Here is a 72,089-nt window from a genome sequence, read left to right as displayed (position 1 = left end):
AAGCTGAATAAAACACAGTGCAAGAAGTGCACATTAAAGTCTTCTCTCTCCCTTGCATTATCATCAACATACACAGCGATCGAATTTCATAAAAACACTCATTACAACTAACAGTAAACAAATATATAAAGACCTTATTCTTTTTTTTTTTCTATGGGGGTGCTTAATAAACTAGTAAACTTTATTTTGGGGTGCATTACCTTCAAAAATTAATCCACTGCATCCTCAGTGGCTCAGATGTTGGGAGAAAATGAAGACATCCAACAACAGAACACCGGGATTGCTTACGAGACATTGTTGTCAGTAAAGTTGCTCGAGCGAAGAGAAAATGGCGGACAGCGTCGAACTCACTGAGGGCGGAAACTATGGTAATGCAGGACTGTCAGTCAGCGGCCGTGGGCAGGGCTTGAGCAGTGTGATGTCACACTGCTCAGAGAATCAGAAACACGTCTAATGAGACTAACTTTGGTTTAAAGGGTTAGTTCACCCAAAAAATGAAAATAATGTCATTTATACAAAAGATTCATAATGATCCGAAGCTTCCTGAAGCAGTGTTTTGAAATCGGCCATCACTATATAAGTCATTATTTTGTTTTTTTTGGCGCACCAAAAATATTCTCATAGCTTTATAATATTAATATTGAACCACTGTACTCACATGAACTGATTTAAATATGTTTTTAGTACATTATTGGATCTTGAGAGAGGAAATGTCATTGCTCCCTATGCAGGCCTCACTGAGCCATTGGACAAAAATATCTTAATTTGTGTTCCTAAGATTAACGAAGGTCTTACGGGTGTGGAACGACATGAGGGTGAGTAATAAATGACAGAATTTTCATTTTTGGGTGAACTAACCCTTTAATGGGGATTAAAAAAAAAGGAGTAGGTGGATTTTTATCACTAGGGAGGTTGTGTTCACACACTGCCAACACACATTATGTCCAAACACCATGTAAAAGTGGATTTTGCATAACAGGTGCCCTTTAAATAGGAAGCATTTTTTATATTAATATCTTGCTAAGTTACTCAAATAAACAGGACAAAGTAATAATCTTTCAGTTTAATTTCTATGGGAGCTTATGCAACTTTTTATCTCACCATTTTTCCTCACAGTTGTGAGTTTACATCTCACAATTCTGATATAAAGTCGCAATTACAAGTTATAAAGTCAGAATTGTAAGATATGAACAATTCTGAGAAAATAGTCAGTCTTTTCCCCCCATCAGAACTGGACTTTATAACTCGCAATTGCAAGAAATTGAAAGTCTTCCATACTTTTCTTAATTGAATTACATCAGTTTAAGTTTATTTATGATGGACCTCTGCCATCTTGGATTTATTTCTTCACTGAGTTAAGTATACATGCAATAGTGCCTTATAATTTGACAATAATAAGGTATCTTGGGAGGTTTCGGTCTCTGTGATAACTTAACATGCAGCCTCCACATGCAGCTCTCAGGTTTCGCACTGGGCACATATTTAGTGCATCCATAAGATAAAGAGCATTGGACTGCTCCCCCGTCACTTGTAATAGACACATCAGCGAGGGGTCTGTGAGGGTTGAGGCAGGGTGAGAACAGGGTTTGGGTCGCTTACACACTGTAGTGAGCTCTCACGGAGCATTTGACAGATAGATTCATTTTGTGGGTTAGTTTGAAATCAAGTGAGGATATACAGCAAAAAGGATTTCTGAAATCACACATTGATTGCAGCCCAAAAAAATCTCCTATTTTGGTTGCATGATAAAGAGCAACACAAACCCTTACATTTTTGTTCCCTTAACGAGGAAAGTTTTATTATTAACTAATTTATTATAAACTCATACTGCTAAAATAGTTAAAGGTTCCCACCAATCTGTAAATAAGTAAAACATAAAATTAGTAAAAACAACAACTTTACTATGTACTGCTGTATTTGAGTTAATTGGTAACACTTTACAGTAAGGTCCCATTAATTAACATAGCTAATGGATTAACATTAAAGGTGCCATCGAACGTTTTTTTTACAAGATGTAATATAAGTCTAAGGTGTCCCCTGAATGTGTCTGTGAAGTTTCAGCTCAAAATACCCCATAGATTTTTTTAAATTAATTTTTTTAACTGCCTATTTTGGGGAATCATTAGAAATGCGCCGATTCAGGCTGCGGCCCCTTTAAATCACGCGCTCACTGCCCCCGGAGCTCGCGCTTGCCTTAAACAGCATAAACAAAGTTCACACAGCTAATATAACCCTCAAAATGGATCTTTACAAAGTGTTCGTCATGCAGCATGTCTAATCGCGTAAGTATGGTATTTATTTGGATGTTTACATTTGATTCTGAATGAGTTTGATGGTGCTCTGTTGCTAAAGCTAACAATACACACTGTAGGAGAGATTTATAAAGAATGAAGTTGTGTTTATGAATTATACAGACTGCAAGTGTTTAAAAATGAAAATATTGACGACTCTTGTCTCCGTGAATACAGTAATAAACGATGGTAACTTTAACCACATTTAACAGTACATTAGCAACATGCTAATGAAACATTTAGAAAGACAATTTACAAATATTACTAAAAATATCATGATTATCATGGATCATGTCAGTTATTATTGCTCCATCTGCCATTTTTCGCTGTTGTTCTTGCTTGCTTACCTAGTCTGATGATTCAGCTGTGCACAGATCCAGACGTTAATACTGGCTGCCCTTGTGTAATGCCTTGAACATGAGCTGGCATATGCAAATATTGGGGGCGTACATATTAATGATCCCGACTGTTACGTAACAGTCGGTGTTATGTTAAGATTCACCTGTTCTTCGGAGGTCTTTTAAACAAATGAGATTTACACAAGAAGGAGGAAACAATGGAGTTTGAGACTCACTGTATGTCATTTCCATGTACTGAACTCTTGGTTATTCAACTATGCCAAGATAAATTAAATTTTCAATTCGATGGCACCTTTAAGTAACAATGAGCAATACATTTGTTACAGTATTTATTAATCTTTGTCAGTGTTAGGGAATAGAAATACACTTGTATTGTAAAGTGTTACCAGTAAATTTAATCACACACTGACAGTTTACACAGATAAATATTATTTTTAATTAAATATTGTTTCTATTGTATATTGTTCATTAAAAAGAAAGAGAACAAGAGAGAAAGAGATTATTCTGTTCATCTCAGCTGAACGTGGCAGACACAGATCAGTGCTGTTATAGATCAACTCAGAAAATCAATCTTTAGAATACTAATGACCTCTAGATCTCTGAATCCCTTCAAACAGGAAGGAATCATGTCCGCTAAGACCACACAGCCGGAGAAAAGAGCCAGCTGGGCCACTGGGCGACACACACACCTTACAGTCTATGACACACACACACACACACACACACAATAATAATAATAATAATAAAATTAAAAATAAATAAACAAAAGTTCTATTTTTGGCAAATGTAAAGGCCCTTTCACACCAAAAGTGAAATGAATAAGCCTCAGGATGAAGGAAAAGCAAATTCATGCCTGTACAGTAGAGGGCGCAGCTCAAACAAACCTTCCAGCTGTGCTGCCATTCTGGATCGCAGAAGAATACAACTGAATATGATACTCACTGCAGATTCAAATGATGTCCAGCTCCTCCTCTCTGGATGTCCAGTGGGGTGGAGGGACAGAGTTGTAGGTAGGGATAGGTTGTGGTTGGATATACTAGCTCCACTCATTAGGCCCAAATTACATTCGCTCCTCCTCGCTGGAGGTCTATCGAGAAGAAGCTGGACGTAAACTCCACCTATTTGCTCTCCAGTGAGCAGCTTCTCCAAGAATAGGTTTCAGGAAAAGAAAGTTTAACCAGTCTTGGGGGTAACGCATTACAAGTAACTTAAGTTACATAATCAGATTACTTTTTCAACTAGTAAAGTAATGCATTACTTTTTAAATTTACAACAAAATATCTAAGTTACTTTTTTAAATAAGTAACGCAAGTTACTTTTCCACATTTATTGACTGACAGCTCTCCTGTCCTCATGTTGAGAGAAATAAAGTGCAGAAGTGTTGAGTGTGAACATGATGGTTATTGTAGTTCTACACTAAATATGAAAATGCATTTACTCATCTCACTTGCACGAAAACATTCAGTATTCCTCAAAATGTATCAAAACAGTGAAACACAATCTCAGAATTGTATGCAAACCTGTAATAATTAACTATATTAAATTACACAAATGTACTTTTATGTATTTAATCTCACTTTATTAACTAATGTCTTTGCTGCTGACCTTCAATGAGCCAATTTAACCATACTAATAAACAAAAAAATACTTTAAATTAGATTTAGAAATAAGAGTGTTGAACTTCCTTCTCCTGTATCCTATTCTTCTTTAATCCAGAATGGCAGCACAGTTGAAAGGTTTGTTTGAGTGGCGCCCTCTACTGTACAGGTGTAAATATGCATTTCCTTCATCCTGAGGCTTATTCATTTCACTTCTGGTGTGAATGGGTCTTTATTTTGTCAAAAATAGAACTTTTTTTGTTGTTATTTAAAAAACAAACAAACAAACCCAGCCCAGGTGAGGAAAAGTAACGCAAAAGTAATGTAACACATTACTTTTCAATGAAAGTAACTAAGTAACGCAATTAGTTACTTTTTTAGAGAGTAATACAATATTGTAATGCATTACTTCTAAAAGTAATTTTCACAAACACTGAATTTAGCACTCTTACTTTAGCAATAAAATCAAAAAAACAAATGAAATGTTTATCTAAAGTAATTTTTGCTTATTAGTATGCACTGTAAAAAGTAATGCTCTATATCTACTCCATAAAATTTTGGCAACAGATTACAAGCAATATTATTAACTAAATTCAACAAATAGAATTGAGTTAGAATGAATCAAATTAATTCCTTAAATATCAACCATTTTAAACGAGTAAAGTTTAAGTAAAATTTAAACAAAAATATCTGAATAACAGACAGACGTCAAAGATGAATTAAGAATTCTTTAGTTTTTATTGCCAGCAGAATCACTGAAAGAAAGAGAAACACAGCAGTTAACCGGTTTAGGTGTTGATGTTTATTTTATTGAAAATGTTTGTCACCATTATGGTGATCGGTATTGCATTTAGTTGGGCAGTTTGACTCTTTGCTTTTATGACAGTTTGTGGTAATGTTTTGTAATGTTGTTTGCTAATTTACACATTTTAAATGGTTGACTTTTAAGGAATTAATTTGATTAATTCTAACTCAATTATTATATGTTGAATTTAATTAATAATATTGCTTGTAATCTGTTGCTACAATTTTATTAAGTAGATAGAGCATATTACTTTTTACAGTGTTAAATGCATAAAGTACATTTGTGTTATTTAACATATTTAATTTTGCATTTGACAGTTTTTATTCATTTTGAGGAATACTGAATCTGTTTTTGTGCAAGTGAGATGAGTAAAAATTTAGTCTAGATCTACAATAACCATCATGTTCACACACAACTCCTCTGCACTTACTCCTGATTTCTCTCAACATGGGGACAGGAGAGCTGACAGTCAATACATGAGAAAACAAAGTAACTTTGAAAAAGTAACTCAGATATTTTCTTATAAAAAGTGCATTACTTTATTAGTTACTTGGAAAAAAGTAATCTGGTTACGTAAAACGTGTTACCCCCCAACACTGATTATAATTTTGTTATTTTAAATATGTAGACAAAAGATTACAAATCATTCAAAGTTTGGGGTCAGTAAGATTTTTAAAGAAATAAACACTTATTTCTTAAGGAAGGGTGCATGAAATTTTATCAAAAAGTGACCAAAAAAAAAAATCCTGAGAAAAAATGTATCACAGTTTCTACAACAATATTATGAAGAATGATTTCTGAAGGATCATGTGACACTGAAGATTGGAGTAAATGATGCTGCTTTTCCATCACTGGAATAAATAACATTTTAAAATGAAGATAATATATTAAAATTGAAAGCAAAATTAAATGAAACTATTTCAAGTTGTATATATATATTTAAAGGCATTTTCACTGTATTTTTGCTTGTTGTAAACATTTTTCAATAAATTTACTTTTACATTTTATTTTTAATTAAAAAATAAATGCATTAAAAGAACAAAATAAAATCCATATTTCAAAAATAGAAATACATTAGTTATCACAACTTAAAATCTAGCATTTTTTGTTGACATATATCCAAATTGACTAAAATTAAAAGTAAGGCAGCACAAACATTTAAGCTGAAACAACACATTATTAGTTATTCTAATGTTGAATTTTAAGTTGTGATAACTAATTGTGGCAGCTAATATTTGTTTAACAGTGTAACCTGTTAGGTTTAAATGTAATGGAAATCATATATTTTATGTCATATATTGTAGCATTAAACAAGTGGTTAATGTGTATTGGTTCCAATGTTAAAAATCCCTCCTATAAAATCTTCTTTCTGAATGTGTGTGTGTGTGTGTGTGTGTGTGTGTGTGTGTGTGTGTGTGTGTGTGTGTGTGTGTGTGTGTGTGTGTGTGTGTGTGTGTGTGTGTGTGTGTGTGTGTAGGCCTATCTGCATGTGCAGTGCCTGTCTTTATGTATTGATGTAGCACACATTTTAGCATGTGTGTTGGGTGAGTGTTTCTCTCTGTTGCCGGCGCTGTCAGCGTGCTGAACGCCTCTCACAGCTTGTCAAAGGTGTTGACCAGAACCTGCACGAGCCTTTTTCCTCTCTAACAACTGCACAACACACACACACACACACACACACACACACACACACACACACACACACACACACACACACACAGCTCCATGGGTGCCCACTCCTCTGACAGGATGTGCTGCTGGCACAAATTGTAATTCATAAAGGTTAAGGGGGTCAATGCCTTTTATCAGCCGCCCGTGTGTGTGAGAGTGTGTGCTGTCTGATGAGGGCCGCATGCAAATACACCCACTCAAGATGTTCAACTCACCGAAGGGGGAAGGGATATGTAGTAAAGAAGAAAAAAAGAGACAGTGGAGCATGAGAATGAGGCGGAGGAGTGCTGAGAGGACCATAAAGAACAGAGGATATAGACTAGAGAAAGTGATAAAGAGGGTGAACGGAGGATAAGCGTGATCTCAGTGACAGTGAAAGAGAGAAACTAACTGCAAGACTGACAATTAAACATCCCTATATTGTTCCCCGGTGAATAATCTGTCTTAAAGTCATCCTCATAAAGCTCGATTCTGCTCGTTTTTGCTCATTTTGGCCATATTCCTTTTTTTAATGTTTATATGCAAAAAAGGATCGAAATTATAATAAATGAGTAAATAAAAATACATAATGACAATAAAGTGTAAAAGGCATAAACATGAATTTCAATTAACCTTCATATGTTTAAATTAACATGCTACGTTTAAAGAAACAGTATAGTATAGACATTAAAAACAGAATTGTTATATTGTGACGTGATGTTACACGCATGTTTACTTTAATATGTGCAGTTACGACTGAAATAAAAACAGCTATTTCGCATTTTAATCCACTATCCCTTGGCGGTTTGATTAAATATATTGAGTCAAGAAACATAGATGCAATCACTTTTTATGGTTTATTTGTCACGCAGGAAATAGAAGGTCAAGCTGAGTGCACTGCATGATGGGATGCAGTGTACTCTGTTGCTTACTGCACATTTTGGCAAATGCAGTACGTCTTTCTTGTATTCTACACATACAGAAAGCTGACATACTTTGCACAGGATACATAGTACATGCTGCAGAGCTAGTAAGCGCAGTGTGGCGGTACAGTGTGTTTGTTGGTTGGCTGCTGTGTTCACTAGGGAGCAGTGGGGTGCAGGAGGCACTTCAGGCTCACTGACCCCCTCTGGTGGAAAGGGGACACTGGGAGCGGGAGCATTGATAAGTAAAATAGTGCATAAAATTGCAATGCTCTGCCATTTGCTTACATGTTTTGAACAAGAGATATTAAAAAGTCCATCAACGGGTAATAATATTCCATTTGTTGATATCAGTTAACTGCATTAGTTATCATGAGTAAACTACGAAAATACTTCCAAAGCATTTATTAATGTTAATTTCAGCATTTACTGATACATTATTAAAATCAAAAGTTTTATCTATTAATATTAATGGATTTGAGCTCACAATGAATTATTAACTAACATTAACATAAATGAATAAACACTGTAAGAAATGTATTGCTCATTGTTAGTTATTGTTATAGTTAATGCATTATCTTATTATAAAATGTTACCATTAAATATAGGCAACCCCCATAATTCTGTTCTATATTCTTTTTCATTTAAATGCATTTTTATATAAAATTACATATTTTGTCAATGTCAGTTCTATATAGAAACCCATTTCTGCCACATACAGAGAAAAACCTGCTTTGGTAAACCATAATTATGACATACAAAGTAGGAATTATGAGAAGAAACTTTGAAATTATGACACACAAATTCTTAATTATGAGAATAAAAGTCTTTATTATAAAAATAATTATAACAAAAAGTGGTGGTGTCAAAATGATTAATTGCATCTAACATAAAAGTTTGTAAATATTTAATGTGTGTGTTATATATATATATATATATATATATATATATATATATATATATATATATATATATATATATATATATATATATATATATATATATATAAAAGACATAAAAAGTCTCAAATATGACAAATTATGACAGATTTTGTTATTTTTTTTATCTCATAGTTTTGACTTTTGTTATTATTTCAACTTAATTATTTAATTATGACTTATTATGACTGAATATGAATTATTTTATATGTCATAATTGGGATTTACCAAGGCATAATATTTTTTCCCTATGTGGCAGAAATGGGCTTCATACTTGTGATGAATGAGATTATTAAATATTTCATTCTCAAAGAGTTTTATATTAACTGATAAAATATGAATGAACTGCAAAGCTGCTATTTAAAATACCCCACTTTTAACAAATCTGTTTAACAACTTTAAAGGGTTAGCTCACCCAAAAAAGAAATTTCTGTCATTAATCACCCTCAGGTTGTTCCACACCCGTAAGACCTTCGTTCATCTTCAGAACACAAATTAAGATATTTTTGAGAAAATCTGATGCCTCAGTGAGGCCTGCATTGACAGCAAGACAATTATCACTTTCAGATGCCCAGAAAGCTACTAAAGACATATTTAAAACAGTTCATGTGAGTACAGTGGTTCAACCTTAATGTTATGAAGCAACGAGAATAATTTTTGTGCATCAAAAAAACAAAATAGTGACTTCATTCAACAATATCTAGTGACGGGCGATTTCAAAACACTGCTTCATGAAGCTTCAAAGCTTTACGAATCTTTTGTTTCGAATCAGTGGTTCGGATTGTGTATCAAACTGATTTCAGTAAACGAGGCTTCGTTACATCATAAGTGTTTTGAAACGTCAAGTCAACGTGACTTTGGTAGTTTGATTCTCACTCTGAACCACTGATTCGAAACAAAAGATTCGTAAAGCTTCGAAGCTTCATGTATTCTCGTTGCTTCATAACATTAAGGTTGAACCACTGTAGTCACATGAACTGTTTTAAATATGTCTTTAGTAGCTTTCTGGGCATCTGAAAGTGATAATTGTCTTGCTGTCAATGCAGGCCTCACTGAGCCATCAGATTTTATCAAAAATATCTTAATTTGTGTTCTGAAGATGAATGAAGGGTGAGTAATAAATGACAGAATATTCATTTTTGGGTGAACTAACCATTTAATTGAACATAAAAGAGAATAACGTGTTGTAAAATTTAAAGCATCTAACAGCATTAGAGTATTGATGTGAGTGTGTTCTCTCTCTCTCTCTCTCTCTCTCTCTCTGTGTGTGTGTGTGTGTGTGAGTGGCAGTGATTGTGTGTCCGTGTGCTGAGATTGAGAGCCTCTCACCTGCACTGATCACACCTGAGGCTCCAGCCGTCAGCGCACTCATTACCTGAACCTCCACACAAGCCACGGCACCCGCGGGCCATTCATCACCCTCAAGCAGACAAATACTGCATGTGAAAGTGGACAACTTTCAGCAGACGCTCAGTGACAGCTGCTCTGGGACAGCATCGCCCACATCACACCTCTGAGATTACAGAATTATTTTCTTTTTTGTTGAACAGAGATATATAATCTGAATGAATTTAGAATGGTTTATATTATGTTTGGATTGTCTATATCTTTAATACGGGCCTGTGAAATTGAACAGAATTACAGGGCAGTATTACTTGTAGTATTTCCACCACATAAGAAAAAATATCATGCTTTGGTAAATCATAATTATGATGACATAAAAAGTTGACATTATTACCTAGCTACTTAGTCACAAATATGACATTAAAGGTAATAAAATCTAAATTTTTACCAACACTTTTTATGTTAAAATCATTGTTGGGTGCAATTAATTACTGTTATTTAATGACTTTTCTCTTGAAAAAGTAAAGTAAGGGATTACTCTTAATTTTTCTGTCATTTAATTACAGTTGCTTCTGATGTAATTACGTTAAATACTGTATAGAAGAATTCAATATAAAACAATAGTGGATTTAACATCAAAATTTAATGTTCAAATGTATGTTTTAATGTAACCTTCTCCCTTTAAATACTTTGGTCATTTCAAGAATAATTTATGTCATTTTATATTATTTAGGCTATTTGAAAGAATTAAAAGAGCAGTTCATGTCTGTCTGTTCTGTCACTGGTCACAATTATGATATAAAATATGTTTTTTTCTTTAAACAGTTACTCGTTATGTTTTATTATAGACAGTCAAGTTCTGTAACATCAAATGCAATACACTTACATTCAGCTTAAACATTTTTATGCTGCTATTAACTTCAGAAATGATCCTCAAATAATAATAATAAAAAGCCATAAGAATGTCCTATAAGATTATTATTGATTTCGTTTTGCATATTTTTCTTTTTGTGTGCCCGCTTGTACTTTGTCTTTCTATTATAAATTTAAAGGGTTAGTTCACCCAAAAATGAAAATAATTTCATTAATTACTCACCCTCATGCCGTTCCACACCCGTAAAACCTTCGTTAATCTTCAGAACACAAATTAAGATATTTTTGTTGAAATCCGATGGTTCAGTGAGGCCTGCATAGGGAGCAATGACATTTCCTCTCTCTCAAGATCCATAAAGGTACTAAAAACATATTTAAATCGGTTCATGTGAGTACAGTGGTTCAATATTATTATTATAAAGCCACGAGAATATTTTTGGAGTGCCAAAAAAACAAAATAACAACTTATAAAGTGATGGCTGATTTCAAAACACTGCTTCAGAAAGCATCGGAGCATAATGAATCAGCGTGTCGAATCAGCTGTTCGGAGCGCCAAAGTCACGTGATTTCAGCAGTTTGGCGGTTTGACATGCGATCATGATTCGACACACTGATTCATTTGTGCTCCGAATCTTCATGAAGCAGTGTTTTGAAATCGGCCATCACTATATAAGCCGTTATTCTGTGTTTTTTGGCGCACCAAAAATATTCTTGTCTCTTTATAATATTAATATTGAACCACTGTACTCACATGAGCCAATTTAAATATGTTTTTAGTACATTAATGGATCTTGAGAGAGGAAATGTCATTGCTGGCTATGCAGGCCTCACTGAGCCATCGGATTTCAACAAAAATATCTTAATTTGTGTTCTGAAGATGAACGAAGGTCTTACGGGTGTGGAACGACATGAGGGTGAGTAATAAATGACGTTATTTTCATTTTTGGGTGAACTAACCCTTTAAATTACAAAATTTATGCAGCCTACGTTTTTTAAAATAAATAAATCAATCTTTCACTGAATGACAAGCTCTAAGGCTGCTTTCGATGTTTTAAAAAAATGCAATTAAAGCTAATGCATCCATATTATATCGGTGTATTTATAATAACGTTAAAGTAATTAAGTTTATTTTTCTGTGGCATTGTGAATTGTCTCTGAACTCTTTCCAATAAAGCTCGAAAGCAAAGACCTTGCGTTGACGTCATACTCACATCCGGGTCATTCCGCAGAGTCAGCTCTGCGCAGCCGCAGTACAACCAGTGGAACGACCTCTGCCTCCGGTGAGTGGAACAGGGACGACAGCGTTCATTTCACACAGATAAATCTTCATCCGTCCTTCATCCTCTGTCTGTGTGAACACACAGCTGCGGGTTCGATTGGGATAGAGTTAGAGGATTTATCTGTTGTGTGCGACAACGGTATTTCTAAAGCTCTTCACTCAAATCTTCTCTGACCTTATATTTTGTCTTTGCAGAAGTCTCGGGCCGCTCAAAATCACACTTCAAAATGTTCACCTGCGCAAAGTTCGTCTCCACCCCCGCCCTGGTGAGTGCTGTTACCCTCACAGAACCGTGTTTAACTGTGTTTAACTGTCTGTTTTTAATGAAAGCGGCCTGCAGGTTGAACTTGACGTCAGTAATTCATTCATTCATAGACGCATTTAAAAGGGTTAACGTAAAACGTCACGCGCTGTTATAGTTTACCTTTGACCTTTTGCTTCAGTGTCAAAGTTTTGAGTTCGCAAAGCGCTAAAGTTAAGGTCAAGTTAATAAGATATTAATCTGGTCTGCTTCTGTATTAGTGTAAAGCGGTTATTCCACCTAGTCTGGTAACGCTACGTTATTTCTTATAGTAACTGCATGCAGATTAAGATGTCAGTTGTGGTTGGGTTTTGTTCATTTTTTATTTGTTGATTTCCTCCAAAGTAACAGGAGTAAAGTGTTTCAGTGCCAGTCCCCCTGGAGTAAACCCAGGGTAAAAGGATTAGTTCACTTTCAAATAAAATTTTCCTGGTAATTTACTCACCCCCATGTCGTCCAAGATGTTCATGTCTTTCTTCCGTCAGTCGAAAAGAAACTAAGGTTTTTGATGAAAACATTCCAGGATTATTCTCCTTATAGTGGACTTCAATGGACTCCAAACGGTTGAAGGTCAAAATTACAGTTTCAGTGCAGCTTTAAACGATCCCAGACGAGCAATAAGGGTCTTATATAGCGAAACGATCGGTCAATTAAAAAAAAAAATGTATATGCTTCATATAAACAAATGATCTCCGTCCAAGTGCTTCCGTCAAAACCGCACTTTTGTATTCTTCAAAAAGCTTACGCTGTATATCCTACTCCTTCCCTATTCTACTTGCGGAACGAACGCGGCTCCAGTTCCATTTTTTCCGTAAGTAGAATAGGGAAGGAGTAGGATATACAGCGTGAGCTTTTTGAAGAATACGAAAGTGCGGTTTTTACGGAAGCACTTGGACGGAGATCATTTGTTTATATGAAGCATATACATTTACATTATTTCCGAAAAATGACCAATCGTTTCGCTAGATAAGACTCTTATTCCTCGTCTGGTATCGTTTAAAGCTCTTTGAAGCTGCACTGAAACTGTAATTTTGACCTTCAACCGTTTGGAGGCCATTGAAGTCCATTATAAGGAGAAAAATCCTGGAATGTTTTCATCAAAAACCTTCATTTCTTTTCGACTGAAGAAAGAAAGATATGAACATCTTGGATGACATGGGGGTGAGTAAATTATCAGGAAAATTTTATTTGAAAGTGAACTAATCCTTTAAGGTTGTCTTTATCAAGGGCACACTGTTTATCCTTCACGGATGGCCTCCTGCGGGAACTGAACTTATAACGTTTAAGTTACCAGGCCAGTCTAATAGTTTATTGGTACTGGCATCTCTGCAGCATACACTTATAATAAATCTGTTCTACATGAAGACTGTTTAAAGGGATCTTTCACCCAAAAAGTAAAATTGTCGTCATTTACTCACCCTGAAGTTGTTCCAAACCTGTATGAGTTTCTTCTGTTGAACACAAAGGAAGATGTTTTGAAGAATGTTGGTAATCAAACAGTTGATGGTAGCCAATGACCGTTTTCATTTTTGGGTGAACTATACCTTTAATAGTCCTAATAAATGCATCATCATCATCATCATAAAGGTGCCTTAAAGTAGTCAGCGTTGAATGCACACATTTCTTGTGGAGAACTTGAGCCATAACTTTTGAAACTGGCTTTTCCCAGCATACATGCCTTTCAGAAAACTGTTCAATACTGTTTCTTATATTCTAATCTAATAAGAGTCCATGTGTTTTGTGTGTTTTAGGTGCGTGCGGGCTCCAGGTCCCTGTACAGGCCGGTTTCTGCTGCTGTACTCTCCAGACCAGAGGTCAAACCTGAGGTGACTGTCAATCTTGACTTTTGGCTCTCAATTTATCTCCTTTAATTTATGGTAAAGTCCTTTGCACACTGAGTCTGAAATTTCCGTAGGCGTTTTTTTGTATTTGTGATCCTAAAAATTCGTCACGCACAGAGACCTTGCATACTGAGTCTGATGTGTATTAATGAATCTGTTACGAAAATTGCAAAACAATACAAAATGAGTCTTCAAGCAGTAAATTCTGTCTCTTTGTATTCCACACGTTGTTTGTCATTCAGTGCTGCTGCTGCTTTGTGCTGTAGACGACGTGGATCAACTTGTCATATTGCATTCGGGATTTTGGCGTTCGCTTGTACGGTGGCTCTGAATTGTCAAAACGTCTCTTAAAATGCATGCCACGGAAAATCAAACCTGATTCTAATTTTTTAATGACGGATGAAAGTTTCGGAGGCAGTGTGTAAACGTGATTGACGCAACGTGAGGTCGTATTTATTTTTTAACGTGCGAAAATTTTGGGACGCAAATTTCAGACTCAGTGTGCAAAGACCTTTACTCTTCATTTGCAGTCTTGAAGGTCATTCTTTGTAGATAAAACGACGTTGATGTACAAGGCATCAGAGTCAGAATAAGACAAGATAAAATATAACCTTATCAACTTGATTTGTTGATAAAGAGCTCTTCTGATCCACTGCAAGCGTGTTAAAGGAATAGTTTGTGCAAAAATGAAAATTCTGTCATTTACTCTCCTTCATGTCATCCCAAGCCCATGAGTCCTTGGTTAAGCCTAAATTAAATCTGCTCATCATATGAAGTGATCATATCTGTTACCAAGACTTGGATTAAACCACTTGATTCATATGGGTTCATTTTATGACGCCTTTATGACCTTTTTTGGATCTTCTAAGTTCCTGGACTTTCAGTGGAGGGATAAAAACCTCTCAGCTTTCATAAAATTAACCAAAGTCTCATGGGTTTGGAATGAATGAAGACAGAATGTTTATTTTGGGGTGGACTAACCCCTTTATGGTATTTAAAATAATTGTCATACTTTCCTGCACCTCATAAAGTTACTAATTATTCCTTCTGGTCAGAAGTGTGATTGCTTGTCATATTGGAGCTGACACCATGCTTTAGCTCTGTTGCTGTTAAGGGACAGTAGGTGGCAGGCTGAACACACCAGGGTCGTGTAGAGGTCAAGTAAATGTCCTGTCTTGCACTTGTAGGTCAGTGCTGCTGTCCTGCCTCAGTCGCCCTTCACTCAGGTGGCCCTCAGAAGCTTCCAGACCAGCGCCGCGAGCCGCGACATTGACACCGCCGCTAAGTTCATTGGAGCGGGAGCTGCCACCGTGGGAGTGGCTGGATCCGGTGCTGGAATCGGAACAGTGTTCGGTAGCCTTATCATCGGATATGCCAGGTCAGATGTGTTTCATTCACTACCGATCAGAAGTTTAGGATTAGCGAGATTATTTTTTAAATGTTTTTCGGCTTTGTTTATTTGATCATATAGTAAAAACCGTAATAATTTGAAATATTATTACCATTTTTAAAAATAACTTTTTTTAAGTCAGTATATGTTAAAATATAATTTATTCCTGTGATCAAAGCTGAATTTTCAGCATCATTACTCCAGTCTTCAGTGTCACATGATCCTTCAGAAATCATTCTAATATGATGATTTGATGCTCAAGAAACCTTTGATTATTAATATTGAAAACTCTTGTGCTGCTCTGTTTTTGTAGAAACGGTCATACTTTTTTCAAATGAGTTTAAATGAACAGCATTTATTTGAAATTGAATTTTTTTTGTGCATCATTTCGAAGTTTTTACTGCCACTTTGAATAAAGTTATTGTATCTTTGCTGAATAAAAGTGTTAATTTCTTTTTAAAAACAAGTCTTACTAATCCCAAGCTTTAGAATTATAGCATATTTCATACCCTGACAATTTTACCTCTGGTTAATGCTTCATAAGTCTTTCCACATTTCGCTATGTTTCCATCCACCTATTTTTATTTGCATTTTGGGATTTTGCATAAAAAAAAAACACTGGATGGAAATGTCAAAATGCGCATACATTTTAAAAATGTGCTTAAAAAACTTATCTGCTCAATTGAGGCAGATAAAAAAAATACTTTTTTTAAGACATGCCCATAAACTAGGCTGGAAACAAGAAACAAGGTTTTTTGGCAACGAAAACTCAAGTGACTTTTCCTCAGCAGAGGCCGTGATTGGATAACTGGACTAACCAGCGGGCCAATCACATTGCAGCATCTCAAATGTTGGTTTGATGGTTCAGAAATGCCTGAGTCAAAGTCTGTCATCAGAATGATTTGGTTTAATTCCCTCTCAGAAGTGGGAAGCAATTGTGTTCACAAACACCAGCATCTGAACACAAGAAAACAACTAATTTATGATGGAGGAAAAAAGAGCCACAGTGTTTGCCCTGTTTGCTGCAACTTCAATATTTATTACAGATATTTTGTGCCAATTTCTCAGGAAGTGACAATTTTGTTCTCTTGAGCTCATGGGGATGAAACCTAGGGCTGGACGATTAATCGAAAAGTAATCGAAACCGAAATTCAGAACCTCTAACCGACGCAATTTTCCCATGTCGGTTATTTCGGTTTTTTAATCCTGTTAATACTTCCCCCTTAAAAACATAACTGCGTGTGTAGCCACGTGACTCCGCCCCGTCCAGTCAGTGGCATAAAAGCAAAACACGGAGGTGAACGCCGGTTCAACACATAGTGATGGCGCGCGAGCGGTGAGCCTTGCGTCTTGACTAAACTTTGTCAGTTGTATTTGTTTTATGGTTTGGACATTCAAGCGATTAGACGATCGGATGTGTATTATTATATCGAGCTACCGCGCTCGCATAGATATATATATATATATATATATATATATATATATATATATATATATATATATATATATATATATATATATATATATATATATATATATATATATATATATATATATATATATATATATATATATATATATATATATATGTCGCGCTCGCGCAGCTGCATGTGGCACGAACACTCATACAAACAGCTGCGCAAAACGTGAAGATCGCGCGCACACAGAGGAACGCAGAAACTTGTTGTCAGCGCTGTCCTGTGATTTATCCCTAAAATAGCTTAGAAACTCAAAAGTTATAGCATCTTTTTTTTCTACTTTTGAAGGAACTATTTACAACCCACAGCTTCACAATTAATAGAGAGACGGTATGACTAATTCACACACGCAATCACTACTGGTACTGTGCTAATTTATCTTTATCTGATTTACAACGAGCAGAAACCTGTAAGAAATGTTACAAACCATAGATAAAATAACTGCTGATAGTGAGCTATGATGTCAGATCACTCTTTCAACAGGAAAAAAAAATATCCCACCTTAATAGTCAATCATAGGCTATTTACAGTACAAACCTTGTCAGTGAACTATGAGGGCAAAAAAAAAAAAAAAAAAAAAAATCAGAAATAAAATAATCGTTCATTAATCGTAATCGAGGTAAAATGTTCAATTAATCGAGGTTTTGATTTTAGGCCATAATCGTCCAGCCCAAATGGAACCACTGTTTTATTCGCAAATGTTTTATTCTAATTTTGTGCACAAGTTAAATTTGCAACTTTGGATGGAAACCTAGCTAGTTTAAAAAAAAAACTAAAAAAAAACACTTTGTCAAAGTTTGCAAATGTCTGCACATGTAATCTCTAGTAAAGCGCTGTTTTGTTGTTTGTTTGCAGGAACCCGTCTCTAAAGCAGCAGCTCTTCTCTTACGCCATCCTGGGTTTTGCTCTGTCTGAAGCCATGGGGCTCTTCTGTTTGATGGTTGCTTTCCTGATCCTGTTCGCCATGTAAAAATCTGCTAGTTATGTAAACACATTTAGTGCAGTTATGAATACATATTTTTGCTGTTGCTACCAAAATGTCTGCTGTTGGTCTCTGCGGGAGAAAAAAAGTATCAAGTCCACTCTGTTAAAAGAAATCATGTAACAATTAAATATTGTTTAACTCTTTAACCCCCAAATCATGTTCGTGCCCATTAAATGAGAACGGCAACAGCTCCATCGGTGCTACTGGAACATCCACCTGAACTTCACCATGGAAATAAACAACCTGATAGCACTTTGTGTACATCAGAATAGGGAAAGTGTGTGAGTGTGTGTCGGTCTGTGTGTGTGTGTGTGTATAGACTGTAAGGGTCCACTCAGATGTTTTCAGGGGTTAAACTGCTGGTTGATAGTATGACTGTAAATTTATAGCAGTTGGTTGAAAGCCAATTAAAAACCTCAATTGCATTTGTAAATTGCATTAAATAAATTTAGATCACAGTTTACCGTAACTTTGTGGCGTCTGTCTCGTTTTTACTCACATTTGAAGACTTCAGATGCAAAAGCCTCTAAGTGCCATCTGAAATTTTCTTATAAAATGAGCATTTTTATCAATGTTGTACGTTTGTTCAGTTATTTCACTTTAATTGCAATGAAAAGGACCTATTAATTGCCATTAATGTGAAATTACTGAACCTAAATATACGAGTTTGATAAAAATGCTCATTTTAGAAGAAAATTTCAGATGGCACTTAGAGGCTTTTGCATCTGAAGTCTTCATTTTTAGTCATAAGGCATTACCAACAACCAAGTTATGCAAACTTTTTTTGTGTTGAAGTACATAAAACAAAAGATCTGCGTAACTTTGTGAAGAGAACTACTGTGAAACGAAAGGTTTTGCAGTAATACTTTAAGAAGTTTACATTAGTTAACATGAACTAACAATGAAAAATACTTACAAGCATTTATTAATCTTAGTAATTTTAACATTTACTAATACATTAGGATCGAAAGTTATATGTAATAGTATTTAATGGACCTGATTACCAATTAACAGTTGTGTTTTTATTAACTTACATTAACAGAGATAAATAATAAAACCTGTATCGCTCATTGTTAATGCATTAGCTAACATTAATTAATGGCACCTTGAATAACAATTTTTGTTTATGCATAAATATTTTGCATTACGTTACAAAATCAAGTGTTAAATCTGATTTAGAACGAGTTTAAATCAGTTTAAATAAAAGAATCCCTCGCAAGATTAGGTATCAATATTTTTTGTTTTTATAATGCTTTATTTGAACATTTAGTATACATTATGGAACAACAAACTCTAATATATAACAACAACAATTAAGAATAACACCAATAGAATATACAAAAAAACAATAACAATCAGTACCAAATTTCAAAGCAGTAAAAGACCATAACAAAAAAGAAAAGGAAATAAGAGGGCATCACACAAATGAATAAAAATGACACATTAAATACAGTAAAGAGTTTGTAGGCCGTGCAAATTGTATGTTTTTGTTAAGTGAGAGTGAAATGGTGTGCAAATAATGTTTTATCTCTTGAAAGAATGATACAAAAATAGGTTTAAAATTTGAAAATTTACATTTATGATTATAAAATCTACATAGAAAGGGAATTAGGTTTATTATAAAGCAGGCGTTTGAATCCGCTGCAAAGAAACCAAAAAAACAGACTTGGGATTCATTGAAAAACCTTGTAAGATATTATTCGAAATAAAAGAACTAATCTTTCCAGAGCTGAAAAGTATAGTTGCATGACAAAAACAAATGAAGAAGTGCTTCAGTATCATTCTGACAAAAGGAGCATTTAGTGTCAAAATCTGATCCAAAGAAAATGTTTGACTGGGTAAACATTATGGAGTAATTTAAAAGTTATTTCTTTTATTTTGTTAGTGAGGAAAAATCTTTTTTGCATGGTGGTGGATCCAAAATGGTCAATATTCATGCATTTTATTCATATTTATGTTAATCATTTATGGCTTGTGATTTATCAATTTCACTTTTGATTTCATATATTTATGTACTCCTACTTTATATATTAATTGTCAACATATTTTCAAGTATTTACTTGTTATTGTGCCCTTTATGGTTATTCTTCTGGTATCTTTAAGAGTATGTATGATTGTTATATTCAGTTGTTCTTCAAGTGTTTCAATGTGACGGGTCATGTTGACACGATTGTGCAAAATATGTTATTATTTCAGCTGACATGTAATAATGTAAGACTTTCAAAATCCCCTTAAGGGAAATGGCCTATTTCTATTTTCATCTATTTTTACATTTGACCAGTCTATGACATAATGGGTAAATTCATCTGACCTTTTCTGATCAACGAAAACAAGTAAATTTCTCTATTCTTATGGTATAAAATGGGCTGAGTTGTTGATCGAGGGGCTTTTTCCTCCTTTGCTTTTTCTTCTGCTTCTTCTCGCCTATCTGCAAATATCTTAATTATTGTTCCTTCTTTCTGTATATTCTGATCTTCATCTATTAGATACAATACTCTGGATTTTACAATACTCTAAAATTTTAATATTAACTATTAATTACTTCTTTCTGATTGTTATTTTATTCTTTTGGTTTTATTAAATATTTTCATTATCGATTAAAGTTTGCGTGAATAAATAATAATTTAATTGCAATGAATAAATAATTTTTCTTCAACGTCATCAACAGCCTGGATCTCATTTTCTCAAGTTTTTGCATCACATGGACCATATATTTTTCCAATTTAGATTAAAGAATTAGGTATCAATGTGCTTTCGCTCTAAAGGGGTCAGCAGAGCACACATCTATCGCGAGATTAGAGTTTAAAGGGCTTGGCTCTGGGGCGAAAGTAGTACCTAGGTCTCGCGAGAGTCTACGCATATGTGTTTTGGGGTTTAACGGAGTTCCTAATTCTCGCGAGAGGTGGTGTAAGTGGGCTTTGGCTCTTCAGGGTTCAGCCTGCGGGTGAGTAAGCGCATCAATGCACACTCTTTATAAACAGACACGCCCTTTTAACTGTCTTTCGCTCGGCTGCTAGAATAGTCTGAATATGTGACACAATAAAAACGCAGCTTTATGTCATGTTCACAGCTTCCTTTGTTATTAATATGGCGACGCATGCTAACAGCTAGCTGAGGTCCCATTGAAGTGAATGAGAGATGAGGCTGAGCATTGATTAGCCTGCTGAGACTGATGTAAACAATGTGTTTTTAGTGTTGTACAGTCCTGGAGATACACTAAAGAAACGCAGGTTTGTGGTTAAAGACACGGTCGCTTTGAGTTTAGCTTTGTGATAATATATAAACACAGTGATATTTAGAAGAACTGAAAGCAGAATGTGACAATAGGTTGTGCTGTTATCTGACTGAGCATCAACCTGACCATTTCACTATTGCATGTGAGTGATTGAGGGGTTTAATAAACACAGAGACACCAATGTCAAGTATTTAAGCATTAAGTGATGCATGATGCCTGTCTTTGCACTTTTAATCTTATAAAATCCTTATCTGTGTCCTGTCAAACCTGCTGTGACACAACACAATTCAGCAACAGTAGTGCAGAATAATACTCATTGTTGCTCATGGTTATGGATTAATGTTGATTGATGTATAAATCATGTTTTTGTTCTTAGGTGTAGCTTTAAATCATTATGTTGTTGCCAAATGAAAAGTTGCAAGTTTGATTTGACTTTGTTATCAGGTGGCAGACTGAAGCTGTGAATATGAGTGATGATAAACCGTTCCTCTGCACTGCTCCTGGATGCGGACAGGCATGTGATCACCTTTACACTCTTAGGGCACTGACAGATTTTTAAATAAACACTGCAATTAAGTTACATGCTTGCTGTCCGTTTTCTTTTTCTGTCTGCAACAGCGATTCACAAATGAAGACCACCTGGCGGTGCACAAACACAAGCATGAGATGACCCTGAGATTTGGTCCAGCACGCAATGAGAGCGTCATCATCGCTGGTGAGTCACCTGATCATCACAATAAAAGAAAACAAGCGCAGACTATTATTCTTCATGAGTTTACGGCTTTATTGGCTGCTGTTGCAGACCAGACACCGACACCGACCCGCTTCCTGAAGAACTGCGAGGAGGTCGGGCTGTTTAACGAGCTCACCAGCCCCTTTGAGCATGACTTTAAGAAGGCCACGGAGGATGACATCAAAAAGGTACAAATGCCAGTTTAATCTGCAATTTATGTGATCATTTTGCAAATACACTGTCATTTAAAAGTTTGGGGTCAGTTCGATTTTTTTCATGTTTTTGAAATATGTATTTTATGCTCATCAAGGCTGCATTTATTTGCTACAGTAAAAATAGTATTGTGCAAAATTATTTCATTTTAACCCCTTAACTGTCACCCCCCTTTTTGAGCATAGATGTGAAAATGCACTATCCAAACTTAAATCAATGCAATTCAAGAAAGCTTTGAATTGCATTGATTTAAGTTTGAGTTTCATTGCATCTACGTTCAGTTAAACTGCTAACAGTGATTGTAAATTAATTGCCTAAATTATTACATTATTTGCTAACTGCATTCTTTAAATTGTAATGTTGACATGCATTCTCTGTAAAGCTGCTTTGAAATGATATGTATCGTGAAAAGCGCTATACAAATAAATGTGAATTGAATTGAATTGAAAGCTTTGGAATATAGACCTAAGTTTGGTTTTGTTTTAAAGAAGACACTCAGCAGATTGTTGATAAGTTATAGTTGTATAAAAAGTAATAGAATTTTAAATTTACTGTTAATCAAATGTTCTGTACTAAATTTATTATATTTTATATAAAATATATATTTTACAAAATATTTTTTACTCTAAAATTGATATAAAATCAAAGTCATATGTCTAACCATGTTGTGTTCCAAATTTGAAGTTGATATCACAAAAATTGAAGATTTTGTTTAAGCGTTCTACCAAAAATATCCACCGGGTGTCACCCACATTCCATTGATTTTTTTTTTTGATGCATTGTATTAAAATTTTGTCCAAATATCACTTCTATCACAAAATAGATGCCAAATACGGAAGCTTGAGATTCAGACCTTTCCGACGACATGCGTTTTGTCAAGATTAAAAAAGTTTTGACTATAAAGTAGTTAAATTAAATTTTGTAACATGAAACATAACGCCAACTACGGGGAGGAGCCCGCTAAAAGGATTTAAAGTGCCGTTTCCATGGTAATGCAATGTCCAATTTCAAAACAGTTTTCACATGATGAATGCTGAGTTTTTAAGCTTTCGAATGATACCTAATTAATGATGATTAATAAAAAATGTGATACATAAAAAGGCAATAATTAAAAACAGCGACAATCGTCCAGCTAGCGGGACAGTGACAGTTAAAGTAACTTTAGAATATATTTTATAATGCATTCTTTGATAAATAGAAAATTCAAAAGAACAACATTTATTTGAAATAGAAATCTTTTGTGACATTATAAATTAACGTAATTATAAATCACTGACCCCAAACTTTTGAACAGTAGTGTCGGTGCAAGTGGGTTTCATAGGCATAGGCACGTCTTATTGTGATTCATCATTTGTAAACTTTCATCAAAATGTAACTTATGAAAGTAATTTAATCTAGCATTTTAAAATCCATTTAAATTCCCGTGGAATTTTGTGACTTGAATGCATAATCCATCTTTGATGTATGTGTGGTTACTGCAGTTGCCTCTGGACTTGTCTCCCCTTGCGACTCCTGTTGTTCGAAATAAGATAGAGGAGCACACACCCGTCGTGTCCCACCGAGACAGTCCTCTTCCGCACCCTGAGTCTACCACCACTGACGACAAGGTGAGACACAGGGCTCTTCCGTACAGAGAGCTACATAAGCACTTGCAGGAAAGTCTAGGATTTACTCTAGGTGATTCTTACTTAGTGCTTGTCATTTAGTAGGCATTTTTCAATGCAAAGCAACTAATTTCAAGAACAGGCCACCCTGCAGGATCCTAGACTCATATTGTGCAGAATTGTGTTGTCAATAATCCTTGGTTCCTGGGTCTCCCCTACCTGGGATTGAACCTACAACCTTTGTGCTAGCAGTCCAGATTCATATGGCCGTCTTCTCCCCTCATTCTACCCTGAAAGGTGTTTGGCTTGATTTAGCTTGTCCTGGAGCTCCTTGGTTTTAGATGAAAATACATTTCTTCATAGTGCTACAAAAAATTCAGTGTTGAACCATCTATGAAAAAATCCTTGTTGGACAGTGTGTGAACTTCCTCCTTCCTAAGTCAGAAAATATGCTGATTCTGACTTTAAAATTGGAGTTATATCATCTATAATAAGAAACACTCACTTTGAGCAAATTTTTACCCTTCAGCTCTCTCTAAATGCTGAGAATATGTTTTATAACACCTCTGCAGAGGAAAGTGCTTTTTTCGGTAACACTTTATTTAGGGTGTCCTTGTTACACGTTACATGTAGTTACTGTAGTAATAACTATAAATTATGTATAATTACATGCCACTAACCCTAATCAAAACCCTAAGTTAATTATTATTACTCTGTATTTAAGTATATAATTACACTGTAACACAGACAACTTAAAATAAAGTGTAACCTTTTTCTTGTTACACTTCCATCTTCCATTTTGGAAGATCTAAATAAAAGAAACATCCTTGCCACCGAATAAAAGAAGCTTTTATTCTGCACAGATGCAATAAATTGAATAAATGCAGTTCTTTCTGTTCATCAAATAATCCTGAAAAATTGCATCACATGCCACACAACATTGGCTACATTTACATGCACCCAAATAATCAATTTATAATCGGAATGACTGCTCAGTCGGATTGAAAAACGTTCATGTAAACACCTTAATCGATCCGATTGAGCTCAATCCGAATGAAATTTCGATCAGATTGGAAGGGGTGGCTTATTCCTTTTCTAATCCGATCCAACAGCAAAAAATGACCATGTAAATGCTTGAATCTGACTACTTTCTCAATCTTATTCAGAAGTCTCTGGGGCACATGATTTATGCATGTGTATGCCAACAGGGCAAAAATAACAATGAGCTCTGTTGGTGTCACGTCCATGGTTGTCTCCGCAAGTGTGATTGATATTACGTCACACGCAGAGCGCGTACGCAAAAGTTTTAATCGGAATGTATATAAAACACATATAAAAGGATATTTGAATCAGATTACAGTGTTTAGAGTACATGTAAACTGATCTGCAATCTTCAATTCATTCAGATTGATGAAAATTGGTGCATGTAAACATAGCCATTGATAATAATCAGAAATTACTTGAGCATCAAATCATCATATTAGAATGATTTCTGAAGGATCATGTGACACTGAAGACTGGAGTAATGATGCTGAAAATTCAGCTTTGATCACAGGAATAAATTAGAAATAACATATTCACATAGAAAACAGTTATTTTAGATTGTAATAATTTTTCACACTATTACTGTTTTACTGTATTTTTGATTTAATAAATGCAGCCTTGGTGAGCAGAAGAGACTTCTTTAAAAAGCATTAAACTGTTAACTGTTAAAATTAACAGTAGTGTATATATCGCAATACAATCATTTTTTTCTTGACTCTTTCAGCTGTCTCTAAATGCTCTGTCATTCAACAACTCTATGACACAAAGAATTGTGTTCTCTTTAATTGATAGATGAATCATGCATGTGCTACCTGTGGTGTAAAGGCTACTAGCTCAGTCAGAAACAGTATCAGACCAGTGATGGACAGTCAGAAGTGTAGTTTTGATGCAGCTTGGCTCTCGTGTGGTGTTTCCAGGAGGTTTCTTTGCAGCCGACCTCTCTGCCTCCATCCACTATAGTCCGTCCTGCCTCCCTCCAAGTCCCCAATGTACTACTGGCCAGCTCTGAGGCTGGTGTTGTTATTCAGCAAGCTCTCCCATCTCCAACATCTAGCTCTGTTATAACCCAGGTCCCATCCTCTAGTAGACCGATAGTGTAAGTAACTTCTCAACGTTACTAATTTATTCTGCTTCTCTCCTAGTTTGGCATCATTTTCTCCTTTTACGCCTCATTCGGTGTTTTATTTTGGTCACTCATTTATTTGGAGAATTTATGATTTAGTTTCAGTTGCTTGTGATCCATCTTCCTTTACTTTCACATCATAGATTTGATATGTGCTCGAGCATCAGACAGGTTTTATTTGAGCCTTTTGTTTCGTTTCATGCACCAATTGATCAGACGATTCTTGCTGTTGTGTTTTATGTACAGTACTTATCACTTAAAGTCAACATGGACCTCAAACATTTGACTCTATTTTCTGTAATACACTTTTGTGGTCTTTTTGTGCACGATTCATCACAAAGGAAAAAAAATGTCTGTATTTGTAATTTTTAATTAAAATGTAATAACTTTCTCCGCCCCTGAGCCAAATAGTTGTGTTGCCATTGTTTTAGCTACTGTTGTATAGAGCTGCACGATTAATTGTTAAAAGATCACAATCACGATTAGAAAGAATATCTGATCTTATTCCTAAATGACAGAGATGTGTCTATTAAACGGCTGTGTCTATTAAACCTTAGAAAAAAAAGTACGATCGCAGCGAACATTCAGATCTCTGTTGGCGCTGCTGCTGAGCCAGAGAGAGCCGTTGTCATATATAGATGTGAAACAGCTTCACAAACAGTCTTTTCAACCACACACTTCAAATAAAGATAGTATCGATTATGTCGTTACACCAGTAGGTGGCGACAAGTGACTGTTAAAAAATGTATTTTTGTCATTGAATCATTCATTCGAGATTCATTTAAAAACGCTGATTCATCTAGTAATGAAACAAGTGAAATATCATTAAGTGAGTCATTGAATCATTCATTCAATTGGATTTAAAAAAAAATTAGGCTAATTCAAATTAATTATATATATTTTTTTAAATAGGCTGCAGCTATTAACATTTTGTCAGAACCTCTATTAAATTACTGTTATAACATGGTATATATCAAAAACTACTATGTTACTGTTAATGTTATTTTGTTTAGTTGTCTGTTCAGAATCGTGGAACATTTGTGATCTCTATTTTAAACAAAAAAATCGTGATTCTCAATTTATTCAGAATTATGCAGCTCTACTGTTGTAGGTAATGCAACCTTTTACTAAATCTTGCCAATAGTCTTTTATGTAATTTATAGTAGTATATAAATTTCAAGTAATTTAATACTGTTTAATGTTAATATATAGTTGCAGCAACAATAGTAAAAATCTAAAACTATGTCCCATCGCATTTCCCCTCATTGAATATCCTGTTTCACGCAGAAAAATGTCACATTGCGTACAGTAAAATACCATTCAAATGCTGTTTCATGTTGACTTTAAAGCATGATGCTGTGTAGCTTGTCTTTGTAGCTTATTTATACACTCTATATTGCAGTTATGTTAATGTTACGTTTGATATGAATTTTGTTTCCATCTCCCTCTCTCTGTCTTCAGTCCGGTGTCCGGCACGTTTCCGGTTCTACTGCAGCTGCCTAACGGTCAGACCATGCCAGTCGCCATTCCAGCCACCATCGCCAGCTCCAGTGTTCACATACCCACTGCCATTCCTGTGAGTGTCCCACACACACACACACTCCTCTTAAAAAGCTCATGTACAATCATTTTACATCAGGGGTGATCAGGGTTGGATCTGAACTCTGCTGGTAGGAAGATCTCCAGGATCTGGATTGGGCACCCACGTTTTAATTCATTAAGTCAATGATGACCATGAAACAACAACGTGTTCCATTGTTTTTAAAGGGATCATAGTGTGGTAAACAGGGTTTTCCTTGCTTTTTTGAAATGAAAGATTTTGATGTAGACATAGCCTAACATTCACAACTCATAGCTCCCTTCCCATGCAGTCCACACAAACGCAAAAGTTTCACATTTGTGAAAGCTAAGTAACAAAAATGGGTCATTCAGAAATTGACATAGCCTTGTGAGATTCGCTCCGGCATATACTTTTCTGCTTAGCAATACTATGATTGAATTAGAAAAGACTGTTAGGCTTCAGTGTTACACGGTGTTCAGCTGTAAAATAAAAACATTTAGTTCATTTGGACAACGGACACTACAGTTATAAACTGAAGCATCTGTTCTGCTCCATACAGCATACAGCACGAGCTGCAGAGTCGCAGCAGAAGTCAGATTTCAATGATCACGTAAGAAGAGATGATTGACAGGACGATGGTGGAGGATTTTGTGCACAACAGATAACAAATATCTTGTAAAGTGTGCGGTCAGTACCACCGCTCCCTACACACATATATATATATAGTCTATGCAGTAAAAGTAAAAGTGAGCGTGCGTTCAATATCGTTGTTGTCACTAGTTTATATACCGTTTGAAAATTTCCTCACCCCTAAAGACTGTGAAGTGGATGATCTTTCTGAGATATTATTTTATTAGTTTGATGGCAGCTTACTCTCTCCGAGCTTGCAGATCAGGTAGATGTACTGAGCTATTTGTAGTTCTCTTGATGAATTTGTATAGCGCAATAACACTATACGTTCTGAGTCCCAACTTGATGTCCTTTCCCGATCTGTTCCTCTGTAACTGTTTTGACATTATAAAGTTGGTCTTTCAAAAGTTGTCATGGTTTTGACAACAAGAAGTGCTGTAAAGATCAGACTGAAATCATCTTTGAGGCTTTGTTAAAAACACATTTCAGCCAATCTTTCCTAATGTTTCTGGACCTAATGCTCTGCAGAGATGCAGGTGCTACACACAGCCAGGCTTGATGCATGTTAATGTTGCCACCTAAGTTTCAGTAAATGCTGTTTTTGAACTGGGCAGGAAATTGAGATTTCTGAAAGTTACAGCGTTTTCATAATACAGTGAACTCTTTAATATCTTGTACGATAATATGTCTTTAAATCTAAGGGTCAGAGAAAGGAAAATACTAGATTAAGAACTGTTTCATGAAACTTTGACAACAATGTTGTTTGTTGTTTTGCTGTTTTCTCCACTGCAAATCCACTCTGCTGCGTTTCCAAAGGATGAGACTCACACTGGAATTGATACGGTAAAACCGAAGCCAGTGTTACTGTTTGTATCACTGTGTATCAAGTGCTGAGGAAGATCCGGAGCTGAAATTCAGATGGGGCGTTTAATTTTTGACAAGAGCTGTAAGCGGTCGACCAATCACAACAGATTTGGCCGATTGACCAAACAGAGCAGGCTCTCGGAAAGGAGGGGTTTAGAGAAACTTGAATCTTCAAATGAGCCGTTTTCAGACTCTTTGAGAAATTAGGTGAATGTGCAGTGTATGTTATGAGAAAATTAAAGTGTATTTTGACATTGGATGGATGTTGTAGGAGTCCTGAAAACAATAGGGGCACTTTAAGTAGGCAAATCAGTAGGTTTTGAAACTGCGTTTTTGTTTCAAGTCCAAAATGCCTGTAGAGGGCAGAAATATTTTATTTGTCTAATTAGACATTTTAAGGTCATCTCCTTTGTGTTCGAGTGCCGCAGAACTATGATGTAGTAGAGGAGTGTAAAAAGGGTGTCCTGACCGCTATTTGTCACTCTTTACACACCTGTGAGGAGAGGTGTGATCTACAGCCCCGTTTATACCTGCTAATATCATCCATCTCAGATGATCCTGTCACACACGCAGGTCACAGAAGGTTGACTAAAATAAGAGTGTTCAGCTTTAAAAAAAACCCTCCTTTTCAAATCACAAGTGGTCACAGGAGACGCATTTTACTACAAGCTGTCTGTGCCCTGACCAGATGTAAACAGTCCCACAAATCCATCATGGAGAAACAAAATGTGCTGGAAAGTCACGTAACCTCTTTTAAACGTGGCTCCAGTGCGTTGAGTGTGTTTAAGTGTGTGTTGGAGGATGCTGGCTCTAATGAAGGACACTGCACCTCTTTCATGACGTCAGCCTGTGAGGGGTGCAGTAATTTATGCAGAGACACATTATCACTCATACACACGTGTCTGGGGCAGTTAAAACCGTGTGTGTGTGTGTGATTGGAACACTGAGCAGCATATGATTATGTCCCGTAGGCTTTCAGCAGAAGGAAAGGAAAGGAATGGAAAGAAACAAACAAAGAAAATGTTTTCCCTTATGCCATAGTACAGTGTTTTCTACGGGATTTGTTTTTTAGTTCAAGACTCAGGGACCCTTTTTATTTTGGGATTTATGTTTAAGGTTTTTATTTAGATTAACCATTTAAATTTATGCAATAAAAATTGTTTCGTTAACTACATATCAGCATTTTTAACATTTATTTACAAACACGATAAGCAGCTAGTGACTCATCTGAGCCAGTTTAGTGATGTGCAGACTGATTCAGACCATTGACTAACTCAACCAATTCAACGATTTGTTTGTATGTTTTTTTTTTTTCTCTACATTCAGCAAGGATAACTAATAGAATGTTAGAAAGTTGTTTTGTCCATTTATTTTAAGTATAGTCATTTATATTTTCCAAGTCTTTTTATTTCAACACTTACTTATAACACTTGTTGTTCACACCTCTGCTAATCTGAACAAAGATAAAGATATTTCTGTATTTCTGTTTCTAAATGATCACTATTGCAGTTAATGGGAAGATGACACAATTGAAGTTGAAATGAAAACATTTATATAAAAACATAAAAATGTCATCAATATTTATTTGCTAGTTTCTTTATTTGATTTGTACCATGATTATATTTACCCTATTTTAAGTCAAGTCTCCTTTATTTCTATAGTGCTATATACAGTACAGATTGTTTTAAAGCCACCTTACAGGGATAAACAGGAACATAATGATTCAATGATGCAAACAGAATTCAATTCAGCTCTAAAATGGCAATAGTTAACAGTCATTGTTTGGTTCAATAACTGTTCAATAACAAGTCAAATGGTTTTCCTTAAAGTGCAGTACCATATTATTTATTGTTTTTATGATTATGGTAATATAAAAATTCCAAGGTATTACCATCTGAAAGAATGCATGATCTGTTTTCCTGTTTTGTTATTTCTGTTGCTCACAGCAGCAGCTCAAACACAGATGTGAACATATGCTGAGTGCTTTCTGTGTGTGGCAGTATTTTGCACCCTTTTCAGTTCTGTTTGCTTCTTATACTTTAGTGTGAGAGAAACAGAGACTGATCACACATGAAGTTTTTCACATGTGTCTGTGTGTGTTTTCAGCTGGTCAGACCAGTCACCGTAGTGCCTAGTGTTCCTGGAATCCCTGGCCCCTCCTCTCCACAGCCTGTCCAATCAGAAGCCAAGATGGTAATTTCCTCCTCTCTCTTTTACATATGCATCCACATGTGCCTCATTTGCAAGTGTTTCAGTGTAAGCAGATTTTCCTTCAGCCCAGAGGGACCGAGGATGTATAGTCCACAACACTGAGCTTTGCAACCCTGCAAATTGTAGTTCTTGAGCACAAGCACAAGGTGGCATCCGTCTGGAGTGTGTTTATGTGTGTTTGTGCATTTTTACACAACCAGAAGAGCAGAGATTGTTCAAGTAGTGGTTGTTGACATGAACTTCGAAATCTAGAGCTTAGCCATTCCCACATATATGTACGTAATTTGTACGCCCCCAATATTTGCATATGCCAGCCCATGTTCAAGGCATTAGACAAGGGCAGTATTAACGTCTGGAGCTGCACAGCCAAGTCATCAGCGAAAAATGGCAGATGGAGCAATAATAACTGACATGATCCATGATATCATGATATTTTTAGTGATATTTGTAAATTGTCTTTCTAAATGTTTCATTAGCATGTTGCTAATGTACTGTTAAATGTGGTTAAAGTTACCATCGTTTCTTACTGTATTCACGGAGACAAGAGCCGTCGCTATTTTCATTTTTAAACACTTGCAGTCTGTATAATTCATAAACACAACTTCATTCTTTATAAATCTCTCCAACAGTGTGTATTGTTAGCTTTAGCCATGGAGCACAGCCTCAAAGTCATTCAGAATCAAATGTAAACATCCAAATAAATACTATACTTACATGATCGGGTATGCTGCATGATGAACACTTTGTAAAGATCCATTTTGAGGGTTATATTAGCTGTGTGAAATTTGTTTATGCAATGTATTTTAGAGTCGCGAGCATTTAAAGGGGAAGCACGCTGAATCAGCGCATATTTAATTATACCCCAAAATAGGCAGTTAAAAAACTGAATAAAAAATCTATGGGGTATTTTAAGCTGAAACTTCTCAGACAGATTCAGGGGACACCTTAGACTTATATTACATCTTGTGAAAAAGCATTCTATGGCACCTTTTAAGAGAAATTTGAACATAAATTTTAATTTTTGAATTGTAAAATTGTATGTTGACTGCATTTTTCAAAAAAAAAAAAAATGTCTTTAAAATATGGGAAATATAAAATTATAAGTAACTACAGATCAACATTTGGCCATAAATTAGTTAACCTAAACCATGTTATCGCTCAGTAGGTGCTACAAAATTCACAGAAACCCACAAATCAGGTTTTAACTGTTCAGACATGTTTCAGATTCAAATATTTTTTTCGATACATATCGATAATGAAATATCTGAAATGCTTCCAATACTCATTTTCTCCAGAATAGATACACAATACTAGCTCTCTCATCTCTCAACAGCGAGTTGACACACAAACCTGTCTCCCCGCACTCACTTGTTTCATTTACTCCAGAGGAATATTGTTGGTGTTACAGGGCTTGAATTTCGCCGTAGGGTTGTACTTATTGCCCATAATTTTACTCATTCCTGCAGATTTTGTGCTCACACCCAAAGTTTGCGTACATAAAGCCACCTCTCAGTGCTAAATTGAGTTATTTTTCGCTGCTTATTGCGCTTAAACAGTCAAATACACAAAAAATAATGTCAAAATGCTGGTCTTGGTGAGTATTCACGTAAAAACAGTCAATTGTTTTAAGTGAACGTAAACAGTAACGCATGTGTATCAGTATAATGGATCCGTGCATCAGGTCTTAAAGTGACAGCAGCCTAATATACCTGCTGCCAAATTATGAGATAATATTAAAATATCTATATGGCAGTTTTTCCACATGGTATCGATGTCAAAATTGTGGCCAGTGAAAATGCTGAGTGGCTAGTAACTTTGGAAAACCACTAGACATAGTGGCTGGTGAGCAAAAAAGTTAATGTCAAGCCCTACTGTTATCTATGTGCATCCAAACACACACCTGCACCATGACCAAATATTCATAACACACATACACACACCACATCAACATACACGTACACCCTTATAACATATGCACCCACCCTCTAAATAACCTCAGGAAACACAAGCACAAAACCTCAACTCATCAGAAAACATCTAATGAGCACCTCGTCAAGCAAACACCCCCTCATCTCTCTCTCGCTCGCTCGCTCGCCCGCTCCCCTGCCACACAGACACGGCACTTTACAAGGACTGATGATGCTGCAAAGACCACAATAATGATAATTAACTTGCTGAATTTAGAAGATTATGCTGTTAATTAGTTGCAAAATAAAGATAAGTAATAAAGGAGCAGATGGTTGAATAAAGCCCTCGAGATGGAGGGCTACTGCTCTGATGGGGCGCCGATGGCAGATATGAAATATGAATCTGACTGGCCCCGCACACATCGTTCACAGTCCCTCTGTTTCTCTCTCTCTCTCTCTCTTTCGGTCTTTCTCTCAGTCCTTGCGTGACTTGTTCCACGTGAATAATTTCTTTCTAGTCAAGTAGAAACGTGGAGTTCGGGAAGGGTATTGCTCTATAAACTAATTTGCTAGATAGATTGGTCTGCCGAGGATGGCTGTTAAAATAATGTTCTTCTCTTGTTTTTTCATGAAAATTAATGCGTCCTCCGTCCCTGTGGCCATGGTTACACACCTCACCTGCTGTGGGGGCGTTTGTTAACTCTCGCGGTTGACTGCTTTCGGGCCACATCATGGCTTCCTCCAAAGGGTTTTTAAAAAACCAAGTCAGTTCAAATAATTTGAATAAAAAAAAAAAAAGATCTATGGAGATATGTAACTTGTCAGCATCTGTCAATCTGAAGACTTTTCTGTTTTTGTGTATGTATTTTAGGGTTACTCATTTTAATTTAATGATTTATCTACGTTATTGGTCAAAAAATGTTCAATGAAGTCCCTTCGTGGTTAGTAAAATGTTTTTGTAAAGATTTTTTAGATAAAAAGACTTAATTTTATTATATATATATATATATATATATATATATATATATATATATATATATATTTTTTTTTTTTTTTTATTATTATTATATTATTATATTGCACAATATATAATATTTACAATAAAGCAATACAATTTGGAAAATAATAATTACAATATAGATATTAAACTCACTGGAATTACCTGTGCATTAAACTGTTTTAATGCACACATTCCAGCCAATCAGAATCAAGTATTCAAACTGTCCATAATATATATAAGTATATAATCCATATGTATCATGTGTTTGTGAGTTTATATATAACTTAGGGTTACACATTTTAATTTAATGATTTATCTACGTTATTGCTCAAAAAATGTTCATAGAAATAAAATGTTTGTAAAATGTTTTTGTAAAGATTTTTAGATAAAAAGACTTAATTTAATTTTATTTTATATATATATATATATATATATATATATATATATATTTTTTTTTTTATTATTATTATTATTATTATATTATATTATATTATATTGCACAATATATAATATTTACAATAAAGCGATACAATCTGGAATAAGTAATAATTACAATAATAATTACAATATAGATATTATACTCACTGGAATTACCTGTGCATTAAACTGTTTTAATGCACACATTCCAGTGAGGATAGCCAAATAAAGTAAACTGTGACATATTATACCCAAACATTCTTCATACAGTGGACTACCGGTAAAATTGATAAAAATTTGGAACCAAAAATTATTCAGACACTTTGACCTGATCATGTTTTGCTTAAGTGTTATCTGACATAATTAAGATCTTTTTTTTTTTCTGACAGTTTAACTCTGAAATCTTATCATATTTTATTACCATTTTTTTTAAACTATAGTGAATAAACTGTACTAATGAATGAAATGTTTATATATATATATATATATATATATATATATATATATATATATATATATATATATATATATATATATATATACACACACACACACATATAGTAAATTAATTTATTTAACTTAAATGTAAAATTTATTTTTCAAATGTTTTACATTTATTAGGTAAATAATATTTTAACCATATTCTTTAAACTTTTTGAATCAATGTTAGAGCAGTAATTATTCAGACCAAAAACATAAATATAGAAATATATACATTTGTATGTAATATCGTCAAAATGCTGAAAAATATTTTCAACTTCGTCAAGCTCTCTGTTGTCATTATCGGGGTTGCTCATAGTGAAGAGAAAAGCTCTTGGCGCTGAGGGCTCTGTGCTGCATACGCTACAGTACGCCAGGGAAAGGCAGATTTCCCTGACAAGAGAAAATCACAGGCATCTCCAGGGAATAGGGAATTAGCTACGACAGCTCTTACTCCTGTGGAAGAGCTCTGAGGGAAGCATCTGTTTAAAGCTGTGATGAATATGTTGTTTTAATCCTTGCCTCTGGTTTTCTGCAGAAGTTAATTATTCTAATCTTCAGTTCTCGCCTCTCTCTAATGTAGTTTAGCCTCCTGATCCCAGAGAGAGAGAGAGATAGCACCATGTTTTCTCATTTCAATGCAGTTATGCTGGAAGTATACAAAAATGATGAAGAGATGGAGATTTTATAGTTATATGCTGTGTGCATAGGCAGATTTTTGACTGTCGGCATAAAGTCTGTTGCATATTGCAACACTGTGGCCAGATCTACACACATGGACAGGAAGGGGCCGTCTGACTGACGTTTAAAATTTATCACTGATATCTGCTTTTGAAACCGTTTGAGTGGACAGTATTTTAAAGTCAGCTAATATGACATTGCAGACTATAAATACATGTTGACTTAACCTCTGACTCTCACCTGTAGAAGCTGAAGGCGGCCCTCAGTCAGCAGCTCCCTCAGGTAACAAACGGCGATGCAGGCGACATCCAGAGCAGCTCGGCCAGCGAGACTCCGCCCCCAGCCCTGCCTCCGACTGAGGAGCCACGCCCTAAGTCACTACAGCAGCCTGCCACATCCACTACAGAAACGCCTGTATGTACTGCCTGTATGAGTTTAGAACGTTGCCCTGTATTAAATATCTCTCGCAAATAATCCCGGAAGTAATTAGTTATTATGCACTAACAATGATTGACAGGTTAACATAAAGTTAGTTCATTTTTATGTATATTATGTCCCGGTTTCACGGACAGGGCTTAGCCTAAGCCAGGATTAGGTCTTAGTTCAATTACGATATTTAAGTAGCTTTTATAAGCATATACTAGAAAAACACATTACTGGTGTGCATCTTGAGACAAAACAATGGCTCTAACATATTTTAAGATATGTCAGTACAAGTTGCTTTCAGTTAAAACAGCTCAAACATGCACTTTAGTCTAGGACTAGCCGGGGTATATATTTTATATTATTATATACATTTTAAATTTAATGATAGTTAATGTATTATGAGTTGATGTGAATTAACAATGAAAGAATAGTACGCAACTGTTCAAAAGTTTGGAGTTGGTATAAGATTTTGGTTTTATTGAAAAAAAGTCTATTATGTTCACCTAAGCTGCATTTATTTATCAAAAATGCAGTTATAATAGTAATTTTGTGAAATATTATTACAATTTATTACTCCAGTCTTCAGAAATCATTCTAATATTCTGTTTTAGTGCTCAAAAAACATTTCTTATTATTGTCAATGTTGAAAACAGTTGTGCTGCTTCATTTTAATTTTTTTGTGAAAACTGAGATTTTTCAGAACAATGTAAATGAATTTACTGTCAGTTTTCATCAATTTAATGCGTCCTCGCTGAATAACAGTATTATTTTTTATACAAATACCTTAATGACCCCAAAACTTTGAATAGTACTATATATTTATTCATTAACATTAACTTTTAACTCATTAATATTGTGAAATATTATTACAATTTATTACTCCGTTCTTCAGTGTCACATGATCCTTCAGAAATCATTCTAATATGCTGATTTGGTGCACTAAAAACATTTCTTATTATTGTCAATGTTGAAAACAGTTGTGCTGCTTCATATATATATATATATATATATCTTTTTTTTTTTTCGAAAACTGCTTTTTTCAGATTTTTTTTTTTTTTTTTACAAAAGTATTTACTGTCAATTTGGATCAATTAAATGCATCCTTGCTGAATAAAACTATTATATTCTTATAAAAAAAATATCTTAATGACCCCAAACCTTTGAACAGTAGTTTATATTTATGAATTAACATTAACTTTTAACTCATTAATATTGTGAAATATTATTACAATTTATTACTCCGGTCTTCAGTGTCACATGATCCTTCAGAAATCATTCTAATATGCTGTTTTGGTGCACTAAAAACATTTCTTATTATTGTCAATGTTGAAAACAGTTGTGCTGCTTCATATATATATATATATATATATATATATATATATATATATATATATATATATAGTAGAATTTTTTTTATAATAATTTAATTTTATAAAAAAAAAAAAAAAAACTTTTTTCAGATTTTTACAAATTATTCACTGTCAATTTGGAGCAATTTAATGCATCCTAAAATATAAAATATAAAAAATATCTTAATGACCCCAAACCTTTGAACAGTAGTTTATATTTATGAATTAACATTAACTTTTAACTCATTAATGAGGAAATTGTTGTTCATTGTTAGTTCATGATACCTAACGTTGGGTATCATTGTACCTTATTGTACAGTGTTACCAATAATTCCTTTGTCAAACAACCCATATATGTAAAACATGTTATTAATATTTTAAAAACATCTTATCAAATGCAATGTATGGCTGGTATGTTTTCTTTTTTTTTCCATCAACCTTTGGCAGGTGCAGCTTTTGATTGAACATATGATAAAAATACCACTAAAAAGTCCTAATTGTTTTGTGTTTGTATGTTTGATTGTCGGCCTGTGTAGGTGTCTCCCGCCCCTCCAGCCCAGCACACAACCACTACAGGTGGGCGGCGGCGGAGAACCACCAGCGAGGACCCCGACGAGAAAAGACGGAAGTTTCTGGAAAGGAACAGAGCCGCCGCGTCTCGCTGCAGGCAAAAGAGGAAAGTCTGGGTGCAGAGTCTGGAGAAAAAAGCAGAAGACTTGAGCACCGTGAACGGACAGCTACAGGTACACACACACACACACAACTCACTCCAGACTCTCTTCGAGTGTATTAATGTGTGCGTTTGAGAGCCAGACAAAGATGGTGATGAAGTCATTAATGTAAATTAAGAAGTGTGTTTGCATGACAGCCACGGCGTGATTGTTCGAGTCTCCTGCATCGATATGGCCCTGTCAATAAAGACGTTTCCTCCAGATGTCATCGGCACACAAGCGTGTCGTCTGTTCTGTCGGAGCGTTTGTGAGCTGCCCTGGAACTCTCTCAGGGAAAGCCGTCTCTTTCTCAACCCCCGTTTTGTAGCAGGCAATTAGGATCCGCCACTGACAAGTTCGAAACAGTTCACGTAACCGTTGTCTCCGCTGATAACGGAGAGTGTGGCTCGGCGCCGGCACGTTCCAGACAATTTAATGAGATGTGCCACTGTTTATTTGCGCGCTGTCTTTTTTATTTGTCCATTTAAACAAAGCGCAATGCTTTCGCGGAGGGGTGGGGGAAGGGCGATTAATTTGTGGGTTATATGAACGAATAAACTAACATGAAACAGATGGAGAGCCGAAGAAGGGTGTTGGGTGTATAACAGAATGTTTGGGGCTCTGAAAACGAGCGTGACAGTATGTTTCATAGGAGAGAAGGTGTTTAATACGAGCACATTTATCAGTGCTGATGGGCTGGTGTAATTGTCCCTCTCTGCCCCGTTGGCCCAGCTGATCGGAGCGTAGAGCTCTAATGATGCTCAATTACGTTAACATCATCCTTAACTGGCTTTTTAACGAGGTGTCAGGGTTTGCGGACCAGCGCACGGCAACACTCGAGCCAAACATCCCCCCTGTGCTGTCTTTATGGATGCAGCCGGTCTGTGAAAGCATTAAACACTTTAATGGCCTGAACGGGCCTGATCTTACCGCTTCACGTCTGAAGGGACAATTGAGATTCATCAGATTTTATACATTTCATTTGATGTTTTTTTTTTTTTTGTTTAAAAGCAGAATGGGAGGACTGTTTCTGAAGCCATATGTCACTTTAGATATTCGTGTCATTGAAAGTTCACTGGTCGTGTGGTAAAATACCTGGTAGCAAAATATTTTCAACTTCCCAAACTTGTTAAATTAGTGTTTCTGATAGCTACGGAGCAACATATTACAGTGTTTGGTAGTTTTCCTGGCCAGTTAAAATATGTTTGTACCTGAGTGTGCATTTTTTCAGATATTTCAAACTAAGTATTTTTTTAATTAAATCTTAACTTGGTGACATCTATTTTATGTACACTACAGTTCAAAAGTTTGGTGTCGGCAAGATTTTTTTATGTTTTTGAAAGAAGTCTCTTCTGCTCCCCAAGGCTGCGTTTATTTGATCAAAAACACTGTAAAACGGTAATATTGTGAAATAGCTGTTTATATGTTACAATGTAATTTATTCCTGTGACCAAAGCTGAATTTTCAGCATCATTACTCCAGTCTTCAGTGTCACATGATCCTTCAGAAATCATTCTAATATGATGATTTGATGCTCAAAAACAATTTCCGATTATTATCAATGTTGAAAACGGTTGTGCTGCTTCATATTTTTGTTGAAACCGATTTTTAAATTCCAAAGAACAGCATTTTTTAATGGACTCTTTTGTAACATTATAAATGTCTTTACTCTCAAGTATCAATTTCTTTTTGGCGTAGAGTTTTATGTTTAGTCAATCAGGGTCGTGATTACCCTGTCAAGGTTTATTTTGTGATATGCATTATCCTGCTTATACATCTACTCACCAAATAAATAAATCTACAAAAAACACTTATTATTAGGGCTGGGTATTGTTTAAAAGTTATCAATACCAATACATTGACTTCGATAATGGTTCCTGCACGATACTTTTTTCGATACCAATATTATGAAATTAAATAACATTTATCTCACCTCATGTTATTTGCTCACTAAGTGTATTTGTGTTTTTGCAGTGGGGTTACAATTGTTACATATGAGTTTACACACGACACAAGAAAGCTTGATTTAAACTTAATATCAAGTAAACAAGAACAAATTATAAGCAGAAGCACAAAAAATACAAATGCATCTACTCACCAAATAAATATATCTACAAAAAACACTTATTATATGAGAAGAAAAATGCACAGAGAGACATGAAATTAGCACAGCTATGTAGGAAATAATTCGTCTGAAACAACGGTTAAACGTAAACTTTAGCGGCATTATAGAATATTTGACCACAAAATTACCAATCACATTCTAGAGGGCTAGGCAGTTTACTATTCATTAGTTAATATTTACAGAAAACACCGCTCTGTTAAATATCAACATGGCAATTGAACACCCATATCGGTCCATCATCAATGGGCCCGTCTTATTTTAGGATCAGCATTGAGAATGGTGCTGTTCCTGAGCCTTATGAATTATTTTCAAGTAACTAATAATAATAGCCTGCTGTGGTCAGCATGCCCATACTGAATGACTGAATATTGTAGTCTTGGGTGCATTTTGATGTGATGTGGGAGACAGAGAAGAGAAGGAGAGAGAGAGAGGCCTACTTTGTGGTCGTAATGGAAGATGGCAGTTTGTAGTGAACATTGCCACAGTGTTGGAGCAGCTGTGTTTAAATCTGCTTCTCCTCTGCACACCATGCCAGCACTGCCAAGATAAAACAGATGGAATGAAATAAACTGGCACGCTTTTAGACTGCTGCATTAAATGTCGGCCGTGTTGCTGAGGAACAGAGAAAGTGTTTAAATCTGCGCTCTCGTGCCCTTCTTCCGCACCCGTTCGGCTCTCTGTAAATCCTGCTAAAGTCACCTTCGCTGTTAAACAGCCTGTCTTTAGCGCATGCAGAACAGCACAGCCCCGTGGGAGTCGTAACGGCAGACGAGAGTAAATCTCACCAGAATGGGCGACAGTGTTTCGCTGAGGGAGGGGAGAGCTCTCTCTGTGTTTCTCTCTCCTGGGACTCTGCCATTAAGCAGCTATAATTGTGTCCCAAAAAAGCTTAAATGAAGACGAGCTAATGATCTTTTCTGTTGATTCCTGACTAATCTGCTCATCTTGATGGGTAACATGCTTCTTTCTCTGTGTCCAGAATGAGGTGACTCTTCTGCGTAGTGAGGTGGCCCAGCTGAAACAGCTTTTACTGGCTCATAAAGACTGTCCTGTGACACTCCTGCAGAAGAAATCAGGATACCACCGTGAGTACCACATGACCAAACCACACCAGAGTCACACTGAATATCTATTTGTTTGGTCATCAGACTCCAGTGCCTGCTTTGAGATTTAGATTTAGCACTTATTGATCATAACAGCCATAAAATGTGTTTATATTTAGATTATTTGTATCAGAGACAACATGAAATTAACATTGAACATGTTTCTTAACCCTGTAAAGCCTGACATATTATTAAATTATTTTTTTGTTTGTTTTTTTAACCTCCTAAAAATCTTAAAAAATAAATTTTCCATGTTTTTTTATTTATTTTTTTATTTGATACATTAGGCTTTTATGGCTTATATAGTATGATATAGTGAGAATACGAAGGAAAAAACACCTTAGTTTTATTCGGAGGCCCAGACTGAGCAAAAATATGCAATTTGTTGCAGTTGCTGATATTTATTATCGCCAAAGAGTAATATGAAATTCTGATTGCTTATGTAAATCAATAAGATCATATAACAGTATAACAGGCAACTAGCATAAAATGCTTATAAATATCAGTTTTCACTATGTTTCCCAATAAAAAATTTTATTGTGGGGGCAAGACATATAATGCAATGCAAAACAATGCTGATTGAGATGAACAAATAAACGTTTCTCAAAAGCCTGATGTATCAAATGTATTTGATACTTACATTTTAACATGATTTTTCTGAAAATATTATGTATGGATAATCAAGTAAACCTAAGTTTGATTTGATGCTATAAAAACGGGGCGTGTCGTCATGATTCGAAGTTGATTGACAGCTTGTCTGAGGACTGTCGGAGCTTTGAGGGGAGATTGAAGATGTATTAATTAACTATTAATTTTCGAACACCAACAAAATGAGTTGTTCAGCAGTAAACTGTACTAACCGACCTACAGGATCTGACGGATCACTGAACCTTTTTCTGTAACATTAAATATGGGTGTTATAAGCTAATTAATAAATGTTATTAGTTAAGATAACACACCTAATGTTAACCATGTCGGGAAAAAGTAGGTGATCGTTATCTGGCAGGTACTTATTATTTTTATGGGTATAAAATAATAATTAGCAGGACAAAACTAATGATAGCCTACTCTAATTACATCAATCAATCTCCTGTAACGTTAGTTTAACTTTATTTGAAATGGCAGGACCGTTTCTGACATTTTAGAGTTGTTTCTAGTGGCATATTATATTGAGTTTGTCTACTGAATTTGCTGTTTCAAAAATATTATTGCTCTAGAAACAGAATAGCCTATTATTTTATAGGTAGAATTTTAAATTGTATATAATTTTATAGTCTATTTAAAATACATGAATGATGACGCAGTCGTCTGGGCAGAAGTTTGATACCGCGACTCCGCCTCCGGGCTCCACTGACGATTCCTTCTGCGCATGCCCAGGCTCCAAACTTTTTTTTTTTTTTGACGTATTACGTAACGTGTCAGCGCCCATTCATCGGCCCATTTTGGCTTCAGTTCAATACAATGGAAGGAAGCGGCGTCGCGTCGTCCATCTTTGTTTACAATCTATGATATAAACGCAGTGTTTTACTTGGCGATGTTTTAAAAAAAGATTTTTGTTTTTGGTATTTTATATGCTCTGTTGGTGGTTTGTGGAGTAGCATCACCCGGGGAGGATATTTTTTTTTATCGACAGAGGCAGGGATACATAGACCAGAAGGTCCATCCTCCCTACAAATTGCACCCTGGTTAGATTAGACTGAAGGTAGGCAGAGAGAGAAAGGACCACGAGCTGGCATTTGTTGCCCGAATCACTAATGAAAATGCCTGTCTAAAATAGTTGGGTTGGGAAATACTGGCCTAGATGGAAGCTAACTGGCCTATGTCAAAAGAGCCAATCTCGATCCTGAGAGTTCATTCACAAGGCCACAATCTCAGAGTCGTTAAATTTTGCCCAATCTCAGATCTAATCTCACTGATGCCTTTTCTTTCTTTAAAAATCTCTGGACTGCCAGCTCTGCGTTATGGGTTGTCCTGCTTTTTTTTTTTTTACTTTTATACTTTTTTTTTTTTTTTTGACTATAACAGATGAGTTTTATTCCTAATGAGTGTTCTGTGGGGTTTTCGATGAAATGTGAAGAGTGGAAAATGAACTAGCCCTGAGTGTGAAATAACACAGATTCATCTCGTCCCATTATTACCACAGAATGCCGAGGACTCATATATTTGCACAACAGAGATGTTCGCTAACAAAATGATCCCCACTGTATGTGGCGCTGTCCTCTTTAAGATGAGTGATAAAGAGGCATTCAGAAACCGAGGGCTGCTTTTGTTTACACCCATCTTTGGCCGTTATGCTTTAATGACACCTTGTGAAATGTGCATATCTGCGGCTCGTCTGCCATATGCAGCCACTTCATATCAATTAGCTGTTGTCAGAGGGACGGAGAAGCGGTTGTGGGAGTGACTGCGCTGATGTACGCTTTGCTGGCAGCACTTCTGCGGGCTTCAACAGACACTAAAGCCTAACGGCTGCCTGCTAGTATGTAAGCACTTTTCTGTACATAACTTTCAACACTTGGATTTCACACCTTGGCGATACGTCGTTGGCTTTGTGTGTGCCTGTGGCTCATTTTGTAACCCAGAGCTGACTTGTATTGACAATGATTGCCTCCAAAATGAGTGTATTATAGCGGAGAGTCTGACAGAAGCGCAGTTTCGCAACTGGGATGCGCCGCTGCAGCCTCGCAGTTCATTATGCGACGGCATTGTTAAGCAGCTTGACTGACAGGTCTCATGCATATTATGAGCGGGATGGCTGTCGGGTGAGATTGGCTTGTCTGGGAGCTGGTTCATTTGCAGGCATTGGTAGGTCTTTGCAAGGTAGAGGAGAGTATGGAGATGATCGAAGCCATTCCTCAATCCTGTTTATGTTGCCGATGTCACTGAATGCAGTGAGGGGTCATATATTAGTCACCTGTGCAAATGAGGCTCAGAGAAGAGCATCGTTCTGTCTTTGCCGGGTTTGTAAACAACGTTGGTTTGTGCCACATTCATTGCAGGATGGAGAAGCAGCAGATGGTCATCACCTGTCAAAGAACGGTCTTAATATGGTGAAAAAGTGCAAACGTCAGTGCAGGTTTCCTGTGCTCACATTCGGTCACCTGAACGCTCCCGTCTTGTTCGCTCCATTACAGTCTGTTAGGCCTGAAATATATTGAAAATCGCATTGTGCCTGGTTAGGACAGGTGTAAAGTATGGCCGACGAGATCTCGCTTGGCCAAGCATTTTCATTTGTGATTGCATACTTAAGTAAAGTATGTTTCTGGCCTTAATCTCTCAGGCAGTGCTGCCCTGGTAGCAGGTGGGGGAAAATTACCCAGGCTGCCCTGCAAACAGGCCAGGCCATGCCTCCGTTTGGCATTGCACAAGCCCCATCTGCTCACAGCGGAGATGATCCGAGAGGAGGTGAGCGCGGAGCGGTCTCAGGAGCATGTAACGTTGTGTATGATAATATATCACCCCCTTTCCTCCTGCTTAATACCATTAGGAGTAATTACATATGTCTGAACACATAGCCGAAGAGAGGAGAAAACCCAACTCTGTTTTCTGAGTTCAACCCTACATGCACCAAACCGGTGAGGGTATTTACAACCCCATGGCGTGCACGTGTAGAGAGTCACTCAATCCGGAGCCCAGTCAATTCAGACACTTCACGCCGGATCAGAACCGCACACACAATCCAATACCCCCGCATTAATTACCAAGTGCCATTTCAGCGGTGCTTGCTTCATTAGCTATATTAATTATCATGGTAGTCTGCATTTCTTTTCGAGTCAGAGCGAGAGAGAGAGCGTGAGCAGGCCTTTTTTCATTCCCTTCCTCATCAGGAGCCAATTAATTCAATGCAACTGCAGAACAGCTGGTGGCATTTGGACCGCGCATCTCTGCCGCTCTCCTGTGTGTGTATCATTAAAATCAGGTGCAGTAATTATCTGTCGCTGCAGTAGTTGGCAGGAAAGAAGGGGATCGTAGGGAGGGGTGCGAGAGTCTGGCCACACGCTACAGCCTCTAATATACCCTGATGATGTTGGTTTAAAATGACATTGTAACTTTAATTAAAGGTTACAAAGCAAGCACAGGGATTAATAAAAGACAAAGCATTGGACTGGGAAAGTCTTTAATCGCAATCATGCCAGCCACTCATCCGGTGAGAAAGAACTTTAGATGTTTGCGAGGTCAGAACTGAGCTTTCTCCCTTCGTCATCGATCGGGGATTAAGATTTGGCTATTTAGCATAGGCAGTTAGTGTCTGATGCTAGACGTCAACACTACAGCTCAAGAGTGATCAGTCAAATGGTGATTACAGGTCAGGTGAGGCTAAGGCAACGATGGCACCATACTTTCAGTGTTTTCTCTCTTTTGGCCACTCAAAATACGAGTGTATGGAGGCGTAAAGAAAGTTTGTAATCATAACTGTACAAAAAGAACTGACTGTTGATCTTCACTTCCTGCAGGCTAGGGCATCTAACACACTGGCTGCATCCGAAATCACATACTCTCTTGATTAGGTATTATTTTGAACTAGTATTTATTTTACGACCGCTAAAAAAGTGTTCTATATAGTATGAATGTGTGTAGTGTGAATGAAATCTGGATGTACTTCATTTGCCATGTTGTCCTTATCATGTGACCTACCAGCGTCAGTTGCGTTGCGTCAGTGTCCATCGTATGCACATTTCAGAATTTCACAGGAAGTATTAGATCATCTGGGTACTTTTTGCCTTCTCTTTTATGAGTGCTGTGAATTCAGACATACTTTTTTTCTCACACTCGCCTACTATATAGTAGGGAAGTATGTGATTTTGGATACAGCCACTGTCTTTTTGAACAGAATAAAAACAAAAAACTCCCACACTTGTGCGGAAACATTGTCCTGCAGAATCTAGCTCCAACCTTGTTAAAAACTCACCTGCCTGTAATTTTCTAGTAGTCCTGAAGACATTGATTAGCTTGTTCAGGGGTGTTTGATTAGGGTCGGAGCAGGACAGGCCTCCAGGAATAAAGCTTCCCATCCCTGGAGTAGAGTATCTCTCTTTCATCTGTCATCTTCTTTGGCATGATTATGTGCAGCAGTACTAGCTGCACACTGCGTTGTCTTTTTTTTTTTTTTTTTTTTTTTTTTTCTCTGTTTTACGACAAGTGGCAGGCTACGTTAAGCTGCAGTAGCGCCACCTACTATGTTGGAGTGTCAACTAGATAGTTACTGCCGTTAGACTACTATGTGTAGTAATAATATGATATAAATATTTCATTTTTCAATACTGGTATATTGTGACACTCCTTTTGCTGACCTTCCAGTGCACAGCCAGTGATTACAATTCACACAGTATATCATTATGTGTATATCGGAAAAGCAAAGAAATGAAGAAGTCCAGTCCTGTGCATATCGACGTACAATCAGTTGTATATAACACAATGTTGAAGGCAGAAGAAAAAAAAAAATATGCATGCAATGTCATAGATTTATTATGCACACTTGCCATTTTCTTGCTACCAAATTGCCCTTTTGTGATGCTTTCTGCAACTCTTTTCATACTGCGGTCAAACAGCACATGATGCTGGTGTTGAGAGGTGTTGAAACCCTGATGTGAATCATGTGTTGCACACAGATGGTTGGGAAACAGATTTCACACTGATGTTTTTAATCTAAGAGTCAGTTGCTTTCACATCTTTACAGTGGGACAGAAAGAAACTATCCACTATGTTAAGGATGCATTAAACGGATCAAAAGTGACAGTAAAGACATGTTCAAAAATATTTCAAAATTAACTTTCATACTTTATATTTCAAAGAATTCTGAAAAAATGTATCACGGTTTCCACACAAATATGAAGCAGCACTGTTTTCTAAATTGATAATAATCAGAAGTGTTTCTTGAGCATCAAATCATCATATTAGAATGATTTCTGAAGGATCATGTGACACTGAAAACTGTAGTAATGATGCTGAAAATTCAGCTTTGATCACAGGAATTAATTACCAGTGTTGGGGTAACGCATTACAAGTAACATGAGTTACGTAATCAGATTACTTTTTCAAAAAAATAGTAAAATAATGCATTACATTTAAATTTACAACACATATCTGAGTTACTTTTTCAAGTAAATAATGCAAGTTGCTTTGTTTTTTCATGTATTGACTGTCCCCATGTTGAGAAAAATATCACAAAAACTCATCTCACACAAACATATTCAGTATTCCTCAAAATGAATAAAAACAATGAAATGCAAATTCATAATATTACGAAAACCTATTATAATTAAATATACATAATACGAATATACTTTATTTAATCTCACTTTATTAACCAATGTCTTTGCTGCTGACCTTCAATGATCCAATTTAACCATACTAATAAGCAAAAATGACTTTAGATGAACATCACATTTGTTTATTTTTTTTTTTTGTAAGTGTGTTATTTTATTCTCTTGCATCCTATTCTTCTGCGATACAGAATGGCAGCACAGCTGAAAGGTTTGTTTGAGCTGCACACGGTAAAACCCGATAAGTTCAGAGTACTCAAAATTATTGTAGACACAGATTACCTCAAACAATTTAAGTAAAGCAACTCAAATGTATTGAAAGTTCAAGATCGAGTACTAATTTGCCAGAAATATGTCAAATATGCAATACTCTGTAAGTTGACGTAATAAGTAAAGAATAAATATAAATAACAATTAAGTCAAACTGAAATTTTTAAATTTTATTTAATGTTTAAGTCCACTGTACTTAAAACTATTGTTTACCATACGTAATGTTTCTTATTTTTCAATTATTTTGATGCAGTAGTTGTAAAACCCAACAAGTTCAGAATACTCAAAACATTTAAGTAAACAACTCAAAGATTATTTTAGTAGAACCTAAAAAACATTATTTTATACTACACAAATTCGGTAATTACAATTGAAATATTGAATAAACGAACACTAATCTTTACAGTGTTAGTTAGCACCAGCATGCGCTAATGTAACCATCAAAGAGACTATCACTATTTACTTGCATGAACTGTTAATCAGCGTGCAGTATTTATAGCCTTGATGTTTCACAGCCCATACTTGACCTATCCACAGACACTACTCTTCACCACGATGGTAACCCCAAAACTTCAACATCACAGAAACACCTTTAAATACCAAAATAACGGAACATTAAACAATAACACATCTTCCTCTCTATTAATTTAGTGAAAAAAACACAAAAAATAACACTCAATTTCAACATTTATTCTCCCTTACAGAGTGTGACACAAAGCATGCTGGGAACTTGAAATCTGCCACAACTCAGTTTAATGTTGATTGGACTCTTCTGTTAACGTCAGCAACGAAGCTACTCACTTTATATCGCTCAGTAAACTTAAAAATATTGAGCTACACAAAAATAAAACTAAACTCCTCAATCAGAAAATGTAATTGTTTTAAGTTGCATCAATGATTTAACAGACTTTAATTGCAGCGTACTCAATCTTTTTAAGTTAGTAGTACTGTTCGGGTTTACAGTGCACCTTCTACTGTACAGGCGTGATTTTTTTTTTTCTTTTCTTTTTTCACTTTTGGTGTGAAAGGGTTGCTAAAAATTGAACTTTTTTGTTATTAAAAAACAAACAAGCAAGCCCAGCCCAGATGAGAAAAGTAATGCAAAAATAACATAACACATTACTGTCCATAAAAAGTAACTAATGCAACTAGTTAATTTTTAGATAATGCAATATTGTAACACATTACTTTTAAAAGTAACTTTCCCCAACACTGTTAATTACATATTTTTTATTTTTATTAATTTTTTTAAATAATTTTCTATATCACTTTGTTTCATTCATCAATACTGGAAGGTCAAGTCAAGCACTTTGCATTGAGGGATATCATGTCCCACACGGTGTGCTCTGGTTGTGTACTGCACTTAAAATGTATTTGGTCATCCGGGTATTCCGTGAAACACAGAACATTTACATACTGTGCATGCTATACACACAGCATTATTTTTAGTATGATATTTTCCCCCACATATTTATGTCCACTACACTATTTAACAGCTGCATTGTGTGTGAAAGCAGTTAAAAGCTGCTGATGTCTGCGTTGTCTTGTTAGAGTCTCAGTCGCTGATGTCTTCTGTGGCTTTGTGTTTCAGAGCTGGATAAGGAGGACAGCTGTGGGGAGATGTCTGTTCCCAGCAGCCCACAGAACGAGGCCATCCAGCACAGTTCCATCAGCACATCCAACGGCGTCAGCTCATCCACAGCAACCACAGCGGCACTCGCATCCGGCCCCGCTCTGGGGCCCACAGCAGACCACAGCACAGAAGAGGAAGAGTCGCCGCAAGTGGGCGGGGCTTCTTCCTCTCACACCCAATCTTCAGGAAGCTGATCAGGCCTCTGGTTGGTCACTTTGATTCCTGGCAGCCATGAGGGGGATACGAAATGTTCCCTGGAATATTCCGGTCTTGTCTCCCCTCTGTATTCATTTGAGCTCTTTTTAATCCAGCGCATTTTTACAAAGAGTGAGTACAGTAGTTGGGAAAGCCCATGGGAGGTTATGCAGAAATTGTACCGATTGTTTTATGTTTTTTTTTTTTTTTTTTTTTTTCATTTGTGGTGTATTTATTGAGTTAAACGCAAAGGATCAAGACGGAATGATTCACGACAGCCCAAATGTGTCCGGATTCATAGCAAAAGGAAATGGACTTACTGAAGCACTATCAGAGGCGTAAAGATAGAACAATTGGCCACTTTAATTTCTTTGCCTTTATATTTTGCACATGAAGAGAGTGACGTTTTTTTTTAATGCTCATTGTTTTAAGTGCTTGACACAAGCAGTTCCAGCAGATTTTAGCAGTAGCTTTAAACAAATCTTAAACTGATTGTTCGTCTTCTAGAAATAGCGACGTGTTGTTGTGTGAATGTTTGAAATGTTTTTGGCATGTTAAAGGAAGTCATTGGGAAGACGTGAATGATTGTTTCTTGGGAAGTGATTGTAGGAGAGCATTGTTCACAATGCAGACTTTTCAAATGCTTACTTCTATATGTGCCATTTATTTGTTGCAGGTTATTCATTTCGAATTGAAATGACAAGCTTCTTTTGCAATTAAAATTGAATTAGTTACATTTTAGGTGAAATTAGTGACATAGACTACGCTGAAATCTTTCCAGGGACTTATTTTGATAAGAAGCTTAATGCTTTTTTATAAGTGATTTTTTCCTGCTAATTTACAAAGTGGCTGACTTTGTATTTGTGGTGTCTGACTCTTAGAAACATTGTCATTAGTTCATTCACTTTAGTTGTCTTTCTGATTACAGTGTAATTAAGGAAGCATTGTATATGCCATTATGATGAAATCATTGTATGTGATCTCTACTGGTACTATGTTTGTCTTGGGATCATGACATCAACAACAACAAATGTCTTAGAAATCATATGAACAAACCTTTAACTAAGGCTTTATTTTCCAACCCGTGTAAATGTTTTAAGCAATTCTGTCTTTAGAATAAAACTCTTCAACTGATAAGGAACTGTAGCTGCTCTTCAAAAGAAACAATGACAGATATAAAACTCTTTTTAAGTTCAACTATTAAGTTAAGTTATGCTTAGTGACAGTTACTAAGTAAGGAATAGATGAAGTCTTTCATTATTACCACCTTGCGTCCTCTTCTCTTTTTAAAATCTATTGGCTTACTACTGTGTAGTTCTACAAGCATTTCGTTCTGCTTTTAAGTAACTTGATTTTTGTTTAAAAGATAAATTTGTATGACAGTTGTTATGTGCTTATATGCATGACTGAATTCTCTAAGAGAATTAGACCAATGTTTTAACCATGTCTCTGTTGGGTTGTTGCAGTTGAACATCTTGTTACTCTTAGATTCTCAGCCAGGAAATGGCAGCTTTACAATGGGGTTTTTTTGTTCTTATTTACTGGGTCCACTTTGGAAAAAGGATGTGATAATTATTGTGTTGGCAGTCAACTTGTAACTTGTGAAAGTTATGTATAAATTATTATAAATTAATAAAATGTTGTAATAAATCTTTTAATAGCTCTTTATTAAGCCTAAGTCATTATGAAGATTTTTGTCATTGAATGAAACGATGTTTTTTTTTTTTTTTTTTTCATTGTCTTGTGTCTATTTTTTTTAAATATGATATTTTGCTTTGTAAACTCTGCCATCTTGTGGAGAATCCTGGAAAATTCAACTCATTTTATTGTCACAGCTTGCACTTTAGCAAAACATTAACAATCAGGTATGCTGAAGTAGCTGTTGATTTGTGGGCAAATTGCTTGTTCATTTCAGGATTCCACTGAGTTGGACACATGTTTGGAAGAAAAAGGGAATACTATCCCTGTAATAATGACAATTCCTAAACCTTTGGCAGTCTGACATTTTCATTCTTCTAATTGCAGTAAAAAAAAAAAAACAAAAAAAAAAAACAACACCTGTTGTTGTGCAGTTAAAGACAAAAGAAGTCCTACTAATGAAACAAAACTACATTAACAACATTGCTGGAAAGTATGCATATATTGCATAGTGCTTTGCGATTCATGAATCTGAATGTAATGATAAAGGGTAAGAATTCGCCTGCCAATGGCGTTCAAGCGCGCGAAATAGAGCCGCGCTATGAGGCGGTAACCAGAGACACTCGGACTCGAGTCGCATTTTAACAGACTTCAGATTTGACTCGACACAAAATACTCGTGAATATTTTAAAAACGTTGTGTTTAAATGTTTTTATAATATCTGCGTCACATATTTCCTTACGTGTCGTGGTAGATCGATTAACGTTACATGTTCTTGTATTGCGCGTAAACTCCGAAATGTCATAAGAGTCCCATAAAACATGAGTCACTGACCGTGCCATGTTCTTTCGTTTGTGTTTATTATCATGTCAGATCGGCTAGATACACGGAATAGAGTGCCTCAGGGATGACGCATTTTTGTAGGCAAAACCCTGTAGCGAGTTAGCATTTTAGGACTTCTGGTTCCAACGCCGTAAAGTCTGGGTTTTTTTTAATGGATTTTTGCTAAATCGCCTGAAATAAGGTCTGTGGTTAACAAAGCCTCTAAATACTTTCACGTTATGATCTATGACATAAAACACAGTTATAACCTGCTTGTGATTTTTTAAAAACTTTTACTGTGTCTTAAAATCGCCGGTTGCTAACAAATTGCTAAAAGGGACTACTTCCTTTGGCGGGGACTTTAGACGTCATCATTAAAAACGGGACATTTGGACAGCATTTCTCATGAAAAAGTGGATAAGTATTCATAACAGCACATATATCATAATCAGCGAGCATGTTTTTAAATAAAGTTGTTTTTTATATAAAGTTTGAGGAAGCTTGGTGGTGGTGACTTGATCCTTGACCTTGGTGTGCTGTAGTCCGTTTATAGCCTACTGTTAGCCTTTTATATCTGACGACTTTATTTAGGCTTCAAAATCTATAAATGTTGTGTTAACTCGTAAAGATGATCTTGATAGACAAAACGTGTGTCATAACCCTTTGTTAAACACAGAGCTTATTTTCTGCGATTTTCCAAAAGTCTAAGGGAAAAATGCATAGGCTTTCAACCGAGGGAACCCGTGCGCCGCTAACTTCCGGGTTGGCCGACATCATCAAATTGTATGAGACATCACATCCACAAAGGTTAGTCACATTAACTCACACAGCTATACTGTGGTGTAGCTGTATGGCTCATTTGGATTGCCAGCCTAAAATATGAACAAACAAACCTAGACTTTAAACCTAGCACTAAGTTTTATCAGTCTTTTCGTATTATATGCAGCTTTTCTCTTTCTTAATGTGTGTCCAAGAGAGAGATAGAGATGTTAATCCATTTATTACTTAAAACTCATATTTTAACATATAGCAGTCAGCATGTGTAGAGTTTTCAATTGACATTCTTAAACATTCCGAAGTTTGATATTTTCTGATAATGACTGTCAATAACAACGAAGCTGTATAACAAACCGTGACTCACTGGCGCCATCTTGCGTCCACTTAGCGACTTTATTGAAAATGACTACTCGTGTTGTCAGGACGACTTTCCCTGCGTTCCATTCAGAAGGGCTCATCCCTATGCCCTAGTCCCTTCAAAGGGTTTACCCTCCGGAGTGAGAGCTTCAAAGGGATGAAAGATGAAGGGTGTAGGGGTCAAAAAACTCTTCTTTTGGAACGCACTTCTGCGTCATCTTGACGAGACAATCAAAGAGGAGTAAATTGTGCAAGCTGCGCCTTTTGTTTAACGTTAGATTATTTATTTATTTATTTTAGGTTTATCGCATGTAGGCTATATTGTGTCTATGTATTTTGTACTAACATTTGAATGGAGTGATAAAGGGAGCTGTAAAGTATTTTTTGTTGAAGTACACTGTCGTTTTGTCCATAATAATGTACCAAATCTAACTCGTATAAATATTACAGTAGTATAGAAAAATACTATACATAGCTACATTTATAGGTAAAATCGAACTCCTAACCTCCTGTACCCATTCTGTGACGTCAAAGAACTTCCCTGTGCAAAGGATCATGGGGGCCCGAAGTGTCCATCAGTTGTACCCTTCAAAATCCCTCATTCCGAAGGCCCCTTTGAAGTGGCCAGTTTTGATCACTTCGTTTTGGAACGACCCTTCAACATGGCGGCCATGATCATTTTCACTCCGAAGTGCCCTTCGGAGGGCGATATATCCCGTTTGGAACGCACCGTGTTTTGTAACACATGCTGGGGTAGGTTGTAACAATTAGACAAAAGAAGCAAAACCACATGCATACCATATGATATTGTTCAAAAACAGGTTTATTGAAATAAAATAATGTTTCTTACTCTCTCTATGACTGTGTGTGTGTGTGTGTGTGTGTGTGTGTGTGTGTGTGTGTGTGTGTGTGTGTGTGTATGTGTGTGTGTGTGTACCATGCTTTACCATGCCTCAGAGAAAAACACTATTTTGTCAAGTAGCTAACATAGCATAATCAGATGCAGCTTTATTTTTAGTAACAGTAATACAGCATTTTCTCCATCATACAATACATTTTAAAATTAATTGCATGCCATTTATCAACACAAGCCATCCAGCATTTAATATGATATTCTAAAATCGATCTATCTTACTGCAGTGTGTAACAGTGTCTCACAGCAGCCACCGAGCGAACGCTCAGAGTAACGCTAACATCATTTTCAACACACTCAAATGTATCTAATATGATAAACAGAGCTGTGTTACCTCAAACTCATGAACGGAAAAGCGGAAGCAGCGCCGGCGACTGTGGCATAATAAAAGTTCTGCTGCTCGTGAGGCGTGTGTTGATCAATCGCTCCAGCTCCTCGTTCAGCCCCACAACACTCGCTCCTGCTCTGCTTCATACTACGGTAACGTTAATAATCACATCCATGAACATGATTTCTTCTTGAGTCCTATCCCTATTCTTTTGCAGCGTCTGTTGAGGTGAAGACCACATGTCCCAAAATTCTGCGTGCCAAACTTGCCATCATCAAGCTACGCCTTTGTTTTGAATAGGCTTCTAGCAACCTCTAGCGGACACAATTCTTACATACTGCACCTTTAAACATATACTTTTTTATATTAAAAGTGGGCCAATTTATTCCCAAGCATACCTGTCAACACTCCGGTTGTTGCCGGGAGTCTCCCGTATTTCACACCCATCTCCCGCCCCCCTCCCGTTTTGCTATTTCTCCCGGGAAACTCCCGTAATTTGTATGGCCCAAACCTCGTTATAATTATAATCGCATAAAAATCTTATTTTATTTTTATGTTGCCAGATCTTATATGAAACGCATCCTACTCGGGCAATCAACACATCAGACAAATTCAAACCCATTTGTGACCTCAACTTGGCAACCTACAAGCCCGTTGCGATGTTGATATCTGCGCAGTCAATGCGGTTAGTTGAATCAGGGCAAGCATCACCGTGAACCTCAGAAGAATCGAAAATGGACTACTTTCCCATAAACTGGAGTGAGATCATACGTAATGTCTCTGTTGCGATCTTTCCTGGCATTCTGTGTGACAGCGCCATCAGTTCAAGCAGAGCGCACAAACCGATCATCTCTTCCACTTTATTTGTAACAACATGAAATAAACATAAATGAACCTCTGAAGGTATGTTGAAGGATACAGTACAACTTAACAATATCCGTGACATGTCTCGTGTAAATCGCTCAATGAGTTTTCAACTGCGGAAAGACGTCAATAAAAAATATTGTAAAAAATGTCTCATTTACCGTTCCCATTTACCTCAGAAAAGCCGTACAGTGTCCAAACACTTGTTAGTCAGCTACAAAAATGAACTTAGACAGGAGCATTTTGCTAAATATGCACTATAGACTATTGCATATCCCTTGTAGGCTATTTGTACTTAACATGTGCTTTAATACTGAAAGTATGTTTGAATAAATCCGTTTCATGACAGCCACCATTTAAATGTTTATATTGGCTAAAAAATGAGTAGAAACATAATGAAGTCATTAAAAACGTATTAGCCTATAACGTTATTATTAACTTATTTATGTTCTTTATATAGCTTACAAATCAATTAATTTTAACCTTTAATATTATAATGATGTACCAACTGTTGCTCCTTTATAGTTTACAGCATTAGTTGAGAGATTTGTTTATTTATTTTTTTTCATTTTTTGAGGAAATTTGCCATGTACTGGGTACAACGGGGAAAAAGTTGCCTTTGATTTTATTTTCCTCTAAACCACTAGGTGTCACAAAAACTTGCCATAGCACTTTCCTAAACATCCGCTTTTCAAATGCACGTGTAAATTTGTCTGATTTTTGACACGATCGCGGGCAGCAGCGCAAAGTTGATTCTGAGGTAGTTTGATCTAATATTTGATGTTTTTTAAATGTTGTAGCAAATGAGAATCGATTAAATCAATGTTTGTATTTTCAGACAAAGGTCTTAATGATTTTCAGTTTTGTTCAAGGTAATTAAAGCAACAATTTTTCAATAACGGAATATGTAAAAGTATGATATTTGGGGTAAAAAGCGTACCTGCTGTTGGGGCAAAAGGCACAATAATTTACATGATAATTAAAAGCTGGCTATCTATTCCATTTGTTGACATGACATGGATAGATTCAGATAATAAATATCATGTATCAAATTGTGTATCCACCTTAGAGATAAAACCCATATTTATAACGAAGCAATCATATTTAAAAAAATATGATATTAATCATATCATAATAAAATATCACTTACTGTTACTACTGTAAATCTGTATTAAATATTATGGGATCTCCTTCAATGCTTTCAGAATCTTTACTTTTTAAAATAATTTTGTTTCTGTATTTTTAAAATATATTTTTATATTAACATATTTTAATGACCGTATATTTATTGAACAAAATTATTTTATTTGTAAAAATAACAGAAAATACAAACTTTGCTAAAGTTATTCTTCTGAACAAGTATGAACCTAGACATTATTAAAAATAATATTTTAAATTTTAAATATTATTTTAGCTAATGTATTTGTATCAGTACGGTGTGCCTTTTACCCCATGTGTGGGGTAAAAGGCCCCCTTGCCACCTCATAGATTTATAAGATTTTTAAACAAAATAAACCACTTTTATAAATTTTCACACAAAATCTGCTTCTCCACCAATGTTCAATACAAACATATATATTTTTTCTGCAATCATACACTTTTAGAGTAGTGAAAAGCACATTTTTCTTAAGGTGTGCCTTTAGCCCCGTTTACATGCTAAAATAACAAACATTTTCTCATGGGGGACTGCCCCCGTCCCCCCTACAATTATTTAGTTTGTCACCTTTTTCACCTCTTCTGAGTTTGAGGGTCTGCTTTTTACCTAGGAAAGTTGTATTTATGATAATTCTGAGAGCATGTGAAGGCATCATAAATCACAATGGCACAATTGCACAGTGGAGGCACAAAGGAGCACACTTCAGACCATTTCGACCTTCAGTGTAGTACATTGTTAAATACATAAAATACATGTGTTTTTGTTTCATGTTTCAGAGTTACATTCATCGCAGTGTTTCTGTTTAGGTAATCAAATTTGTAACAATAATAAAAATAAATATAAAGAATATAATTATATTTATTATAATTATATAAAAATATAATTTCCCCCCCTAATAATTGTCCCTGCAGCTAAACGTTCTGCGTAAGTTCTGCTAATCGATATTACTGACGACGATTGTAAGCTCAAGGGCAATAACCTGCCATTATGAATGTTGTCATCACTGTGCAGCCCCAAATTATGTGCCCCTCGTAAAAGAGCTTCGTCATCTTCCATCACTTACGACGAGCCAGGGACCATACCCTCACTCCCTGTGAGCACAGATGTCACCACAGCTAAGCGTTGGTGGTTCAGTGGTAGAATTCTCACCTGCCATGCAGGAGACCCGGGTCTGATTCCCGACCAATGCAGGAAATGTCTTCTGGTATGCCAGAATTGTGGTTCTTTAAAGCTTTGTTATGAATTTCCAGTGAGACTACGTTCTCCTGCGACACCCATGTGCTTGAAGCTGTGAGGGCTTAGGACAGATGGCTGTGTTGTTGTTGTTTTTTTGTGACCATAGAAACTGTAAAATGAATTCTACAAATAGACCCCTTAAAAGTTTGTAAACATTGCAACGTTTCCTGGTGGGCGGGGCTTAGCTGGAGGCAAAAGGAGACGCTGGACTCAATGTTGACAAGCGTAAGCTAGCATGTTTTAGGAGGGATTTATTGAACATGGATGCAGAAGAAGGTTCAGAACTGTCCGAATATGTACAGTCAATGACTCTGCGGGACCGTGACAGCTATTTTTGTAAATTAACTTAAGTTTTGGATATTTCCTAGACAACATATTAATTACTTTCAGGTGGTTCGGGGAATTTTGTCAAGGCTTATTGTCTAATGTAACCTAACGCTGGGCTAACTATGAATATGGCTTGCAATGTGGATTATTTTAAGAGACCATTCAAAGGATGGCACGCACATCTATCGCTGTATGTTTGTTTAACAGTTTAAGCTAGCTAGAAACTTGCTGATTTGTACTAGATAAAACCAACACACCAGTTCATATGCATCGATTATTTTACCTGATATGAAGTGTGCACTGCAAACACGAGCATTATTTATGATCGTCTTCGTCCAGTCTGTACGCCGTATTGCATTCAACCACAATTATCTTTTTGATTTCTGTGAAGGAATGTCTGCCGGGATCTGGTAAAACTTTAGTTTTTTTTAGAACCAAACGTCCTGTTCCTTCTATTCTGGCAGCCAAAAACACATCAAGACGACATTTTAAAGTCAAAACCTCAAACTTTTAGCGCGCCTGCTATGAGTTCTTATAAATGTTTTGCCTCCAGCTAGAGCGGTGACGTCACAGTGACGTAGGCGATTAAGGGGTCTATTGGAACACACAGCACTCATGATAGTGATTTTTAATTTTGTTTATTACAGTTTTTTTTTTTTCGATTGCTAAACGACAGTGAGCACAACTGGAGCTACATGTGCAAAACTCTAACTACAGTCTGCACTACCAACAGTCACCTGAGCTAAACAGTTCACATCACCTGCAAAACTCATTCCAAGCAACACAACTCTTAACACATGGCTCAAAACAGGCTCAGTGCAGCCAAACACTATGCACAAGAACACACTGAGAGTAAAAACACTAGCATCAAACACCAACACAGAAAATACAAACTTTTCATCTTTACAGTTTGAACAATGTCAGTGACTTCGTACAAAGTAATATTTTCTTCAAAGAAAAGAGTGACATTCTTTCACATGATTTATTAATTTTTTTTTTTTTTTTATATATATTTTATTAAAGGAAGAACAGTGACATATTACATACAGATACAATGAACAATGTTCCTTTTGATTTTACAATTTACCCCTTACCCTCAACCCACCCCAGAACAGTTATATATAAAAAAAGAAATAATAATAAATAAATTTAAAAAAAAATAAAAAATTGGAAAAGTATTGGACAAACAGAATCTCAAAGTTCTGATATTACAAACATCGAGGAAATTGACATGGTTGTTAGCCCATTGTGTCCGATTTATTTATTTGTTCAAACATGCACAGGCGTTCATTTAGTTTGGGGGAAGAGTTGCACCCTTTTCAAAATATGAGATCATTGGAGTCCATACAGAATAAAAACGTTTGGAGGATCCTCTAATAGAATATTTAATTTTCTCCAATTTCAAGAACAGCATTACATCACTAAGCCAGAGTGAAACTAAAGGTGGTTTCTTTGATTTCCAATCAAGTAATATTCTCCTCCGAGCCAAAAGACATGCAAAAGCACAAGCATCTTGACAATTTTTAGACATGACCACACCTTGCTCAGGTACTCCAAAAATAGCCATTTCAAAGCTAGGTTTGATATCCTTACTATATGCTTCAGATAGAATTTTAAATATAGTTGTCCAGTAATCAAGCAGTCTGGAGCAAAGCCCAAAACATATGAGCCAAGTCTGCTTTAGCAGAATGACATCGTTCACAGGTGTCTTCTACGTTAGCGTAGATCTTGGACAGTCTAACCTTGCTGTAATAAAGTCTGTGGAGGACCTTGAACTGGATTAAACCCAAGCGAGTACAGGATGTTGTTCCATTCACTCTAGATATTGCATTATTCCAAGTTTCATCTGTTATATCCGCTGCCAGATCCTTTGTCCAGTCTGCACGGATTTTGTCTAGATTAATACTTTTTATTGACATTAAAATATTATATAAATTAGAAATTACTCCCTTCATATGCAATGGAATATTTAAAATTGCGTCCAATCCTGTACTGGGAGGAATGGAGGGATAAGTGGGACAATGATTTTGGATTAGATGACGAATTTGAAAATATCTAAACATGTGTGATCTTGGCAGATTATATTTTGAGGAGAGAGTGGAGAATGGGGCAAAAAAATCATCGATAAAAAGATCACTAAATTTGACAAGACCTAAATGTTGCCACTGGTTGAAGACTGAGTCCAATTGAGCTGGAAGGAATAGGTGATTCTTGCATATAGGGCTGGCTATGGAGAAGTCTTTAAAACCAAAACATTGCCTGAACTGAAACCAAATCTTAAGGGTGTTTGCTACAACTGGACATTGAGTATACAATGAAATACCAAGGGGCAATTTAGATAAAGCTAAAGCAGGAAGAGATGATGAAGTACATGATTTTGCCTCTGAAATACACCAGACATCATTGGGGTTCTTAAGCCAATAAAGTACTTTTGAGATATTCGCAGCCCAATAATAATACCTAAAGTTAGGAAGCACTAATCCACCTTGAGATTTCTGTTTTTGGAGAAATTCCTTCCGAATTCTAGGTGTTTTTCCACCCCATATAAATGATGAAATCAATCTGTCTAGATTCTGAAAAAAGGACTTTGTCAAAAAGATTGGGATACATTGAAACAAGTACATGAACCTTGGTAAAATATTCATTTTTACGCAATTAATTCTACCTGCAAGAGAAAGAAACAACAAATACCATTTTTTGAGGTCTAGTTTTAACTTGTCGATTAAAAGAGCAAAGTTCTCTTTGTAAAGGTTAGGGAATCCCCGAGTGATGTTTATCCCTAAATATCTAAAACCTGATACAGACAGCTGAAAAGGTATATCAGTGTTCGTAATATGGGGGCCCTTACGGTTTATGGGAAAACAAACGCTTTTTGAAAAATTCAGTTTATAGCCTGAGAATGTTCCAAATTGTTTCAATATCTTAACTACTTGTGGAATACCTAAAATCGGATCTGAAATGTACAACAGCATATCATCGGCATATAGCGATACTCTATGTTCTATGCCCCTACTGTTGATGCCAGTAAAATTCTGTGAGTGTCTTAACGCTATAGATAGGGGTTCGATGGCTAAAGTAAAAAGTAAAGGACTAAGCGGACAGCCTTGTCTTGTACCCCTGGATAGAGGAAAAGACTCTGACCGTACTTTATTTGTGATTACAAACGCATTAGGGGAAAAATATAATAACTTAATTAAAGACAGAAGATGCGTTCCAAAGCCAAATCTTTCCAACACAGAGAATAAATATTTCCATTCAACTCTGTCGAACGCTTTTTCGGCGTCTAACGAGACTACTTGAGGGACAGAGTTCTGAGAAAGTTTAGGTGAGTGGATTACCCCTAACAATCTCCGGATGTTACTAAAAGAATGCCGGCCTCTGACAAACCCTGTTTGGTCTTTTGAAATCAAGTTTTCTATTGCTGTATCTAAACGTAAAGCAAGGATTTTTGCCAGGATTTTAACATCAGAATTTAAAAGAGAAATTGGCCTATAAGAATTACATTTCAAAGGATCCTTACCAGGTTTTAATAAAAGTGTAATGTTTGCTTCATTCAAAGTTTGTGGCAAACTACCCTTTCCCAAAGAGTCTTTAAACATATCAAGAAGAAGAGGGGCTAATTTATCTGCAAATTTTTTTATAAAAGTCTGTTGGATAGCCATCAGGGCCGGGAGTTTTTTTACTCTGCATTAATGTGATGGAGTTTAAAATTTCTTCTATTTGTATGGGCTGATCTAAATTACTTTTCTGTACAGAATTAAGGGTGGGTATATCTATATTGTTTAAAAATTGCAACATTTCAGAGTTAGATTCAGGGCTTTCAGAAGTATATAAATTTAAGTAATAGTTCTTAAAAATGTTATTAATTTCAACTGGGTTAACTATTAAATCATTATTACTGTTGCAAATTTGAGGTATAAGTTGAGAGGCAGCTTTAGATTTTAACTGGTGTGCTAAAAGTCGTCCTGCTTTTTCTCCATGTTCATATATATATCCTCTAGAACGTAATAAATACCATTCTGTTTTATTTGTTGATAACAGATTATACTGAACTTGAAGGTTCAGCCTTTACTTATAAAGTTCAGGTGAGGGAGATGTGGAATATTGATAATCTAACCTTTTTATAGAATCAATTAAATTGTCCTGTTTTTGTTTACGTTTTTTGTTGAGAGCTGAGGTATATGAAATTATTTCTCCCCTGATAACTACTTTTAATGTCTCCCACAATGTAGATGCTGAGATAGATTCTGATTTGTTATGTAATAGAAAATTATCTACAGCTGTTGATACAAATGAACAAAATGCAGGATCTGATAACAAGGCCGTATTTAGTCTCCACATAGGCCGTTCGTTATACCTCAAATTGCAAATTAGATCTAATTGCAAGGGGGCATGGTCTGATTCCACTATAGGTAAATATTCGATTTGTCCAACAGAAGGAAGGAGAGATTTATCTATAAAGAAATAATCAATTCTTGAATAGGAGTGATGAACTTGTGAAAAATAGGAATATGCTCTGCTGTTTGGAAAAAGAAATCGCCAAGGGTCAACAGCCCCCATTTGATCCAAGAACGTGGATAAAGCTTGGGCCATCTTAGAACGGGATAAAGATTTAGGACTTGAACGGTCAAGGGATGGATCCATAACACAATTTATATCGCCACCAAAAATCATGAGATGGGAATTTAGGTCTGGCAATAAAGAAATCAACTTGTTAATAAAATTCACATCATCCCAGTTAGGAGCATATACATTAACTAATAAAACAGGGACATGATATAACATCCCAGAGACTACAACATATCTTCCTTGAGGATCTGCAATAGAAGCAGCGGCGGTAAATTGGATACTTTTGTGTATCAATATGGCAGTGCCCCTTGCCTTAGAGTTAAAGTTGGAGTGAAAAACTTGTCCCACCCATGATTTCCTAATTCTGAGATGGTCAGCCATACGTAGGTGGGTTTCCTGTAGAAATATTATTTCAGATTTTATTCTTTTTAAATATGCAAAAATTCTTCCTCTTTTAGTTGGGCTATTTAGGCCTTTAACATTCCAGCTAACAAATCTAACTTTTGATCCCCCAAAAGATTTGTATTATCAGCCACATCAGACATGGGCAAATATGAACAGGCAATCACAAATTAAAGATACAATCATCAACTTACATGTTTCCTCATTGTTAAGTTCTTTCATAAACATAACATAAAACTAAACTTTTCCAACACTTTTTTGATAAAACAAGTAACATAGAAACAAACTTCCCAACATGATCCCCTTGCTTGTTTCCCCAACTGAAACAAGCCGCAGAATCCTACTCAAGTTTAATGGCTCCCGATTATCCAGTCTTTTTCTTACCTCCTTGAGAGATCCCAAACCACAATATTCACACGGAGTTCAGTATAGCGTCATTGTTATACATTGTACTAACTATCAAGGTGATGAACAGAAACAACATACTAGCATTTCTTAAAGTTTTAGATAACTTGCGATAGAAGAAAAAAAATAAATAAATAAATTGTCACCTTATTGCCTGATGTATATTGTTTGTGTCGTATAACTTCACAATGTATTACGGTCAGAACCGGTCTTTAGTCTTGTGTGAGTTTCCTCTCCGAATTTCACACGCAAACGGGCAGGGTACATAAGTTGAAACTTTATTCCTTTCTGATAGAGGGATTGTTTGACTTCTTTGAATCCGGCGCGTTTCTTCGCCAACGCAGCGCTCGTATCCGGGTATAGCCTCAGTGACACTCCGTTGAATTTAACATCATGTCGCCTGACCCAGTGAAGTGCTTTTTCCTTTTCCTGAAAACGATGGAAGCAGACGATGAATGGTCTTGGAGATTGTCCTGCTCCAGGTTTGGGGCGAAGTGCGCGATGCGCTCGCTCAAGTTCAGGAGGTTTGTCAAACACGCTCTCCATGGTATCTTGAAGCAGCCCAGATATAAATCCGATAGTGTCTTTTCCATCTTCGGCGCCTTCCGGAATATTAATAATACGCAGGTTGACCCTTCTGGATCTATTCTCAATGTCATCAATTTGGTCGAGAAGTGCCGAATTCTGTGCTTTCAAAGATTTAATCGTCGCTTCCGCGGCGACTAGCCTTTCAAAGTTTTCGCCGACCAGTACTTCAGTTGATGCAAGTCGGTGCTGAAACGAGCTTACTGTCTCACGTAACGTGTCAAGGGAGGCTTGTAACGGCTTAACTGAGTCTTGTATTAAACTTGCCATGTCCTCTTTTAAACTGGCCTGCTGTTTTGCCAGTTCTGAGACTAGCTGGCTCATCGACAAGTTGTCTGTGTTGTCTTTATCAGGTGTATCTTTGTTGCTCGTGGTTTTGTTAGCCGCCATAGCTGCTAACTTGCCCGCTATGGTAGCGCCTGACCGTGTTGCTGGCGCAGTACTTTGCTTTGGTTTAGAATTGCTCATTTCGCTTTCTGAACTAAGTGTAGTTCTTATATTTCACGTTGCAAAGCAATCAGATGGCAAAAGAAGACGCTAAGTATGTTTAAATGGAGTGTGGTTGGGAGGACCTCGTCGCTGCTGCTCTCTCTTACATCGCCAAACCGGAAGTCGATTTATTTAAATTTTTAGAACATAACAATTCTTTAAGGTAAATAAAAATTAGCAGTTTGATTCAATAGTCTGTAGTAATTTACGGAATTACAGTAATGAGAAAAAAAGGTAGAAACTATATCTATATATATATATATATATATATATATATATATATATATATATGTGTGTGTGTGTGTGTCTAAAACAAGTCTAAAACAAGACACCTGCTTAGCCTTTCAGCTGAAATTGCAATCAGCAGTGTTTGAAAGGCACAAGGCTGAAATCTGTTCTGTTTTGAATGTGTGGTTCACAGTTTTGACAGCAGTGTGTTAGCATTTGAACAAAGTGCTGTAAATCCACAGTGTTGTGCAGGTTGTGGTTAAAGTCATGGAATAAGTGTGTAGAGTTTTGAAAACTGTGTTCAAGCAATGAAAAACGAACTAGGGTTTGGTCCACATGAACTGCTGCTGTGCAGACTGTAGTTAGAGTTTTGCACATGTGACTCCAGTTGTGCCCACTGTCGTTTAGCAATCGAAAAAAACTGTAAATGCTTTAAGCACTTTTTAAGAATAGTAAATATCAATACAAAATAACAATATAGAGGAAGATAAAGACAACTCTTGACAATATATACCTTTAGCAATCTCACACTGAATAAAAAAATTAAAACCTGGCCCCTCTATACAAATATTTAAATGTTTTTTTCTAGGGCTGTCAAACGATTAATCGCGATTAATCACATACAAAATAAAAGTTTGAATTTGCATAATATATGTGTGAGTAATGTGTGTAAATAATATGCATATATAAATACACACAAATCAATGTATATATTTAAGAGAAATATGTTATTTATGTACAAAAAAATGTATTTATGTATAATATATATTATATAAAAATATAAATAAATACATATACTTGTAATTATTTCTCAAATATATACATGGATGTGTTTGTATTTATATATACATAATAATTACACACAGTACACCCACATATATTAGGCAAACTCAAACTTTTATTTTGTATGCAATTAATCCTGATTAATCGTTTGACAGCTCTAGTTTTTACATGTCTCAGGATTTACACAAATGTGAGAACTATAATTAAAGAGTCAAAGCCAGTTACAATGCCTAAATAAAAATGACAAGCAAACACCTATTAAGAAGGACCAGTTATACTTTAAAAAGACAAATAAACTTGACCCAAAAGGGGGCATCTGCCTGATGCTGGCATGGGTGACAGCAGGAATGCTGAGCGGGGAGCAGATCTATAGGATATAGGGTATAAGGATACAAATATATAGCATTATTGTTATTATAATTATTTTACACAAATGTAAAAGTGAGAAATGTAATCATAAAATGTTTTTTAGAAATAAAATGGAACATTTAAGGTCAGTCTTCAAATACACCTGTAGAAATAACAAGCATGACTGTGAACAAGAGAGCACTATGTATAAACATGCAGAACAATTAAACAATTTACCCTTTTGAAGTATATACACATGTAAATCATTTCTTCTTTTCTTCCACCCATCTTTGCCTGTTGCGTTAAGAAAGAGTTAATATTCACTTCAAGTTAAAAAATAAATAAATAAATAAATCCTGAAGAGGGCAGTGTGGTGGCTAAGCTGGAACCCGATAGGTTGTGTTTCCAGAGGGGAACAATATAGTGGTGCACCTCTGAGAGCACATGCAGGTGGAAAAGTTTGGAGACAGACAAAGGACTTTCACTCATTCAGCTCAAATTCAAGCCTGAATACGCAACTGGTATGAACATTAATTACATATATTTTACATGAACAATTATGTTAATGTAAAATATCAACTTTGAAATGTCAGTATTGTGTTTCAGCTTATTTGATGGAACTTGTATTGATTGAAGCGAAATTCAAATTAAGTTTGAAAGTTGTGCTTTAAGTTTGTCAACATAATATACTCTCAAGGCATTTGATTTAGTTGATGGTGATTAATGGTGGTTAAATGTTAGTTTAAATATCTTTGTTTATATTAATGCATATTTTTTTTGTTTTCTTTGTGAAACTACCTTTTAAAGGTTATCAACCTAACGCAACTACTGTACTGCTGCTTCTTCTGTTACTTCTGCCAACAGAAGTAAAAAAAACAGTAAAGTTTGATGAGTTGTCCTCTTGCATCCTTCAGACTTTGAAAGCCATTTTCAAGTTTAGGCAGAGCTGAAATGAAAATCTGAAAAACTTGACAGTTGATAACCAGCGTGACAAGGGAGACAAAAGAATTAAAGGCCTAAAAAAATCTCAAAGTTGTCAAAGCAGAAGGGGCAGAAGCATCTGAAATCACCTCACGATGACGCAAGAAGCTCTTGGGAAAGCAGTGAAGCAGCTGAAGCAAGACAGAACCTTAGCCAAAAGTGCATTCAGCAAACAAGCAAACTTCCTTAGCAGGGGAGTGAAATATATGACAAAAAGTGATCTACAAGAGGAGTTCAAGAAGCTCCTTTCTGAGGTAAGGAATGTCAGCAACTCAAACGATGAATATAGAGCTGGTCTACTGGCAGACATTGAAGCTGACATGGCAGATGGTGAAGATGCTGAACTTGGTAAGCAGCAGCAAGCTGATTTAGAAAAGGCAATCCATGAATGCGAAGTAAGATTGGAAGAGGTCAGGAAAATCGTCCTGTCCAACTTATGGTCGAGATATGGGGAAGATGAGATTATAACAGCAATCCAAGAAGCAGAAAGAGCCTGTGATATAGCTGCTGCAATACCTACTATCGCTGTAAACAAAGATGGCTATGAGTTGAATTTCCCTTCGCATCATCCAGCTGAATGATGCGAAGGGAAAAATCCAAGGTGCAATCACAAACTTTGCAGTTTGAGAGGTGTGGATTCCAGCAGCAGAAAAACCCAGTCTGGAAACTAGAATGAAGAATCTGAAAGCATTCAGCATCAGTCTTGAAGCAAGGAAGGCAGAATTCATCATAGCACAAAGAATAGCAGAGGACGAAAGAGATCGAGCAAGAGTGAACGCTGAGAATAAAGCCAACCAGTTTACCTAAGTTCAGTGGATGCAAAAGGAATTTCCATCGATGGAAGAGAGACTGGGAAAGTCTGCAAAAGCAGGGGAAGCCAACTGGCTCAGATGAAGTAAAAAAGATCCAACTCTTGGACAGCATAGATTATAGATTGTGCAAAAACCTCCATTTGTTTACCTACAACACTGCTGAAGACATATATTCTGAGTGCTTGTGAACAGATATGGAAACAAGTCCACAATTGCCTTGGAAATAATTGAAGATCTAGACAAAAATCCCCATTTTAAGAGCAAATCAGCTGAGAAAAGTCATTGACTTGATCCAATGTTTAGAGAAGGCCCTGGATGACCTCACAGAGCATGGCAACACAGGAGCCATTAACAACTCTCTAGTGATCAAATCAATAGAAAGCAAGTTACCTGACAACATGAAAAGAGGCTGTCTTGTTTTCATGGTCAAACCAGCAAATGGCGTCACTCCATTAGAGCAATTGGGAGCAAGTGAAAAGCCAGAAAAGAAACAGCATATGGAAAAAATGCTTCCACAAGGTCCACAAGGAAAAGTGGATTTGTCGTTTGTGGAGATGAGAAGCACCGGGAGTGGTTCAAGGAATTGAAGCCTGGTGATAAGCTGAATGCTGTGGAAAAGCTGGGAGCATGTAATAATTGCCTGGTATGCCATGATGAAGATGGTGAATGTAAAGATAATTGTGTAGGAACAAGGACTGTTAGAAAATTAACTCTCCAGATCATCATTTCTTTCTTTGCCTGAAGGGAGACTTCAAAAGTAGTGAGGCAGAAAAAGGAGGAAAGTCTAATGTGAAAAAGCATCAGTTCACAGAGGAACAAGAAAAAATCATATCTGAACTCTCACCAGAGATGGTAGAAAAATTCAGAAAGGCTTTTACCAACAGCACTGCAAAAACAAACTGTGTTTGTAAGAATCAATCAAGAGTGATGGAGTTAAGTGCACTGGAAGAGCTACCTGTGATTTTAATGCTATTGAAGGTAACTGCCAATGCAAAAGAAAAGATCGGGACTTTGATTGACTTGGCATCAGACACAAACTATATTACCCAGAAAGCTGCCAGAAGATTAAATCTGAGGAGTGAAAAGATTATTTTAATCGTTCATGGAGTTGGAGGAATGAACATGAAAGTCAAAACCAGAAGGTACTTTCTCAGAGTGAGGATCATAGCAAACAAGTTTCTTTCTTTCTTTCTTTCTTTCTTTCTTTCTTTCTTTATTCATTTCGAGCAATCAAACAAAAAAACAAAAATACATCAATAAAACAAATTTACATACGTCCAAAGACATGGTACATGTCTCTCCGATCATGTCAACAAATAATTTATATCACATCAGCTCGAAAAGGAGTGGGAAGAAGAAAACTTATTTAATCCCACCCCCATCTCTCATACAAAAACATGTCACGCAAGCATAACCGCTTCCTTAAAGACAACTTTCATCAAACCAAGTAGTCACCAAACTCCAAAGAAAATAAAAAAAAATAATAATAAATTGAGAGTAATTTCCACTATATGTATGCATACCTACACATGCACACACACAACAAATATAACCACAAAACAAAAATAATTCATTATCTTAAAGATTGTAATCTACCCATACATATTGCAACACCATCACATACCAACAATGGTAAGATCCATGACTATACTAAGACAATAAATAATTATTTATCTTAGAGATTGTAGTACATACATACATATTACAACACCATCACATACCAACAATGGTAAGATAAGATCCATGACTAGACTATCACATGAGGCCATTTAGACCCCACCATCCCTGTATTGTGACCAGACCAACTGTTTATAAAGCGACTTAAATCTGTGAATATTTGGACATTGCTTGTGTTGGAGATCCAGACCATTCCACATTTTCACCCCACATAAAGACACACAAAAACTCTTTCGGATGGTTCTAACCTTCGGTAATATAAAATTTCCGTAACCTCTCAGACTATAAGCTCTCTCTCTGACAGTAAAATACTTTTGTAAGTTACTTGGTAACAACATATTGAATGCTTTGAATAAAATTTGTATTGTATAATATTTTATAAGGTCATGGATTTTTAACAGTTTAGATTGAAAAAATAAAATATTACTATGTTCTAAAAAATCAGCCTTATGTATGATCCTTACTGCTCGCTTTTGTAGTATAACTAGTGGATATATTGAGCCTTGATAATTGTTTCCCCACACTTCAACACAATAGGTGAAGTAGGGGAGTACCAAGGAGCAGTATAATGTGCGGAGAGTATTATGATCAAGGAATTGTTTAACTTTATTAATAATTGAGAGGGTTTTGGAAATTTTTGTTCTTATATGTCTGATGTGGGCTTTCCATGATAATTTATTATCCATTATTACGCCTAAAAATTTATTCTCATTTACATTTTCAATTTGGACACCGTCTATCTTTATTTGTAATTCTGAAACATTTTTGCAACTTCCAAATGTCATTACTTTAGTCTTATTTAAATTTAACGATAACTTATTACTATCCAACCATTTTTTTATTTTACTTAATTTACGTCTTGGCCTGCAGGCATGGAAAGAGCTCATGAACTTGTTTGCTATGATTTGGATGAAATTGCCAAGGTGCACAAGGTAGTCAGGCCTGAACAACTCAAGAAATTCTTCCCAGAAGTTAAACTTGAAGATTTGAAAAGACCAAAAACCATTGAGCTGCTGATAAGTCACCATGAGGGAAGACTTGCTCCACAAAGAGTGAAGGTAATTGGAGACCTTGTCTTATGGGAAGGCCCATTGGGGAAGACTGTTGGGGGATCACATCCTGATCTCTTTGAAAAGATAGATATGGCTATGCACAAATTTGAACCACATTTTGCTCGACCCATGAGAGCATCCACAGTGAGGTATCAAGAAATCACAGAAGCACAAGAGTTCAAAGCTGAAACCAAAGTTGCTGGCAAAGAGTTTTTAGAGTGGTGGAAATGGGACAGCATCGGAGCAGCATGTGAACCCAAGTGTGGAGGATGCTGGTGTGGCAATTGTCAGCCGGGAGGCAAGGAAATGACTCTAAGTGAAGAAAGAGAACTGAAAGTCATAAAGAAAGGTCTAACATATGTGAGAGCAGATGAACATAGTGATCAACCTCATTGGGATACAAAGTACACTTGGATCAAAGACCCAATTTGTCTGCCTAACAACAGGAGTGGAGTGGAGACCACTTTTTAAGGACTGAGAAGCAACTTAAGAAAGAACCAGAGTGGCAGAGAGCATATGCAGCTCAAGTCCATGAAATGGTGGAAAGAGGAGCTGCAAAGAAACTCGCAAAAGAGACCATTGCCAGCTGGAAAGGACCAGTGTGGTATATAAGTCACTTGGTAGCACCTAACCTTCATTCTGTGACAACACCTGTATGTCTTGTATGGAACAGCAGCCAGAAGTTTAAGGGACTCAGCATTTATGACCTACTGCTGAAGGGGACTGATGTTCTCAATCCAATCCGAGCAGTTCTCCTTAGGTTCAGGAGAGGTGTGCATGTGGCCCTTGGTGATATCAAACAAAAATTACAATTCTATGTGGTTAGACAATATAGAGATGCACCTCCATAGATTTCTGTGGAGACACAGAAAATGGAGAAATAGAAGAGTATGTCATTACCTGAGTAAATATTGGAGATCGACCAGCAGGGTGCATCGCACAACTGGCCATGAGAGAAACCGCAAAACTACCTGAGCTCGCCTGAAGGAGGAGAGTAGGATCCTGGAAGAGGATTCGTATGTTGATGATATACTGACTTCCCACAATGACAGGAATAGGCTAGATGAAATCACCAAAGGGGTGGAAGTAATCCTAAAAGCTGGTGGATTCTTCCTCAAACCATGGGTCCGATCAGGCCAAAGTGGGAGGCAGGAGCATGTATCAGAAACGGATAAGGATCAGTGGGAAAAGTGCTTATTCTCCCAAATCAAATGAAGAGAGAAGGTAATAAAGCCCTGGGAGTTGGATATCTTGTTGAAGAGGACAAACTATATCAAATGACCTCAATCAACTTCTCAAAGAGGAAGAAGAAAATGAGAGTTGGAAAAAAATCTCCTTTTAGAAGAGGTGAGAGGAAAAACTCCAAACCACTAACTATAAGAGAGCTGTTAAGCCAAGTAGCTAGCCTTTATGACCCGATAGGTTTAATCACACCTGCTAAGCAAAAGGGTGCCATTCTGGTAAGAAGAGCAATTTCAGGAAGCTGGAACCAGATGTCTTACCCAAGA

The 72,089-nt window shown here is 36.1% G+C and overlaps 2 protein-coding genes across 4 annotated transcripts; both read left to right on the top strand.

Moving 5' to 3' along the window:
• Positions 1 to 11,976: 11,976 nt before the first annotated feature.
• Positions 11,977 to 18,524, top strand: atp5mc3a (ATP synthase membrane subunit c locus 3a). The gene is made up of 5 exons (XM_048192818.1): positions 11,977 to 12,061; positions 12,256 to 12,326; positions 14,113 to 14,187; positions 15,390 to 15,580; positions 17,926 to 18,524. Exons 2-5 carry the CDS (start codon positions 12,288 to 12,290, stop codon positions 18,038 to 18,040), a joined length of 420 nt encoding a protein of 139 aa, XP_048048775.1. The 5' UTR covers positions 11,977 to 12,061; positions 12,256 to 12,287; the 3' UTR covers positions 18,041 to 18,524.
• A 2,351-nt stretch (positions 18,525 to 20,875) lies between these two features.
• atf2 (activating transcription factor 2) lies at positions 20,876 to 51,490 on the top strand. Of its 3 annotated transcripts, none has more exons than XM_048192815.1 (12): positions 20,876 to 20,999; positions 21,735 to 21,804; positions 21,909 to 22,005; positions 22,093 to 22,211; positions 23,718 to 23,843; positions 25,802 to 25,980; positions 27,469 to 27,583; positions 31,169 to 31,255; positions 36,005 to 36,172; positions 38,070 to 38,276; positions 41,348 to 41,453; positions 49,596 to 51,490. In XM_048192815.1, the coding sequence occupies exons 2-12, from the start codon at positions 21,757 to 21,759 to the stop codon at positions 49,829 to 49,831; spliced, it is 1,488 nt and encodes a 495-aa protein (XP_048048772.1). In that variant the 5' UTR covers positions 20,876 to 20,999; positions 21,735 to 21,756; the 3' UTR covers positions 49,832 to 51,490. The 3 variants fall into 3 exon arrangements, with proteins under 3 accessions (XP_048048772.1, XP_048048774.1, XP_048048773.1); XM_048192816.1 differs by lacking the exon at positions 20,876 to 20,999 and adding an exon at positions 21,028 to 21,285; XM_048192817.1 differs by lacking the exon at positions 23,718 to 23,843.
• The last annotated feature ends 20,599 nt before the right edge of the window (positions 51,491 to 72,089 follow it).

The sequence above is a fragment of the Megalobrama amblycephala genome, linkage group LG6, assembly GCF_018812025.1.
Source record: "Megalobrama amblycephala isolate DHTTF-2021 linkage group LG6, ASM1881202v1, whole genome shotgun sequence".
In the NCBI taxonomy this organism is placed as follows: domain Eukaryota; kingdom Metazoa; phylum Chordata; class Actinopteri; order Cypriniformes; family Xenocyprididae; genus Megalobrama; species Megalobrama amblycephala.
The sequence above is the reverse complement of the archived record's forward strand: the minus strand, read 5'-3'. Positions and strand labels throughout refer to the sequence as shown.

What these genes read in the sequence shown, in the direction of transcription:
- atf2 (XM_048192815.1), top strand. Translation starts at nt 21,757, where the DNA reads ATGAGTGATGATAAACCGTTCCTCTGCACTGCTCCTGGATGCGGACAG. An exon ending in TGAGAGCGTCATCATCGCTG is followed by an intron (nt 22,006 to 22,092) that starts GTGAGTCACCTG and finishes CTGCTGTTGCAG; the next exon opens with ACCAGACACCGACACCGACC. An exon ending in CGGAGGATGACATCAAAAAG is followed by an intron (nt 22,212 to 23,717) that starts GTACAAATGCCA and finishes TGGTTACTGCAG; the next exon opens with TTGCCTCTGGACTTGTCTCC.
- atp5mc3a (XM_048192818.1), top strand. Translation starts at nt 12,288, where the DNA reads ATGTTCACCTGCGCAAAGTTCGTCTCCACCCCCGCCCTG. An exon ending in GACCAGAGGTCAAACCTGAG is followed by an intron (nt 14,188 to 15,389) that starts GTGACTGTCAAT and finishes TTGCACTTGTAG; the next exon opens with GTCAGTGCTGCTGTCCTGCC. An exon ending in CTTATCATCGGATATGCCAG is followed by an intron (nt 15,581 to 17,925) that starts GTCAGATGTGTT and finishes GTTTGTTTGCAG; the next exon opens with GAACCCGTCTCTAAAGCAGC.